Source organism: Rhinolophus sinicus, linkage group LG04 (assembly GCF_036562045.2).
Source record: "Rhinolophus sinicus isolate RSC01 linkage group LG04, ASM3656204v1, whole genome shotgun sequence".
In the NCBI taxonomy this organism is placed as follows: Eukaryota; Metazoa; Chordata; class Mammalia; order Chiroptera; family Rhinolophidae; genus Rhinolophus; species Rhinolophus sinicus.
The window spans coordinates 22546982-22619070 of NC_133754.1; positions in this window are offsets into that span (position 1 = coordinate 22546982).

A 72089-nucleotide genomic window follows, 5' to 3' on the forward strand; every position below is an offset into this window, starting at 1 on the left:
AAAAAAAAAAAAGAAAAAAAATGAGTGCTGCACCTTTTCTATTTATTTTTCTGCTAATGGAGTAACATGGTATTTTTTTAGGACAAAACTAAGGAATTTAATGTTGACCTTTGTATGCTTCACACCTAAATAAACTACCTGATTTTAACATAACTGTACAAAGTTTCTGTGTGTGAGCTCATGTGTGGGGGTGGGGAAGAGGAAGAAAGTTCGGAGACTGAGAAGGAAAGTCTAACTCGATTTAGATCACTGTGCGCACCAAGATTTGGCATTTAGAATGATTTTTATTTTTTATTTGCCAGACTCTTTGTGATGACAAAAAAAAAAAAAAAATTGCATAAAATGACCTAGTTCATACTCTGTAAGGAGAAATATCTACAAGCTACTGTGTATCAAGGGATCAGTGATGCACAGGCGGTTCTGATAGTCTCTCATCCTCCTCAGTAATAATGTAGGGATCGTCCCTGACGTGTGATCCTTTATGTTTCTCTCGTTTGGTATCCTTTCCATGTTGCCCTTCTTCCACTTAGTCTTGTCTTTTCTATGCTAATCATTTCTCACTGCTTCACCTTTAGGACTATGTCTTTGTTTCTTATGATTTCCCTTATTCAAAGTCATTTTTAAGCAACAAATCTCTGAGATTATTCATTTAAGAAACGTGACATCATCTTTTTAGAAATATTACTTATTATGTATAATTCAAGCAGTATAAGAAAGTACAAAGAAGAAAATAAAGGATACCCCAGATTCCACCAACCAGAAATAACCTTTATTAAATTTATCAGACTATCATTTCAGATATATCTTATTTTCTGACAGATTGATGGATGGATAAATATAATAGTATCAGCAGTTCTCAAAGTCTGGTCTGCAATTCCCTGGGTATCCTCAGGAATCCTTAGATATACGTGGCCAAAACTATTTTCATTGTAACACTGAGACTATTTGCCTTTTCAAATGTATTGCCATTCGCATTGATGATGCTGAAGCAAGGATCAGTAAAGCTGCTGACTCCTCAGCACAAACCAAGGCAGTATTTATAGTCATTGTATTTTCATCACAATGCACCAGCAGTTGAAAAAATAGGCACCTTAACTTAAGAATATTCTTGAAAGAGGAGCATCTGGTTACCTTGAAGAAGAGCTTTTGTTGTCTGAATTGTGTGCTAAAGTAGCCCTATTTTCCACAGGACAATATTTTTATCTGAAAGAATGACTGACAGACAAAATAGAGTTATTCAGGTTTAGGTATTTGGCAGAATTTTTTTTTTCTCTTCTTTTAAATGGTGAATGAGAGTTTGTTACCTAAGGAAAACCAGAAAATAGACAATATTGTCATGGATAAAATTCCAACTGTCAAGTAAAAATTAGAGTTGTGGAAACCTTATATCTGCCCCTGTGGAATGGACAGATATCCTTATAGCTATCTCTGAAAAGGACAGAGGCAAAATTAATGAGGTTTATTTTTATATTGTATAGTAAAATGTCAATATTGTGTAAGACCTATATAACTCTGAGAAACAAATATTTTCCAAATGATCAATGTGTGGTGTTACAAAATCTCGCATGGCTGCATAGCTAGTCCAAGGGCAAGAAAGACCAGTGGACTTCAATGTAACAGAATGAAAAGTCTGTTGCTGTGATTTCCCATTGCACCCTGTCTTTAAGCAAGCCCCTATTGTTGAGTTTGAGGGTAGTCTCAGATATAATTATTTTCCTCTTTTCCAACCACATATCTGCATAAGGCTGGATATTCTTCATCTATTTTTCAATATTTTTTTTTGTTTCTGTCTAGGTTGAGTAAATTTTATTGTCAAAAAAATTATTTCAAGAATAATTTAAAATAACCTTTAATCACTGTAGCTAAAACAATAGCTTTTCTGCTCCCATGTCACCTGTCTGGGACTTTCGGTATGCTTTCACACTATTAATTCAATTGTTTTATATTGCAGCTAAATTTTCTTTTATTAGAATCTTGAATAAGTTTTATTTATGTTTGATTATCCCAACTTTATGTTGAGTTAGCCTTATTTATCCCTCATATCTATATTGTCCCCTTCATTACCTTAATTTCTTGAAAATATTCATGTTTTCACAGTTATCTTAAAACTTTTATGCCAGTAATGTGAGTATTAGTTCCTCTATCTCTTCTAATGTTTATGTTAGTTTTATTATGCTGACATAAGTTTCCTTTTATTTATTTTGCTTCATGGTTTTACCTTTTATTTCACTTCAGTTTTGTTTATGTGGTTTGTGAGCTCTCATTATATTGAATTGCGTTACTATTTCCATTCAATTATAACACACTCTTTGAACATTCATTCTTACTTTAGGTCACATTTTCTTCAAAAAGTTGTTATTTTTCTGATTTTTTTTAGAAAATTCATGTTATATCTTTACTTTCATTCTCTTCTTTTTCTTTCATCTTCCTCCTTCTCTTCTTTCCCTTCTACTTTCTTCTTTTTTTCTCCATCTTCCTCTTGGTCTTGCTGTTTTTGCTTTGTCTTTGTCTTTGCTTTATTCATATGGTTGTCATGTCATATCCTGTATCTTGCTTATGCTTAAACCGAGAAGATACATTTATCAGAATCTATTTGATTCCCTTTACGTTTTTCTGAGACCATTTTCTCTACCTATGCCATTTTTCTACATCCTGAATAGGGGCTTTCTTGGAGATCTAAGGTTCTTCTTTCTCCTCTGATATTATGTTAAATGACTAATATGGTTCATTCTTCGGCAATGGCTTCTATCTCATTTCCAGAAGAGTATACTTAAAATCATGAGTTATTTTTTCCCCACTTCATTATGATACTCTGTATCCTTTGGTTTCATCATTGGAAGTAAATTTAGGTTGGTCACATCTCTGTTTTATCAGTCTCCTCTCCCATCTGGTCCTTCCCTCCTGCCCCAAGTTTACAGAGAAAAAAAAACAACAAAAACATAAGGAATCTTGATTTTTGTTAGCTATTGGAGCAAAGCATATTTATGACCAAATTTATTCTTTACCTTTCCCAGAAAGTTCATTCTCAAATTGCAAATTAGTTATTATTTTTTGAAAGCTTATCTTCAGTTTGATTTAAAGTATACATTCTAACCAATTTGTGTGTTTCTTTCTAACTCTGGAAATAACTTTGTTATTGGCTGTCCAGTTAGAATGCTGCATGTCTCCTGAATATTATGCATTGTTGAGTGGTGGTCTAGTGGCATCAATTTCATCTATAGGTTAATACTATGGGAGACTGGATGAGGGCTAATTTCCAAACTTCTTTGGAAAGAGATTATTCCTCTCTTCTGGTTTGGAATATGAAGCAGAAGCAGATTTTTTCATTATCCTAGAACCACGGGACATACTGTATAATATTAAGCTTTTTCCATACAATAATGACACAAGATGTAACCAATTTATGCAAAAATGACTTGGTGAGAGTTTCATATGTACACACATGATGACATGGACAATTTGGTAATTCTCTATATAATGCTTGCCTGCATGTTCAGGTTTAGTTACCAATAATAATCAACTTCATGATATATTGAATACATTTACAATTCATTTTGTTGGGTGTTGACACATTTTCAAGATCTAAGAAAATGTTTGGATGGAAAATCATATGGGTTACTCTTCTAAGGTTGAAAGTTAAAATCCTGTTCAATATTTTTACTATAAACTGGCTTTTGAAGTAATGAAATTACCTTGAACAGATTTAATATGCTTGTTCTTTTTAATGTGATAAGGGCACTATATATTGTGTAAAATAAATGTAGAATGAGTTTAAAAATAAATATACTCAGTCCATTTACAATACTCCAGTGAAATACATGGGTGTTTCACTACATGTTTCACTGACAAAAAATAATCACATAAATCTTCCACACACAGCTGCAATTTAGTGAAATATGCAGTTTTCTGTTTTCTATTACTGTATACAGTATAAATTCTTCTGCTAGAAGACAGATTGTGACAAATTTGCAAACAGCATCTGTATTCATACATTTGAAACATTAATTTATCCAGCAATAAAACTTTGATTTCCCAAAAGGAGAGTCATGTCTGAGAACTAATGCCTATTTTTGAGACTTAACTGAGTTTTCAATGTTAGTCATTTTCTCATGAGTTACGTGCTCCTATGGAAAAATATACAACTTAACAGCAAGTACAGAGAGTTAAAAGGGTCACAAAAAACATAAATCTGTGTGCCTAGTTTATGTATGTGTATAATTCATATAAATAAAATTTTGACTCCTACACTTTCCATTGTAGAAAATGCTTTTGTTAGCAACAATATCAAAGGAATAACAAGGAAAGCTAGATAATATATACACTAAATTAAATGCTTACATAGTCCATTCTTTGAAATCATAAATATTGCTCTGGGCATAATAATGAAACTTCTTGAAACTGAAAAAATAAAGCCTATGTTTATTGTTCAGTTGCATGGTTTATTTCTAGATATAGTATAGTATTTTCAAAAGAACTATATAAAAGTAAAATGAAGTAGAACTATATAAGTGAAATCTGACTATGTAAGGTGCTTTTTAAAATTTCCTTGGAAACTTATCATTCAACAAGAGCCACTTTCTCTCAGTTTTATAAGTAATTCCACGTGTCTAATCTCTGCAATAATGAAGCAGTTCAATTAGTCAATTTTTGTTTATTTTGTTTTGTTTATTGCTTTGTTTTCTCTTCCTCAGTGTAAGTTATTTGTGTTGCCCATTCTTAACATATCCTTAAGACTATTTAATTTCTTATCATTTAATTTCTTTTTATTCAATAACTGATTTACAAAGAAGAAAGACATTTGACTAGCTTACTTTATAGCAGTTTTAAGAATACTTACTTATTATTATAACTTTCTCAGGAAACAACCAATGTCAAGACCTAAGTGAGCCAGCCCCTAATGACTCCTCACATAGTACCACAAAAACACCAACCTTATCCTGGATATTTCTTGTTCTACTGTGATCTTACAAGCATTGAGCAAATCGTATTTAAATACATGCAAAAAATATTTTTAAATGACATACTGTGAGGTTTTAAAATTCAAACAACTTTCTCAGCTATTTGAATAGTGATGATATAAAATCTGCATCCATGCTGCTTTTTAAATTAAAATTGTACCCAAAGGAAAATAGTATTTAACAGTTTGTGAGCTTACTCTCTCTAGAAATTGTGTAGTGAATTGTTTACTCGTACCATAAGGTACTCCAGTGTCTTGGGTTTTTGCTCTACTGTCTGATCTTTTCTTTTTTTTTCCCACTGCTGTTACACTTTTGACCTAATTTAATTGACACCAGCAACAGCATCCACATTGTTCTCTGATTGATTACCTGAACAGGTAGTGAAAAAAAAGGCAAGCCACAGGGCTGACTGGGACATTCATTTCAGTCTCACTAAGTTGGCAGAGAGGGAGTATCACTCAGAGAGAGAACCTAAAGAAACTTTACTTTGCAGGAAGGCAGTGACCCCAAAGAATTCTTCAACCTCCACGTGTATGAATTTCTCATTTTTAATTAATTTCTTCTTTCAAGTCAATACATTTTCATATATCATTGTCTCAGGACTGCTGTAGGGATAGAAAAATCTGAACTGCTTCACTGTTGACATATGCGTTGAGTGTGCCTGGCTCTCACCTTTTATACTCAAGAAGAATATAATATTAGCCTCTGTTTCAAGAACTTATCACTCATTTGTCTTCATTGATTTTGACTTACTCTAAAAATCAAGGAATCATAAGGGTTACGTTTGCATTGATTTAGTTTTGGTTTTCTTTTCTTTCTTTCCTTCATTATTATTATTTTTTTTCAGCCATGAAGAGAATTAGAAAATAAGCCAAGCTTCACTGGTTCTTTATAAAATTCTAATTGATCACTAATAGTCACCTGAATTCAATGCATTATTTAGCTTCCTAAAGCTTCCTTAACTATGGTAGCTACCTTCCCATAATTTGTGTTTCATCATTCTTTCAAAACACATGACATGAGAAAAATACATTTATTACAATCTGAGTATATTTTGTAATTTCAATAATGGAGGAAATTTTTATAAATGCATTGCTTGACTGAATTAGGACAGGGCTATGCATGAATTGAGTTAAGGGGCTTTAGGGGTCCTTAGATAAAAGGAATTCTTCCCAAACACCTGTCCCAGAGTTCAGTTATTACCTGTACTGCCCTCAGAGCAGAACAATAGGTGGCACTGTCTGCGACCCATGCACTTAGAGTACCCTCCTCTGGCCTTTCTGTAGCGGTGCCACTTCCCATAGAAAGAGGTAGACAAAGGGTTGTACCTACTCAGAAACAACCCAACCACATGGACACCATTCCAAGCACCTAGCTAAGGCACAGGCTATTAATATCTACTGCTGTCATTTCTTCTGAAGCTAATTAATTCAGGTGTTGCCTCTTCTAAATGTACTGTAAGATCATTTTATTGAAATACCACCCATACGTAGTTATTGTAGAATTTTATCTACATTATGCAATTTAAAAATCCCTTATCTTTTAGAATATCCAACTTTCCTACATGCTCCTGATAATGTTCTTTACAACATTAGAACTTTATTTTCTTATGTAAAAGTCTATAAAAAACAAATTTCCTTTCAATAGTCCCAATAATTTTAAGCCTTCCTATTAACAACAATAACAAAATCAAATTCATTTTTCTCTCTTGCTATATTTAACTGTTGTACTTTTTATTTGTTGTTAACCTGTGTTTGTCTCTGTTTTATTACCCATATTAACAAATCCAACCCCATATTCATTAATACCAATGCTATTGTTAGAGATATTTAGTTCATTTCTCTACTTCCAGTATGCTGTTTTTCAACTCATCCAGCCTTCCACTGTTGTAGGATCTAATCATGAAAGCGTGAGGACACCTATTGCCTACTTGTATCAAATACCTTTCCCACATTTTATAACCCTATATCTTGGATGGAATAGTATATATTAAGCATCTCTCCCATTGATTTCCAACATGAATAACCCCAGTTCTCAACCATAACATACTGATACTTTCAGACTCATATTCTCTTATTTAAATATGTATATAGGTCTGGAAGAATTTTTACTGTTGGACAAAACTTTTCTGTAACCGTGTCCATGTCCATGGTTCTTGGGACCTTTTTGGAATCTAAGTGGACAAGTTTACTTTAAGAAAAATTAATGTCATGTGTCAGTTTTTGTCCTTGCCACCGATCGTTGTTAAGGAGCACTGGCCCATCATAGTCCCCGAATGACAAGGGTAAGGGCACTGACCTTTCTGATCTACGTGACCTCCTGCTTTGCAAGCTAGGGATGTCAAGGATTAGCAATCTTAATTAAATACAAAAGGTTTGATGATCCCCTAATTCTAGAATAATTGCTGTTTATTCATCCCATGTTTATCTAAGAAGTTTACATAAATTACAGTTCCATAGATTTAAATTTTGTTTCTTTACATCAAAAGTCAAACAGATATGTGCTTTGAGAAATCTAATTTAATTCTTTGCATATACTGGTAGGCATATGTATCCCCATTTTGCAGGGAGAAAACTGAAGTAAATTACTCAACATCACTTAGCTCGGATTGAGCATAGAGATACCTCACACGAAAATATTAATTATTTATATTGCGACAAACAAACAAACAAACAAAAAGTCAAGAGACACTAATATGTATTCCAGATACTTTACTATATGGAGTTAGTTGTCAATATTAGTGTAATTAAAGTTTGAATGCTCATTTTTATGATTCTCTAATAAGAAGATTCTGCTTTTTTTTTAAGCAAGTATAAGATTTCCACTGAATAAGATCATAATTCATGTTTATTGGAAAAAGACAGATATGATTTCACTTCCTTGACTACAGATTGCTTCTTGAAAGATAACTCCTCTTAGTTTACAAGACAAACTAGATGTGAAGAAAAACTACTTGGATATTTTGTAGCTATCATTTCATTTCCTCTTGGCAGCTCTTGGAATTCTGTCATTAGGCTCTTATCATATTGCATTAGTTTATCCTGATATCAAGATACATGTTTATATAAGAAAACAGGAAATGTTTAGCTGAATAAGAATGTCTTCAAAACTAAAAATAAGGTTTCTTAAGCACTAAATGCATAGTAATTATACAATAAAATTGTATTGAATTAATAGGCAAACAAAAGAATTACAAAACAAAGTATTGTTTTAATCTTTAAGTGAGAAGGGAAATACTTTATCTGCTATCAGTAAAAAACACAATTCCCATCTCCATTATTTTTTGGAAGAAAATGAATAAGGGAGAAAAAAGAAAGGAAGGAGGGAAGGAGGGAGGGAGGGAAGGAAGGAATGGCTGGGAGGGGAAGGGAGAGGAAGGGGAAGAAGGGGAGTCGAGGGAAGGGGAGAAAAGGGAAGGGAAGGGAAGATGGAGATAGGGAGGGTGGGGAGGAAGGAAGACAGGAGGGAAACACATAAAGGGTCACTCTTTCAGCTGTTATTCTACCTTCACACCCACTCTCAGTGTCAGCATGGATGGTAAAGGAGGAGATACAGGTTGTTGTAAAGGATGGTGTGACAGAAAACTGGTATGTTAGTAGCCACTGTGGTGTGTTGCTCAGGTCCACCCCTCAAGACCAAGACACTTTAACTCCAGCTGCCAGCTGACACTCTTACAGGAATTTCTTCCTGAAAGAGGACTTCCGTCAAAATGATGTGCCATACCTGGGGCAACCTGTGCTTTAGCTCTACTGGTACACTATTCCACTACTGTTTCCTTACATTTATTGCTATCTCTCTGTCTTTGTATTGGTCTCTCTCTCTTTCTCTCTCTCTCTCTCTCTCTCTCTCTCTCTCTCTCTCTCTCTCTCTCTCATATGCAACTCTCAGTTCTTTAAGAGATGACACAAATTTTTGTTTTCTACTGTCATATGAGAACATTAAGTCCCAGAGACATGCCACTGTGTGAAGAAAATAAGTTCTACACTAAATCAAAAAATATGTGTGTATGAGTGAAGTCTAAAAATAAATTATAGGCAAATCCAAATTTAAATTGAAATTTAAATATATAATAGCTTAGGAATATATTTTAATTGAACCTTTTTTCCTGCTTATGAGCTATACCTGCTATACATATTTTTTTCAGTTTTTCTTTCTCTCTTTATTTCTCAGCTTCAGAGGTTGAATTATTAATAGTGTTCCATTCATTACCAAATAATGTCACTGAGTATTGAACCAGTTAGCATACAGTTGGGAAAAGAGAAACCATTCTAGATATTTCATTCAAAGGATTTAATTCAAGAATTTGTTTGCAGTGCTATTGGGAGGACTTCAAAAGCTTAAAGGAAAAGGGGACTTGTAAAAAAAACAGAAGCTGCTGATATCTCTGAAATGAAAGCCCAGGAAACTGACCCCGTTCTTATGCTCTTAGAAATACTGTTAGAGTTGGTTTTGATCATCCTGCCCATTCCTCTCTCCCTAATAGACAAGCACCATAGTGTGGCTGATCTACATTCTTTAAATAAATATATATATATATATATTTGGGGATATTGAGGAACAGGGCGTTTCTCCAGGGCCAATCAGCTCCAAGTCAAGTTGTTGTCTTTCAATCTAGTTGTGGAGGGTGCAGCTCAGCTCCAAGTTCAGTGGCCATTTTCAGTCTTTAGTTGCGGGGGGCGCAGCCCACTATCCCACGCGGAAATTAAACTGGCAACCTTGGTGTTGAGAGCTCGCACTCTGACCAACTGAGCCATCCAGCCACCTCCCTGATCTATAATCTTGAAGAGATGTATGTTCTTGTAAAATAAGATCTGTGTGGTTTCATTTTGCATGAACTAAAATTGTGTATCAGTTATGTTCTTACTTCATAGTTTTCAACATTTATTTCAATAGTCTCTCTCATTTGCTTGATATAGATCTAATTCCTGATTTGTAACTAATTTATAGGATCCCATGGTATCTGCGTATTTTATTTTCCCACCCCCTTAATTCTTTATATGGAATTACGTCCAATCCACTACTGCCTAAATAATACTGTGACAAATATGTGCATATACACCTCTAGGATAGCTATCAAGCCAAGAAATCGCTGAATCAGGGGTGATAAACATAATTAATGTAAAAAATAAAATGCCAGACTATATCCCCAAATGGCTATATCAGTTTATACCCCGTAATAGTGCATAAGGAAGGTTTCTTTCTTCACATCAGCAAAGCAAGATGTTATCCAACTTTCTAATATTGCCAGTGTCTTACATGGAAAGTTTTACTTCATAGTAGTTTTAATTTGTATTAGTCTAGTGAATTTGAACATCCCTTATATTTGTTAACCATTTGAATTTACAATTTACTCTTCATAAATAACTTGTTCACATCCATGCCTGTTTTATTTTCTACTGAATTTCTAGTCTTTAATTGGTTGGTTTTCAGAATTACCTTATAATTTCATTATTTGTATCCATCCATTCATTAATTCATCCAATAATTAGACTTTTTTTTTAAATTGAGAACTTACCACATTGTAGGCATTGTTTTAAACAATTAGAACATAGTAGTTAATGACAGAGACAAAAGATCTTAAGCTAAAGCTTACATTCTATTTGGCAGTGGGGGGGAATGCCGGTGATTAGGAAATAATAAACATGTGAATAATAAATGAGAGTATTAAATAATGTGTTAGAAAGAGATAAGTAGACTCATGCTAGGAAAAGGAAGAAAAGTAGAACAAGACATTGGAAGAAGGATGATTAGCACAGAACTTTTTGAGCAGGTAACACGTAAAGACTGGAAGAAGTCATGGGTATTATCTGTGAAGATGGCTGGAAGAAGCATTCTAGGAATGCTAACCAGAGACTTAAGGTGGGCACAAAATAGCAGTGTTTGAGAAAAAGCATAAAAACTAGGGAAAAGACAAACGGTAGTAGGAAATCTAGTGAGACAAGAAACAGAGTTTACTCTGAGTGAGAGGGGACAACAGTGGCAACTGTTGAAAAGAAGAATGACAAAAAAATACACACACACACACACACACACACACACACACTGTGTTTCCCCCAAAATAAGACCTAGCTAGACAATCAACTCCAATGTGTCTTTTGGAGTATCAAGTAATATAAGACCCGGTATTATATTATGTTATATTATATCATATTATATTACGCAAGACCTGGTGTTATATTATAGTAAAATAAGACCGGATCTTACATTAATTTTTGCTCCAAAAGATGCGTTAGAGCTGATTGTCTGGCTAGGTCTTATTTTCAGGGAAACGGTGTGTGTGTGTGTGTGTGTGTGTGTGTGTGTGTGTGTGTGTATACACACACATATATATACAGTATTAGGCTTAGAGTTTGATATTTCATATTTTGGTCTTTAATCTTTTAATCATTTATTTTTGTAAAATATAAGGTAGGATTCCAGCTTTTTTTTCTTTCCAGATAGTAAATCAGTTTTTCTAAATTAAGCCCTTAGTTTTTCCCCTTTGATTCATGATATCACCTACATCATATATCATGTCCTCCAAAATACATAGAGTGAGCTATAACTTGCCTCTGTTTTGCATAATATCTTATAATCATTGGAATTAATTATATATTGACTTTACACAAAAAAGTGTAACTTTTTGTGTAACTTATTTTTGTGTAAATTTTTTGTTCAACTTTTACACAAAAAAGTGTAAAAATATATAATTGATTTAAATTTCTAGCAACATTAGGACCAAGAATTCTAACAAATGTTTTCCATAGAGGTCAAAATGTTGTGTTACCCCATATTATTTAAATAATCTAATAAATAATCTGAGATAGTAATTTGTATCTTGGAACATGTAGATAAAAGGGTGTATTTCAGTCTGACAAGTCAAGTTAATAATGTTTTTTTGTTTCTTTTCTTAAGAAATATAACTTATACTGAAAAAAAAAAAGCAATAGTTTCACCAATTATATATTATATTATTAGTGACTAGATAGACCCAAGTTAAATTTTGGCTTTGACCCATACTATCTGGGTAAATATCTGAGGTCTTATGATCTTAAGTGGTCTTCCCTGTGAAAAGGAAATAAAAATGCTCATGGTTCAATTTTCTTAGGAGGGCTAATGAAACAATGAGTAGAAACTGGAATAGGTTAATTTGTCAAAATTAGAAACAGTGATTCAGTGGTAACTCAGCTGTAGGAGCAAGTGGCCTGTTTTATCTTTTCTCTATAAGTTATCTTCCATTTAAGACCTCCACTGTGAAACGACTCACAGTAGTAAACCAGTCTGTAACCGAAAAAGGCAGATGTCTCAAAAACAGCCCTTCCTCTTTAAGAACAGAGAGCGCTAACCCCTGCCAAGTTCTGAGGAAAAAGATAATATTTAACTGACTTCCTCACTGTTTTTGGCAATATTATAGAATATATTATCATGTGAAAAACACTGCATAAGTGTTTTCTCTAAGACACTAGGTAAATAGGATGTTCAGCACCACAAATTTGTAAAAAAATATGTTTATAAATTTTGCTAATACAGTTTATTTTCTGTTTGTTTTATAGAAATGCCTTAGGTGATAAAGGAAGAATGAAATAATTATCTTTTGTTTTTATTTCTAGAATCCTATATTTTATTGTTCAGGAGATGCTCAAAAATGTTTATTTACCAAATGTGTATACACCCTACGTTGCAGTGACTAGAATAATTCTACAAATATAATTTTTAAATAGCTTTATCTTCAATAGTGTTTGATACAATAGTAAACATATTTGACTCTTTTTTGTTTCATATACACTTGTCATTGTATTTCTACTGTAGATTTCTGGGGATCTATTTAATGCTAACCCTGAACAGATGTTTGCAGTCTACGTTGATGGCTTAACAGCTTCTGACATAAGCATGACCTTCATAAAATTAAAGCACAGGTTGTCTAATGTGGTGTAAGTGGCCTTTTATTTAAATCTGAGTTGGAGGTACAGAGTCAATAATCACTGAGTATGAACCAAGTGTAATAATCCAAAGATGATGAGGCAGTATTTGCCCTTTATCAGAATAAGGTTAAAACACTGTCAAGGTGATAGACACTACTCAGTGAAACCTGAACAATTATGCCCAATAATCATTAAGTGAAGGCAGGGAAATAGACTCCTGGGAAAGCACCAGCCTTTGGAAAAACAAGATGTGCTTTTACTAAGAGAATTACAGAATTTGGAGAGGAAGGTAGTATCCAACTCAAAATGAAATCCAATTTCTAGGTGCTGCTTCTTAGCATATTAAGAGGGCGTGGTTAAGTATGATTCTTCTATAAAATTTGCCACAGAAAAAGTATGTACATTAGGAAAGCTAATAATCTCATAGTCCTCTAGAGAGGAATGAATACACGTTATCTTTGAAATACTGTATAACAACCACAGTACTAACTCTGCATTGTATAGTATATTCTTTTTCATCAGTTGATATTTACAATATAGGACCTACCTAGAGAAAACTCATAGCTATTATTTATCTGTTTGAGGTAGAATATAAGATGAAAAGCCAAGGACCATATCAGGATAAAATATGCTATTTTTAATTCCCTCTAAGTGACTCTTATGACTGTGCAATAAGGTAGGGAAAAAAAAAATCCTGCTGCTATATGGTCTCATTATCAAAGATGAGGTCTGGAAATCATTTGATCCGATTATAATATTTTTGTACAAAAGAATAACATGGAATATTCTATATTATGCACTATTATTCTTCATAGAAAGTTAAGTTGGAAAAAAGTGTTTCTTCTAGTAATTAGACTAGATTACCTTCCTGGAATCTATCATATGAAAGTAGAAGATGATTTTCCTTCAAGTGTTCATTAATAGGTTTCACTTCTTAGTACATCTAGCACTATGTTATTTTACATCACTGATGACTTGGAGTTTGATCCTTCTGGGAGAAAAATTTGGAAAGAAACTGATAAATTATTCTGCTATTATATGTCATGTACTTATCTCTTCCTCACATGGATTTGAAAAAAATACATATGCTTTTTCAGTTTGTGTCAATCTTTGTAGTCATGCCAGAAAATGAAACAGTTGAAAGGATGACACAGAAATTTAAAAAAAAAAAAAAAAGTTAATTTTTGGTTGAGCTTACATCATCTAAGTTATTATAATCATCCCCCCCACCACGCCGAGAAGTGAAGCAGTATTATATTAGTGAAATCTGTAACAAAGTAGAATTAACCTATTTTGCCTCTCGGCCATTATGCATATTTCTCCATTTGTGAAGGATATTTTTATGTATTACAAGTCATCATTAAGAACTTCAGCTTGATTAAATAAAATGCATTCATATTTAGTAAATATTTTGTGTTACTATAAAATTTTAATATTTTATAATTTCTTGTTACAGTGGCACACATGATTACATTCTATAGAGTACCTTATCCTCTCTCCACCTCTTATCCCCATCATAACCACCTGAAATGAAACCACCATTTTCTCTCAGCTCCCTAAGGGCCCTCCAGTATCCATGCTTTCTCCACAATGTAACTACAGTGATCTCCTGAAAATGTCAAATATTATTGTGTAGTATCCTTTCTTAGACCTCGATAGCTTATTATTTTTTCTTAGGAAACAATCCTAAATACTTAATGTTTTATAAAGCACAATATGTCAAAGTCTTTTCATATTAGGTTCCAGCCCCAGGATTGTTACACATGCTTTCCGCTCTCTGTAAGGAGAGTTTTCTACTTATCCCAACTACTATTTTCACCCTCCTATCCATTTTTTCATAGCATTATCTATGATCTCTTGAGGGAAGTCATTACTTATTTCCAGCCTAGACTTGACACCCTCATTTTACACACTCCCTGCACACTGCACATTTTTCATTGCTCTTAGCACAACTTGAATAATTATCTACATAAATGTTGGATACTTTGCTAGTAGACCATAATGTCGACAAGCACAGGCCTTTGTCTGTTTTGCCCATATTGTATACCTAGTCTGTAGCATACAGAAGTTTTCTAAAGACTATTACCTGAAGTAGCAAATTCTTCCTCTCAGCACTGCTTAAGCTTTGTATTAGTTATCTGCCGCTGCTTACAAATCACCCCAAAACATAGTATTTTAAGACAACAAACATTTGTCATCTCATATTTTCTGTGGGTCAGGAATCCAGCCACAACTCTGACCTCTGGCTCAGAGTCTCTAACAAGGCTGTAGTCAGAGTGCCACCAAGGATCCAGACTACTCAAGACTTAACTGTGAAAGGATCCATTTTCCCAAGTTCATACACATGTTTGTTGACATTCAGTTCCTTGTGAGCTGAGGTCTTTTGTTCCTTGCTGGCTGTGGGCCAGAGTTGACCTCAGTTCTTTGCTACCTGGGCCTCTCTGTATAGTATCTCATAATATTGCTGTTCTAAGAGAACATATGAACAATATGGAAGTCAGAGCCTTTTATCTCAGAAGTATATCTGAGATATATCTCAGAAGTAACATTTCATCATTTTTAGCTCTATGCTTTTGGATAGAGCTTGTTATCATGTTTCCCCGAAAATAAGACCTAGCCGACAATCAGCTCTAATGAGTCTTTTGGAGCAAAAATTAATATAAGAACTGGTCTTATTTTACTATAATATAAGATGGGATCTTATATAATATAGTATAGTATAGTATAGTATAGTATAGTATAGTATCGTATCGTATCGTATCGTATCGTATCGTATCGTATCATATCATATAATACCGGTCTTATATTAATGTTTGCTCCAAAAGACACATTAGAGCTGATTGTCTGGCTAGGTCTTATTTTTGGAGAAACAGGGTACTAGGCCCAATCCACATATAAGGGGAGGGAATTACACAATGGTGACAATTCTAAGAGGGAATCATTTTAGAAGCTACATAGCGCAGGTCAGTTCAGAATTATCTTATGTATGCACTTCATTCTGCACTCAGCATCCCTTCTAAAGTTATTATTGTCCACTTCATACTAAAACTAATGAAAAAATATATTCTGTCCTACTTAAAATCTAAATTTCCTAAAGGCAGAACTTGATCCTCTTAGCAACTATCACAATCCCTTGAACATGGAAGGAACTCAAATTATTTACTGAGTGACTAAAGGAATAAATAAAAAGAAAATTGTTCCTTCTACTTTTTCAAAAAAGAAGTATAGAAAATCCCTTTCCCATTATTTTTTAAAGTTTAAAAGACTTATTTCTTCACATGAAGATTACCAAATTCTTATTGTGTCTTACATATAACTGCATATATCCACTGTATATATGCCAGGCATGGAAAGATTAGGGCAGGGGAGGATATGTTTCATCCTAGGATAAGATTCAGTCATCTTGGCTTTTGTAAAAGGACATTCATATTATTTTCAAACTACAAATTCAAGTTCCTCATGGAAGGAGGATTTTTGTAATGGAGATTTGTTTACAGTGCTGAGTTCATGCCAGTAAACTGTACTCTCAGATTAAGAAACAGAGAACAATATCTGTGAGGCCAAGAGACTTACTCAATAACTATTTAAAAAAAATTTAATCAGAACTGCAAATTCTCAGATCTATTCCTCTAAGGGGAAACAGTGCTCAAATTTTGCAAAACAGTTGCCAATTCTTAAAAGACAAAATTAGTGTTAATGAAGAAAGCAGTGGGAAAGGAAGCACAACTGCCACCTGGAGGAGACAGATGTGGAGGCATGCTCCATCGTTTCTGCTCATGTCTGCTGAGAGAGCAAGACCCTATGAGTTGGTGATAAAGATGTGCCTGAGCCTATGGAACTCAAATACTGGCAGGTCATTTTTTTTTAAAGCACTGGATAATGCTCTAAAGAAAGAATCAAAGTGGTTAGCATGTCATTAATTAACAAAGTAAAATACATGCTTATCAAATTGTATCACATTCCAATGATAGTCTTTACATGACAAACTGACTCTGGGTTGTGAACAAACAATGCAATATATAGATGATGTATGATAGAATTGTGCACTTCAAACCTATAAAAATTTACTAACCAATGTCACCCCAATAAACAAAAACAACACAAGTACCAAGGTAGTACCCACACACATACACACAGACAAACAAACAAACAAAACCAAAACAGGATTCTAGAAAGATTTCATACCTTGCATACCTGCTATTTACTTGTTTGGTGACAACAAGGGAATGATACCAATAATGAACAGGATACCTGACAATTATTATATATGAAATAATAATATTATTTTCAAAATAACTATTTCATAAATTCTAGTACCATTAGTATACTAGAAATACCCTGAAAGTCCTAATGCATTATTTCCCAAAGCTACCCAAATACCTTGTCATAAGTAGCTTCTATGTCATTGGTCAAGGTCATGGTACACATGATTCTGTGTGCCAGGCAACTAGTCTCACTGCCAGTTGTCATATTTCCCTTTAACATGTCTTCAAATAATACCAAAGTATATTTTTTAGTTTAGTAACTGTGGAGAATACCTATTGAACTAAATTAGTATACTAAATATTTTAGTGTGGTAAAGTGTGTGGGTCTTAGAAAATTTATATTTTTATGATATCAAGATTTTATTAAATGTGTTATATATTTCTATTTGTTCTTGTCTTGATGTAGGCCTTTCAATCACTACAGTTTTAAGTACTATATAGTTCCTGTCTCTTTCCTGTTAACTTTTGCCAAGGTGCTTTATGCATATAATACTTTCCACATTTTAATTTTAAGTGTTTATTGTTTATTAAAACAGCTAAATATTCATATTACCTCATATTTAGAAATATTTCATATTCCTTTTTATCACATTGTTTCATATAAGTTTCTTTTTAATCAGAACATATATAAATTTTGCCTGGTTTTTACATGCATTTTCAATTACATTCATTTTTTAATGAAGCATGTTATACATAAAGGAGTATGTGTAATATACATGTAGACTTTTCACATTATATAGGGCTTTCTACCTGAGATATGGAAGCTCACTTAGTAATTCTCCTATATTCCCTGTTTCCTATCCTCATGGTTATGATGGTGCATCATGTTTTCAAGGTTTATCCTTATAGATGTGACTGCTATGTAAAACAATATATTCACATTGTCTGCTACCATTGAATTCTTTTTTCCAGTATCATGCTATCACAAACATTCCCAGTGAATGTATTCAAGAAATTCTACTACAAATGAAATTGTTGAGTTAGAAATTTATATATTCATTGTTATTAGATAAAAACAGAATGGTTTTCAGATGGTTAAACAAATTTACACTTCCACCAGGAATGTAAAAGTTCTTACCAGATATTGCAAGCATTTTAATCTTTGTGAGTGTGAGACATCTTTTTTGTGGTTCTTAATACTTTGGAATTTTTGTGACTTAATTTATGACCTAACATGAACAATTATTGTTCATATTCCACATATGTTTGGAAAGAATGTAATTCTCTCTTTCCTCCTTAATAAGAGGAACTAAAATTTTAGTTGAAACTACTGCCAGCCAGAATAAAAGTACATTTTTTTTTTTATTCTTTGCATTGATGTATAATCATAGACTGAAGAAAACTAATTAAAAAAAATAAAACTGAGTCAGCTGAAAAGGGTTTAATTTTCCTCTTCTGATTTTTTTCTCTTCTTCTGACAGGCTACTTGGGGATAATTACCAGAGCTTCAGTGCTCCCTGTGGAATATGAGGTGACCTGGAAGAAGGAAACCGTGTGCCTGAAAATGCACAATAAATATGGAAACCTGGGCCGCTGGTTGCACTGCGGAGCTGCTATAGCAGCTTTGGGCTACACACCTTCTGACCACATGAGACAGGAGTAAACTTTTATTTTGTTTAAGCCACAATTATTATTTCTTCTGATTATATGTAGCTGAACTAACTAATACAATTACGGGTATTAAATATTAAAGATTTTCAATTAAATTCATTAGGCTTTTAATTTGAATGAAAGGTTTGAAGTTGAATGTTGATAGTTAATCTGAGCAAATTTCAGTGCATTCTGTTAGGAGTAGAAAGCTGAGAACAAGCTGCATAATTACAGAAAAGTGCTATATCTGTTAGCAATTTAGAGGTTATAGACAACAGTTCAGTAGTGTGTGGTTTTTATCAATGTCCCTTCAGATTGTATTAATATTTGTGTCCTGTCAAGAATGTTGGCTGTGGAAGCTACAATTTGCCTTTACTCTGATAATCAGCCACCACCTAGTGCATAATGTACCGTTTTAACCCTCTATATTTTAACAGCAACATTAACACATTATAGAATGTTTAGAAGAAATCAGTCAGAAATGAACAGGGGTTTAGATGATACTAATATCTCTCTGGATACAGTATGGTCTTTTAATGGAAAGGAAGCCTTAGTGAGGATGATTTAGCTCACTTGGTTAGGCATTCATGGGTAGAATAAAAAACAATTGTTAGGAATTTCAGATAGATCAGTTTGAGTTTACATAAAGAGGGACAATATAACAGTCAGGGCTGAACAATGATAAAATTAATTTCCTCTGGACTGTGTTTCCTGTTAATGGTGGTGACTTAAGACAAACAACCACATGGTGGAGATGTTGTAGAGGGAATTCCAGCATGAGATGACTTGTTGGAATAGAGGACACTTAAGGTTACTTCCAAATTCTGAAATCTATGAATTAATGGATCAAATATATAGGGAACAGTGTCAAACTTGTCATTGATATAGTATTCAAATTCTTGCATCTCAAATGTTTTGTACCTCAGTTTAATTAAATTAAAAATTCTATACTGAATATATTTGATGTAGAAACTTTTTATTATGCTGAACACTGGCTTAATTTAAAAAAAATTATGTATACTTGTACATTATATGTACCTGTCACACAAAAGCTCTGGAATCAGCATAAGGAGAATGCTTTTATTTTACAAATGTATTAAAATATGTAAGGCTAAAATGGTATTGAAGATAAATATTACAGAGAACACAGTAACCCAAAAATGGGTCAGCACAAACTATCCAATTGATTAGATGCTTGCAGAAAACCACAGCAAATGGCAAAATCAATTCACCAATCAGCTTTGCAGTGTTTTATTCTAAACTCAGCCAGCTGGGCAATTAGGCATATACTCTCTGTTTTTATGTCTTCCATTGAAGAAAGCATTATTTTCCTTTGGAAGCAGATGGTTAGGAACTACAGATGGGCCAAAGTTCACTGGGGTTGCTCTCCTATGAACAGAGAAAATTGATGTGGTAGAATATCCTATTTTGAAACTTCTGAATGACTCAAAGCTGAGACAGAAAGCTTCATGAGTTGATATTTGGTTATAGGTTTTTGTGGCTAAGAAATTATTCAATAATATTTTAATACTGTGATTTTCCATTGCTATTTATACAATGTTCCACTCAATTTACTTTTTGTTGTTGGTGTTAGTGGTTAATAACATATGCCTCAACTCAGGGAGAATTTCAAATGCTTACTATCTTAGACTTTTGTAAAAAAAAAAAAAAAAAAAAAAGTAAGAAATGAGATGTCATTGCAATTTTTTTTGAAAACCAGCCTTCAAAACAAATTTGTGCTAAGGTCAAATTCTGTTGTTTAAACTAAGCTATTCATTAATCGGTGTCTCCAGATGAATCATGACAAGTGTCACAGAATTTTAGAAATGAGAGTGAAATTAAAGATCATTTATTTCAACTTCTTTAAACAAATGAAGATCTTGTGCCTAAGATTTCAAAACTCACTCGAGACAGCATCAGGTCTACAAAAACAAAATCTCAGCAGTTCTCAGGTGCTACTTTAATCATGTACAATTATTCATCCCTATATAAGGTAGAAATATTATTATAGTGTTAACTTCACTATGATAAAGAGCTAAAACAGTTCATTAGAACCACAGTTCATTGAAGAGAAACTACACCAAGTAATAGAACTTCCATTATGCTATTAAAAAGGCTTTCCCTTGATCTTGCCATCAATTATGCTTGGATACTAGTCTGGGGAAATACCACTTTGGTGCTTGATAACTTTCTCATTAAACTATATTAAAATATTTTTAAAAGACTTACCTGGATTAGATTTTTTTGCTGAATTTATCTAGCATTCTGTTATCAAAATTTAATTTTGAGTATGAGTAGGAGGTACAATTTATAAGAATATATAGGAGCAGAAACTACTGGTTTACAGCCTTTGACATGTTTACAATCTGAGTGTTAAACATACTTGTATGGTCATATCCCACAAATACTACAAGACTCCAACTCATGTGTGTGAATAAGTGAAAGACTGGCTGGATGAAAAGAAAGAATACAACAGCCTACCTGACCATAGCCAAAAATATCACATGTAAAAATAAAACATACAATAACTTTAAAGTAGACTAAATAAGAAATTCCAATGGACTAAAAGTTTTAGAGTAAAGTGAAATAATAAAAATATTAGTTGAAAACATGGGGACATTATTTGAAAAACTAAAATTGAAAATGTCATTTCTTTCAAAACATAACACAATATTTTGAGCCATAAACTTAAAAGATTGCTAGAGCTGACTATATGAAAACCAACTAAAGAAATAAATAAAAATTTTCTGAGTAGTTAGAAAAATCAAAAGGCAAATGAAAACTGTGTTAAAAAATATTAGCACATATATATATATATATATATATATATATATATATATATATATATACACACACACATATATATCACAAAAGGGTTAATTTTCTTCATGTATGAATAGCTGTTAGGAAAAAAATGACCAACTTAATAGAGAACTGAAAAAAATGACGTGAAGAGACAATGAGAAGGAAAGGAAATATGACTCTTCAAGGTATAGAACTTATGCAACCTCACTCAATAATGAGAGCATGTCTAAGTAAAACTATACTGAGATTCAATTTCTCATCTGTAAGTTAAAAACAAAAAATCTACATTTGTTAAAACACTCTGTTGGTCAGCTGTGGGGAAACAAGTAGTCCTATATGTTGCTTTTAGGAAGTATTTTGATGATATTAATCAAAATTACTTTTAAATAGTCTCTTTGAGCCATCAAAAACTTCATTCCGAAGTTTTGTGTAAACTTTATTTACACATTTCTTCTTAAATGTGTAAAATGCTATTCATAAAAATTTTTATTACATTATTATTTGTACTAGCAAGTGTTTCAAAAATTATATATTTATTAATAGGGAATGAAATTAAATTGTTATATCCACACGAATATAATGCAATTGTGACAAATAGTGAGAAAACTATGAGTTCTTACGGAAATTTTTCTAACAATAGAAAATAGTTAATTCAGTACCCAAAAAAAGTGACACTACAACTAGTAAATATGGAATATATATTTATTTATTTATATTGCCACACAAAACCATAGATGAAGCTAGATTTTTTTTTTAGCTTATATCCTTGCTCTACCACTTAACTATTTGAGTGATCCTATGCAAAATATTAAAACTTCCTGAGCCTTAGGTGTCTCATTAGTTAAAAAGGAAATATTAAAAGCACCAATATAATGAAGATTAAACTCTTAGCACAATTCTTGGTACACAAGGAGAGCTATGTAAGTGTTAATTTCAGTATAAGAGTTGTTTCTTAGAATTACATAATATTTAATTACATAATATATAACTACTATATAACATTTTACAATGTAATAATTATACACAGGAAAAAGAGTGGACCTCTTAGTACAACAAGGGAAATAGATGCCTTTTCTAGGAAAAAATCAACAGACGTCTACTATGCAAGGCTTGTATACTTCTGTTTGATGGAATTTACCTCTGGGCTAGTTTACTCTGACCAGCAGGTAAAGGAAAATATTCATGTAATATCTTAAAAATATCACCCTCAGAGGAAACACCTAGGGATTTTTCTAACTACCTCATTTAAAGAAATTTAATTTTATCAAAAATACTTTCAGGGTATTTTCTAAACAAAAAGTAAAAAGAATGTCTCCCTATAGATAGTCAATTTTACTTCTTAATAGCGGATTATAATCTCATCTACTACCCCTGTGTTCTGGATGACTTTGCTCTTTTTTCCTGGGGTCTATGAAACTGGGATTCTCTAACCTTAACTTGATTTAGCCTTTAACTATGGTTCAGGATGAACCATTCCAGGTCAGTGGAAGCATTAGTTCTTATTTAATCCCCAGTTCCCATTTTCTGTTCAAACTAAACCCATGGATAACCTCATCTGATTGTTCAAACCATAGCTTAATCCTTGACCTTCAGATTTTTTTCTCTACTTTTCATTCTTTTTTTTTTTTTTTTAATTAGCTAAAGAGTAACTTTACTCTGGATTTTGATTTGTCCTCAGAATTTGTTCCTAATTTTTGCAATTATTTTCTGATTTACAGTAAGATAACTTGGGCCCATTTTTGACTCATTGCTTAAGCTAGAACAAAGTGCTCTATGAAAGCATAGTCTTTCAGTGTAGATTGTATAAAATATTGATGAATCATCCCAGACTTATAGCATGGTTATCACACTGAATTGTCGAAATAGAATTCTAGTTTTGTATTAGGTATACCAGCTTATACTGAGTAGAACATGCATGAATACTTCCTCATTTGTTTTATTTTTCTTAATGTTTGAACTATTTCACAATTACTTTTACTTAATTGGCGGGGGGGGGGGGGGTAGCCTGAACATTTTGAATTCGTACTTCCAGATGTCCTTAAATGTAGGTTGGTTTAAATGGTTCATGAAAAAATTTAGTGAACGCTTGCCCATATATTGCAATTTTGAAAGAACAAGCAGCTAAGTTCACAGTCAACTGAACAAAAATGAGGATTTCAAAGCAAGTGAGGACTTTCAAAATGGGAGTGCCATCTTGGGATAAGTGAATCGATATTGGAAATGAATCTCATTTTAGCTACTGCAAACCTGCTGGACCATTTCCTGAGATATTGTATAAAGCAATTGAAGATGGCGTGGCGTAATGTTGAACAGTTATACTCAAGCACTCTCTATTACAAAGAATTTAAAAAAAAAAGTAATAGATAAAAATTTTGTCCTGAGTATATATGGTATGGTTCTCCTGATTTGCTCTTCTTTCAACGTCTCCACTGGTACTTACTTATTTTAAAAATAATTCTGGGATTAAGAAGCAGAATGTATTTCTTATCTTAAAAGAATAAAAAATAAACAGAAAAAAAAGAAAGCATTTAATGTTTTTTGTTTTTTTTTCTTTTTATTTCTAAATGAACGCTGACATAGTAGATATCATATAACATGAGTTTGAATTAAGGGCTATGGAAACACTATAACACATATCTATATACTGGGGGTGCCAAAAAATGTATACAAGTGGACACTTTGGTCACCGTTACTCAAGCAGTAGTTTGCCATAATCAGAAGTGTCTGGACGCTGATGGTAACCACTTTGAGCACCTTTTGTAATTGCAGAAGTCAAACATGATTCGTATTCATCTTTTGTTATTGGTGTATATTGAGTATTACAATTTTAATAGTTCCTTCCTTAGTATGTGTATACATTTTTTGGGGGCACCCTCTCTATATTTTAAATACCAAAATTCTTTAAAGAGATCTTACCTCTTTTAGAGTTCATTTTTTAATTTTTTTTAAATATTTGTTTGTGCCACCTAGAATAAAAGTGTTAGTAATCTATAAATACAGCCATAAAATGTTATTCTATTCTGTTTGATTTCAAATAGAGTGGAGCACTTTGAAATTTACTTTTAATTTATTCTGATAATTTGCAGGGTTGTATTTTGGTAGAATGGGTCCAACAGCCCTTTCTATTGCAAACTTGTCATGGACAAGTGCAGTATTAAAATTGTGGAATGGGGTTTTGGGGTCACTGATTTAACTAAAAAGATTATTAATTCTGGCACAATTCAAATTCTTTACATGTAAATCTGAATATGGGATGGCTGGGTAGGGAAGAGGAACACTCAATCATTTTGTAATAGTAAACATTTAGGTGGTAAACTCACAGAACAGGTAGCAATGAAATTTTTCTCTTTAAAAAAAAAAATCTGGAAAAAAAGAATGACAGGCTGTTCATATAACTAAAATCAAAACAGGCTAGAGCTGTTTTTCAATGGCTCAGTGTGAAAGGAACCTAAGTCAGGTGTCACGGGTCACAATTCAACAGAGATCCAGGTGAGTTGGAGCAGAGCTACAGCTTTTGTTTTGCCCTCATTATTGTTTTGGTATGACTGGGAGTTTAATGCTATTGGCGCAAGGCCTGAAATGCAATTTGCTACTTTTATTACTCTGTCAATATGGTGCATTCAGGTCCTCAATACTCTTCAAAAAATGTAAAAGAGAAAAAAGAAAGAAAAAAAGAAACATCTTTTTTTATATCAAGCTTTGTAGAAATTAAAATCAAAAATGTCTATTGCAATTCCTTAATACCAGTCTAGATTCAAGCTTTTGAGTTAGTCTAATTTATTAATGTGGCACTATAATGAAAACCTACACTTTATAGAGATATATGGTTTATAGGATTGACTCTAGGGAGTCTTTCAAGCAGAGGTCCCTCTTTCTTTATGTCTATGCTACAAAGGTGAAAGCGGAAGTGGAAGAAGAGGCCTTATTCTTACACCATAAAGCATTTTCTGCTTTGTTTCTAGCTCAAGATAAACCAAGTTTAGTTAACTAATAATCAGAGGTCAGATAAAAATAAAACAAGGAGGTAAGAATGAAAAGGGATACAAATAATTTATAATTTTGATATCATCACCACCCCTGGCTTTTTAATTATGGCACATTATTTTTAAGTATGGCTCATTAAAAATACTAACTTGCAGTAAATATCAAGATTTACCACAGCCATTAAACCACAAATCCCCTCAAGTTTAAAGTACAGCAATTTTTGTTTTCTCCTTGTACTCCTTTTTTTTCTCTTTTAATCTCAGAAATCACCCAATTATTCCACACAAAGTGATTTAAAAATTGTTTGCAATTGAGGCAAATGTGTCTTTTGCCCAAATTTTCCACATAATTACTCTAATTCTTCACTTGGGTTTTCTAAAAAATCCCAGTTTAACAGTATTTTAGGTCATGTTTCTTTGAAAACAAAAAAGAAGCCTTCAATCTTTGGATTAGAATTTAAGCAATATTATCCTAGGTTTTGTTAAAGTGGTCAAGTTTACCAGTAATTTAGTGCACAGTAGTTATGAATTAGAGTTAACAAAGGAGTGGTATTGTAATTAGGTTACACTGATTATTTGTTGTTGCAAAGAACATGAGTTTTCCTTTTCAAAACTCAACTAGAGTTAATCCCTTCTTATATACTATCCCTATCAATTTACTCTTGTTCCTAGAAATTTCAAATTATTGCATTGTGGTTTGTTTGTGTGTTTATTGATTATTTTCCATAATGTCAGTCTCTGTCTTTAGAGCAGGAGTCAGTAAACTATTAATATAAAGGGGGCATAACAGTAATATTTCATGCTTTGCAGGCCGTGGGGTCTCTGCTGCAACTATTCAACTCTGCTGTTGTATCACAAGAGCAGCCACAGACCACCCATAAAAAAGGAGTATGAAGGTGATCTAATAAAACTTTATTTATGAAAACAAGCAGCAGACTGGATTTAGCCCACAGGTCATAGTTTGATGAAAACTGCTTTAGATTTTTGTGAACTTTCATTTTGGGATAATGATTTATACAACATTGTTTTTTAATCTCTATCACTTATAGTATACATCGCCCCTAGTGCTTTATTGGTAGAATCAAGTTATTCATATGTGTTATTCATATTCAAGTGACCTTATTCCATGTGAAATAACTTGAATTAATGTCAAAAAGTATTAGGTATATTATATTGACTATGAATATAATCTGAAAGAATACTATTTCTCCTTATACTCAATTAAAAATTATTCCAGACTCAACTGATTATGTTTTTATTTGGAGAGGTGGATCTTTGAGAGTGTGCTATATATTACAAGTGTACAACAATATCTGGTTCTTCTCTATTTCTGGTATCAGACAGTTTACAATCTCCTACTTACCTGAAGTAAGGCTTAAATGCCGACCTCTGTCCAATGATATATATGTATTGTAGTGGGAATAATAATAATCCCTGACATTTATTTAATGTTACATGCCAAATACTATTTAAGAAAGTTACAAGAGTTATCTCTTTACTTATGCCAACACAAAAACAAACACATAGGAAATTCCTGGCTAAAGCCTAACATACTACCTGGAAACTCCACATATCAATGCCTGGGACTATGTTTAAACAATAACACATAGTCTCACAGTTTTCTCATGTCAGTAGTTCTTCACTAATAGTGTACAGATCTATCATGCTTACATGTGTGCTAGCTCTTTATTGAGACTTTTATATATACTAATTACTTATATACTCCCAAAAAGTGTGAGGTAAATATTATTATTAAATCAGTTTTACTGAAGAAATAGCTAAAGCACAAATTCCCTGGTCACTTAATTGATAAGTAGTAGGATCAGGGTTGAACAGAGCAGCTCATAGCAGCACCCATACATTCTAACCATTAACATATATGTTGTTTATGTTGTTACAAACTTTCTCTCATAACCATGGTAATTTATACCAAAAAGTCATTATTGTATTTTTTACTATTTGACTTTAAAATGTTAAAAATTAACCTGTATTAACAATAAAAATATATTAAAGAACACACAGAAAAAGCAAGTTTAATTTGGCTTATGCTGGAAACAATTGGATTGAAAACATTTTGGAAATGATTTAAGTGCTCAGCAGTGAGGATTAGGGATATGTAGCATGCTTTATCTATAAGATGGAATAGTATGGAACCATTAAAAATACTGTGGTGGAGGACTACTGACATGAGAAAACTATGTGACTTTGGGCTAAGTAACAAAATCTGTCTAGGACTCAATACTCATATCCTTTACGTGATGGTGATAATAGTATCTACTTCATAGAGTTGATGTAAGCCTCAAATGTAATTACTTGTAACACTCACACTTGTAAAACACTTACTTATAAGGTACTTTAAAAAATGTCTGGAACATAGTAACTGCATATGCATGTAAGAAAACGTGTGTCAATAAATTATCACATAATAGGTAAGAAAATTAAGTTTAAAAAAGTTAAGAAATTCTTCCAAGGAGAAGGTAATGAATATGTTAATGATGGTTTAAAAAAAAAGGGCCAGCAAATGCAAGTTAGTGAAGTACAATAAGCCGATGAACCATGTAACCTTGGCCAGCACACATTCCGGCTCTGGACCTTAATTTTCTCACCTATGCAACGGTGTGTTTATATTAGACATTTCCCAAGGTTTTTCCTAGGTCTATGGTTTTATGGTTTCTGATGTTTTCATTTTGATATCATTAAACTCTGAGAAAAAAAAAGATTCAGTTTGACATTTCACTTCAGAATAATAATAATAAAAAAAATCTACCAAATAGTTAATATAAAATTCCAAAAGATCAAAATTGCCAACTGTGTATTTGGTTAATATATTTCTAAACACTGCAAATTATATAAAAGAAAAAGTTCAAATTAGTAGGACAGATTCCACGGTATATATTATAATTTGATTTTTTAAATTTAATTATATATACAGTATTTATCACCTAAGATGTGGAATGCTCAAGAATTTTCTTCAGCAACTTAGTAGTTGAAAGTTGTTATTTTTAGAAATGGCAGCTCCCACAGGGAAACTTTAGATAGGCTCATTCTTGTTGGAAAAACTTTGTGAAATTTTTCCTTTGCTACACTTTCAGAGTCAAGTCCAAAAACAGTGGTTAACATATCAATACTGACAAGCGATAGTGATAAAAACATTGCTACTTGACCTTACAATTCTGGTATTCATGTTAATATATTAATACATTAAGTTATTTCCTGCTTCATTAGCTTAAATCAGTCGGGGCATGCTGTAAGTAGACATAAGTTTTGGATTCATAGTTTGATAATAATAATAAAGAAATGATAACATGATGAAATACAAATATCATCATTTATTATAGCCTTTAACTGTGGGCCAGACACATGCATTCCATTATTGAAATCCCACAGAGGATCTCTGAGATAAACCCTGTTGTTGTTTTTATTTCCCAGTAAAGGATACCAAAGGATCTCAGAAACCAAGTTAAGAGCTACTGTTTATTACTTCCCTATGTCCTGTTAAGCACTATGTGGTACAATGAGTAGCAGGTGCTTTCAGTGACATCCTGCCCTGTCTTGAAATATGCAAGTCAGACTCCATCCGTATCTCTTTGCCTCAGGACCTTCTTTGGAGACAGAGCACATTCACATGGAATGGAATTACCTGAGAATCAGCATCCTTCCCTCCTTCACACACATACCCACACATAACAGCTTTCCTCAAATAACATCCTAACTCACTCTTCAGATGAAATAACTCTGAAGTCTCTGTTCAGTATACCAGGATTAAGCTCCAGCTACCCTTGGTAATGTTTTCCAGATAACGCAAACTTGATTGGCTACCTTGCCCCACTGTCTCACTTCACTTGTCCCTTACAAAAGTTTCCTACAATTGCATCTAGATACATTTCTTGTGTTAAAATACTTGTCTCAGATTGTGTGTCTGGTGGAACCCAAACCAAGACAACCTGTTATTAAATCCTTATAATAACTGTGAGTGATATTATATAAATTTTACAGAAGTAGGAATGAGGATTAAAAAGGTTGAATAATTGAATTCATGTTGGCTTGGCTGTTAGAAACCATACTCTGGTCACACCTTTGCTGTAGTTTGTAGAGTCTTATGTTCATAAACACTAACCTACTCATCTTCCCCCCTCTAAGTAAATGGATTAAGGCTCTCTATATAGAATAGGATAACTAATTCACCATTACTAGATAAGAATTTCATAACACAGCCTTGATATATTGTGCTAACTTCAAAAACACATACAAACAGACTTAATACTTTGTTTAAAGTCAATATAAATATAAAATCAACGTAAATATATCTTTGCTGAATCTGATTGTGACGATTAATAACAGCTAATGATCAATGTTATTCATAGAATAAAACATACTTTATTTTACTTTGCTGACAAAAATCTCAGGCAACAAAGACAATTTTCTTAAATACTATGTAAGTTTGGTATATCTTCTCTTATCTAAACATATTATGATCCTGATGAAACTGAAAAATCGTATTAATTTTCTTTAAAATGGAATCTGTTTGAAGCCAAAGCAGTATGGGTGCCAAAGGAAATGTTAAACCAGAAGGATAACAGAACCCTTGAGATCAGTTTTCAGTATTTTCACTAAGATAAAGCTATGAATTCCGGAGACTAGCTCTTCTTTTTCCTCCTTGTCAATTCAAATAAATGTCTTCAAAATAATAAACAAAACATATTTACTCTTGAATGTGATCACAGGTTCACTTTCTACCCAAGTTAACTTTGAGAAAAAAATTTGAAGCAAAATGCACAACTCTGAGTGAACCCAAAATTTAAAACTTCAATCTCTAAGTTCATAAGCCATTCCCTTGAGCTACACTGTGTTATTTAAATTAGACACATTGATTTCTTAATGGGCTTATTTCAAAGTATATAGGATGACTTATGCTCTTTCCACTTTTTTTCGTCAATTTTACCAAACGAATTCTATTGAAAACTCAAAAAGTGCAAGTACAAAAACATTAAAGAGTTGTGAATAAATTGATTTTATGAGTTTAGACTGATGTTAGTGAATGGTAATGGTGAAGATTCTTTGAAAGTTTCATTGAAAGGTGTTTGCCAGACTTCCAATCTGTTTGTTTTGGTCTACATTTTCTTTGTTCATTTATTTTTTCCCCCTTTCAGCTCCTTTGTTAATTCTCTTTTACAATCATACTTTCGAAATAGCAACAGCAAGCACATATAGCGCTTACTTTAACATATTCCGTTTTATCTTCTCTGCTTGCTTTTTAACTATAACTTTTGTTTTAGTCATTACTGTAAGATTTATAGCACACATCTTTAATTTATCACAAGTAATTTTATATCACTTCACATACAGTATAACAGCCTTACAATATTAGTTGTATTTTCCCCTTCCATGCATTTATGCTGTATTTGGTACATATTTTCACTTCAAATATATTATAAATCCCAATCCATATTGGTATTATTCTTGCTTTAAATAATTAAGTACAAAATAAGCAAATAATCTTTTATATTTATCTTTCATGCTGTTCATTCTTTTGTGTAGATTCTGATTTCCGTCCGATGTGATTCTGAACTACAATAACTAATTTATTTAATACCTACTAAAAATCAGACATGCTGAAGATATATTTTTGAGCTTTTTATGTCTGAAAAAAATCTTTAATTCACCTTTGTTTTTGAAACATGTTTCCCTTAGTATAGAAGTTTAAATTGCATGGGGTTTTTTTTTAGTGTTAGTTTTGTTTCTCATTGAGCACTTTAAAGATATTGCTCCACTACCTGCTAGCTTTGTATAAGAAGTCTACTGTCTTTGTTATCTTCATTCAATGAATCTTCATTCATCTCTACACAATCTGTTTTCTCTGATGCTTTTACGGTTTTCTGTACATTTTTAATTTTATTTTAATCTTTGGTGTAGTTTTCTTTATCTTTGTTATGCTTGGAGTTTAATGAGTTTCTCTGACCTACAGGTTTATTGTTTTCAACAACCATGGACATTTTTCAGCCATTATTTTTCAAATAATGTTCTGCTTCATCAAGCATTTTGAACTCTAATTACAAGTATATAACAATTTTTGAAGATACCCCACCATTTACTGATTTTTTTTTTTTAGCATTTCCCCCCTCTGTATTTAATGTTGGAATGTTTCCATTGCTCTTCTTCAAGTTCCATAATCAAGAGAAATTCAAGAGAGCTTCTATTCGGATTTCCAGCTGTATCTCTTTATGTAGCTCTCCCTTCTCTAGTATTCATTCTTTTGAACTGTTAACCTTCTTAACCTCAATGTTTCCCAACTCCAATTTCTCTACTCAGGGAGATCATCAGGCTACACTTGCATCCCCATCCCTTGGGGATCATCATACTCCACTTGCATCCTCCCTCTTAGCCATGATTTGGAAATTCCTCCAGGTGGTAATCTTGGGCAAAGTAGGCTTACATTGTTTGCTTGCCCTTTCTCAAAGTCCACTGTTTTGCACTGCCTGTTTTTCAATGTGAAAAGCATAGTCTTATGTATTTTGTCAGATTTGTTAGTTGTATAAACAGGAGGGTAAATTTGGTCCCTGGTACTCAATCTTTAGATTAGTAATATTCAAAATAGATCAACAAGCATAACTTTCTTAAGGAAACTGGATTGGATCTATAATTTTAATGAATTTTTCTGAAGAAGACCACATGATATACTTTAGAAGGAATGTTTCTTATACATGGATGTGTTGTTATTTAAATTGTTAAATGTTTTCCATATAATTATTAGGTTGGTGCAAAATTAACTGCAGTTTTTGCAATTATTTTTAACCTTTTAAACCACAGTTGCCTTTGCACCAACCTAATAATTTGACAACCGTGGTTCTGCCATTTTCTTTCATTGTCTTGCCTGTCGCATGATGACACTAGCCTCCATTTGATTAACACCATCTTTTAAGTGAACATCATACTACACATTGCTAACATAATTCAATTCAACTTTGAAAAGTAATACATAGATAACATCTCTTAAAATGTGCACACATTTTTTTTTGGCACACCTGGTATTTGTTTCTCATATAGTTTCCAATTATTAAACAATAACAGGTAAGCAAAACATGTTTTCCTTTTAATCTGTAACGTTATAGAATTGTTATATATATATATATATATATATATATATATATATATATATATATATTATTTGTTATGAGGTAGTAAGAACAGACTAATATGGAGGCAACAGGTGTGAATTAAAATTCCCATTCTGTCCTCATGTATTTTAAAATCTTGGACACCTAGAGAATGTAGAGGATCATAGAGAGAGTGAAATCACCCTCCAGGAGTATTGTAATGATGAAATAGGATAATGACTATTATAAGGGTATACAAAAACTTCAAAGTAAATGAATAAAAATAAAACAGTGCTCAATGACTATAGGTCTGTTTTCTTATCTCTAAATCCAAACAATGATGCTGTGAATAGATAATATTAGTGAGTGTTCAGTTTGTGAAAAGCCCATTATATATGTTATTTGATATTTCCAAGATTTCTGGACTTCTGTTTAAGAAGGTGGAGTAGGTAAATGCTGTGCTCTCCTCCTCCCACGACCATATGAAAATTAAAACTAAATTATGGAACAAGCACTCTTGAGAACCAACTGAAGACTAGCTGAATAGAACTTCTATAACTAAGGATATAAAGAGCAAACCCCATCAAGACTTGTAGGAGGGACAGAGGGGCAAAGTGGACTGGTCCCACACCCATGTTTGGTGGTTAAGAATCAGGAGGGAGATCTCAGCTGCAGAGGTACCTCTGAAGAGCACGTAGTCCCAGCCCTACACTGGCCTTCCTAGTCTAGAATACCAGTGATAGGGAGCAGAGTCCACACAATATCTGGCTGTGAAAATCAGTGGGGATAACATCTGAGTAAGATGAAAGGCTCTGATAGACCCAGGTATCATCTTAAATGGCCCATGAACAGACTCACTCACTCACAAACATTCGCCCTAAGCTCCAGTGAATGAACAGCAGTTTGAAAAGTGTCAAGGACATACCAGGAAGAAAAGCAATGTCTGGCTTCAGGGCAAGGGCTGGAGGGGCAGCTGTTACCTAGAGAAGTGCTGGCAGGTGATATTATTTTTTGTTGTTGTTCAGCCTTCCCCCCACAAAGCCGGCAGGTGCAGGTGGGCAACATCTCTGTACCTTCATCAACTTGCCAATGCTCACCCCACTCTGGTGATTCCTTGAGAACCCACCCCACCCAACCCATGCACCAACCTTAAACTTTCTCAGCAACTGTTCCACACAAACTGCTGGCCTTGGCCCATGACACAAAATTTACTAAAACTTCTCAAAGATCCACGAACCCCAAACAAGCATCAACTGTTTTTGGCAAGCCCTATACCTCCTGCTAAGTGGCCTGTGGCACTAGTGGCAGTCAGCCACAGTTTGCAGCATAGCTTCTCCCAGGTGCTTACAAGTCAAACACAGGCAGATACAAACCGGGGATCATTTTACAACAACTATCAGGTGACCATGGGCTGGGTACAGGCAGCAGCTGATATGGCCCTGCACTGAGGCCCCTCTTAATATACCCCAGAACCAACATACCCAGTGACCAGCTTCAGACCACACGAGAGCACCACTCAATTAGCTTCACAAATGACACACCCAAAAGGACTCAGCAGGCACCAGAACCCCATTTAAGTGAATCCTGCTCCAAGGGGTCAACCCCACACAATAGCTAATCCACTGTAGTTCATGGCCAGTCCTCACAGCCAGTAAGCCTGAGGGTAAATCCCACCTACTGTTGTGAAAACAGCAATCAAGTTTCAACTACAACAGGAGGGCACACACAACCCACACAAAAAATACACGTGGAGCACCTTGCTCATGACAAAGGAGATTCCATCACTGGGCCCCACAAGACACCTACTACATAAGGCCACCTTGTCAAGTCTTGGAGATGTAACAGTTCTACGTAATACATAGAAACAAAAAGAAGGAGGCAACCAAAATGAGGAAACAAAGAAACATGTCCCAAATGAAAGACCCAAACAAAACTCCAGAGAAAGAACTAAACAAATTGAAGGCAAGCAATGTGCTAGATGTAGAGTTCAAAACACTGGTAATAATGATTCTCAATAAACTTAGAGGAAGAATAGATGTACTCAGTGAGAACTTACAAAAATATATAGAAATCATCAAATAGAACCAGTCAGAAATGAAGAACACAATAACTGAAATGAAAAATGGGGTGACAGCAACATATTAGATAAAATCAACAGTAGATTAGATGAAGCAGATAATTGAATCTGCAACTTAGAAGGAAACAGAAAACTCACAAGCAGAACAGCAAAAAGAAAAATAATCCAAAAAAATAAGGACAGTTTAAGGGATCTCTGGGACAACATCAAATGTAACAACATTAGTATCATAGCAGTACCAGAAGGAGAAGAGCGACAACAAAGGATTAAAAACTTACTTGAAAAAACAATAACTAAAGACTTCTTCCTTAATCCGGCAGAGGAAATAGACACATAAGTCCAGGAAGCACAGAGAATCCCAAATAAGATGAACCAAAGAGGCCCACACCACAAAACATCATAATTAAAATGTCAAAGGTTAAAGACAAAGAGAGACTCTCTTTGAGAAAAGCATTTAGTTACATACAAGGGAGATCCCAATCAACCGTCAGCTGATTTCTCAATAGAAACTTTGCAGGCCAGAAGAGACTCACACAAAATATTCAAGGTGATGAAAAGCAAAAAAAAAATCCAAGAATATCTCACCTAGCAAGGCTATCATTTAGAATCGAAGGACAGATGAAGATCTTCCCAGACAAGAAAAAGCTAAAGTAGTTCATTACCACCAAACCAGTATTAGAAGAAATGTTAAAGGGACAGGAAGAAGAGGAGGAGGAGGAGGAGGAGGAGGAGGAGGAGGAGGAGGAGGAGGAAGAAGAAGAAGAAGAAGAAGAAGAAGAAGAAGAAGAAGAAGAAATGTGACTAATACAATGTCAATAACAACATATCTATGAATAATTACTTTAAATATAAATGGATTAAATGCTCCAGTTATATCAGAGGTTGGGTCTTCACATCATCACAGAAAGTCATTTCAGAATGTACAACTAATGCCATGTGACCAAAGGCAAGCAAGCTGAGGATTTATTTAAAAAAAAAACAAGAAAAAAAAACAAGAAAGAAAAAAAGGAAAAACAAAAAAAAATATTCCCAAAATATGGGGGATATGGGAGTGGACAAGCCCAGGACGATAGTGGCTACACCCTAGAATAAAGAAAAGTTAGGTCTATGTTTGAATGAGGGCACGAAATATTCAGGGGTAGCATTACAGCCATTCCCTGGGTGGGTCTTAGCTGACCACTCCTTCCCATCAGGAGGAAGGATTCCCTTGCAGGGAACAGAGGGTGGAGATTTTCCCCTGTCTGCAATGCTAACAGTGTTATAACCCATTACAATTAGCTGTAGCTGCACCTTTTCTTAAGAATGATCTTATCTTCTCTTTTGTTTCCCACACTTCCTCCTTCCCCTCTTCACTCCTATCTCCCATTACCATGTTCATTCTGCCTACAGTAACACAATAAAAAAAGACACAGGGTGGCTGAATGGAGAAGAAAGCAAGACCCATACATATGCTGCCTATAAGAGACCCACTTCAGACCCAAAGATTACATGGACTGAAAGTAAAGGGATCAAAAAATATATTGCATGCAAATGGAAAAAAAAATCTGGTGTAGTAATATTTATATCAGAAAATGAAAATAGATTTTTAAACAAAGGCTATAACAAGAGACAAAGACATTTCGTGTACAATAACCAAAATATGGAAGCAACCTAAATGCCCATTGATAGACAATTGGACAAAGATGTGATATACTATATATATATATATATATATATATATATATATATATATATACACACTCACATATATATATATATATACACATATATATACATATATATGTATATATATATATGTGCATATATATATATATATATATATATATATATATGCAATGGAATATTACTTGGCCACACACAAAAAATGGAATCTTACCATTTGGAGCAACATGGATGGACCTAGAGGGTATTATGCTAAGTGAAATAAGTCAGACAGAGAATCTAAAAATCAAAATAAACTTATATGTGGAATCTGAAAAACAAAATAAATGAGCAATCAAAACAGAAACAAACTCATAGATACTAAGAACAAACTTATGTTTGCCAGATAGGAAAGGAGTCGTAAGGCTGATGAAAAATGTGAAGGGATTAAGAAGCACAATTTGCCAGTTACAAAATAGACATGGGAATGTAAAGTAAGGCATAGGGAATATAATCAATAATATTGTAATAACTATATGTGGTAGCAGGTAGGTACTAGACTTATCAGGATTATCACTTCATAAGTTATACTAATGTCTAACCACTGCGCTGTACACCTAAAACTAATATAATATTAAATGTCAACTGTAATTGAAAAAAAAAAGATAATAAGGATTTCTGCTTAGCGGTTGCTTTGATAATCTCTATTTCACAGGTGTGGAAACAGGCACAGTGGAATAATTTTAATTCCAGGAAGAATGAGTAAATGACAATTTTTAGTGGCAGAAACTAGACTATGTCTTATGCCTTATACTTTTTAGGAATAGAAGGAGTAAGAAGAATGTTTTATATTCTGTCTCCCTTGACAAGCCGAGTGCCCTCAGTAGGTTTAAGCAAGAAAATATGTTTCACCAGACAAACAAATTCTACCATGTTATAGAGCAATAAATGAATTCAATGTATCTAGAGAGGGGAAAAGAGAACCAGTTTCAAATCAAAATATCTGGATATGAATGATGCTGATAATTCCTTCACCAAATATTCATTGAGAACTCCATTCTGTAAGACCCTCTGACAGATAAACTAAAAATGGAAATTCCGAACTGTGAATGTTTGGGATAGATATAGAAATAGAGATAGAAATAGATTCAGAGATAGAGATGACAGATAGAGATGAGAGAGACAGAGATAGATAGGGATAGAGATAGAGATACATAGAGACAGAAACAGAGATATAGATACACCCAGTTATATGTCAGTTACTTTGATACCAGGTTAGTTCAAAGTGCTAATTTTTAACCTTCTTCCTTAATTCAGTTTAACTGAACAAAAATACTGACTCATGAATTAGCATATTCTATTGACTTCTTCAGATAAGTAATGGTTGGTCATTCAATTTAACTTAATGAAGAAGACTGATTTTGTTTTATAACATCTAGCATGTAAAACTTCGACAAAAACATCCTCTTTATACTTTTCATGGAAGATGTCTCCAGAAATTGCCCCAAACCCTTTAACTGAAACCTACTCTGAAAGGATATGTAGAATGAATCCTACTATATCCTATAGAGAATAGGACTCTATAAATTGAACTTTATATTAGTTATAAAACAACAAGCACAACACTTCTACATGCTTCAAAAAACATCAGAAACAACTCTTTAATTATACCTCTGGATTTACTTTGTCTGTGTTTTGGAGGAATGTTTTTGAAAATCAAGAAAAGCCTATCTGAAGTAATGTTATTTCAGTAACTTTTCTCACAGGTATAATTTGATATACGTTACACTGTCCTGAGTTTTTCTAAAGCAACTTTGTAGTGAAATGTATGAAGAGTGTCCCATGCTGGATTGCTGCAAACTGAACATATTTTCTTAATCTGTTAGCTATCATGTTAGAAATTCTTAAAAAACAGATACAAAACAGTAGGTGGATAAGAATGTAGGTTCCCTGTACTTAAACTAGTAGTAAAAATGTCATTACTAATCCACAGACATAACTGAGTCTTTGAACTCCTTTGAACTCCTCAACAGAATGTATCTATATATTGCTTAATAATTTTCCAGGTTTGCATGTTCAAGGTAATCAGATTCTGAACTACTGCATATTAATCTGTCATGACATATAGTTTATGGATATTTTTTCCTGGATTGACTTAAAAAGAAACTTTATTTCACACAGAGTTATTATTATTTTTATGTGCCTGATTCTTGGGGAAAAAAAGGAAAACACATATAACCGCACTTAAATCAGTAAAGAATTCCAATTTTAGATAACATTTATCTGTGCAGCAATCATATTCAGTTGATAGAATCAGATTTGACCTCCAACTAGGAAGTGAAAGGTTACATTAGAAATCTATATCTACCAATACCCACCCCTATCTTTTACTATTTCAGTTGTATTTAACATTGTTTTAAATAGAGTTATCAATAAATTCTGAAATTAGATTCTGGAGAAAAAATAACTTCAATTGCATTTGCAATGTGCTTTTATGAAATACTTTTCAATATATTGTTATAGATTTGATTTTAGATGTTGAAAGAAAAAGCTACATTCGTGAATCTTTCCATTAGAATTATATCATTAAAGATTGATATATATTATATAAACATTGTTCAGTCTTAGGAATAAGTTAAACAGCAGTGAGATTGCTAATATTTTATTTAACAATAAAGGAAAATGTAGTTATGGGAGCTTTTTAAAAGTGTAATATATTTCTGTATATATACAAGGTCAAACAGTTCTTGAAAATGAGGTCATTTGAATAGTATCATCTGGTCATTACTCTCAATACATATTTATAAAAAACCTTCAAAGGGTAGGACTCTAAGCTGCTATGAGATTTGAAAATATACTTTAGATTTGGACTTCCACTTCAGATAAATGAGTATACAAGCACACACACACACACACACACACACACACACACACACACATTTGGTCTCAATAATTGTACTAAGGTTCTTACTCATTATGCAATATCCATCAAAGTGATCAAAATCAAGTGACTGGGACTTCTAGGAAGTTTTACAGAACTTAGTATTATACTCTATCAAAATTTTGTAGTGTCATAATTTCTGTGGAATTTTTAAAAAATGATGTAAGAAACTGCAAATAGTTTTCCCAGATTCTCTGAACAATAAATAAATAAAAATAAGATTTTCCTTTCAAAATTCCACATGTAATAAATGGATAACACTTACATAAGAGCAATGATTGAGATCACTATATGCATATGATGAACAAATCACGACTGCTGTTGCTTTGAATCAGATATTACTTGTAATTTACAAATGTAGAAAGAGAGGTGAAGCAAATTAATTAACTTGTCCTAGTCACATGGTTAGTAAAGGACAGAATCAAATCTTTCATCTCACTTTTCTGATTTCAAAGTTCAGACTCTTTCCACTACTTCTTTCCATTGCCAGAAATCAGCATCGCTTGGTAGGATGTAGTCAAAATAATTCTATAGAAAAAATGTTTTATTAAAGTACCAGCATGTTATGGAAAAAAAGAAAGTAACAAGGAAAACAATATTATGTGGGGAAAAAATTAAAATATTATCAAATAGGCAGCATTATTTAAAAATATGAGATGTATATTAATAATCATTTTGACTTTGGACAAACAGTAGCATAGTGTAGGCTAGCACATTGTAGTCAGTCTCTGCACTGCCCTTTTATAAATATATGCATTATAAACAAATATTCATTTACAGCATAAAAGTACGACTGGTATAGGTGACAGAGCTTACTTAATATAAAGAAGAGATTTTTAATAATTAGAGATATACAAATCATTGAACTGGGTGCCTCAAAATTTACTGAACCATTTGCCATCACAATTGCCTAAAATTTATCTTGGTAACAATAACAGACCCTACCAGATTATATGTATTTGTCATCTGGTTGATATAAATAAAAGTTAGTAAATGAAAGTAAAATGAGTGGGTGCTATAGACTACCAACATTAACACAATTTTAGGGTGTTACTTAGACTTATAAAGGTGTAAGATCTTATTTATAACTCAGATAACAAATTGTATTATCATTAAAGTTCTGGTCACCAATTACAACGTGTGGAGAGGATTTTTCCACAGAAACAATTCTCCAACACCAGTTTGGTGACCTACAATTCAACTCAATTCTGACACTATCTACCCAGAGATAGCATCAGATTCCACAGGTTAAGGGCTTGGTCCCACAAGACTGCCACTCCCCTGCCCTACTTTAGACACCAGTCACAAGTCCAGTTTGTTATCTGTGCTTCTGACTGACCTACCAGGTATAGAGCAGAGAGGTTCAATTACTCCCCCCTCAGATTCAATCAATTTGCTAGAGCAGCTCACATAACTCAGAGAACATTTTCCCTAGTAGATGACTGCTTTGTTACAAAAACAATTATACTCAGGAACAACCAGATGGAAGAACTGCATATGGCAAAACATGGCGAAAGGGTGAGGAGCTTCTCATTTGTCAAAGGGCCCTGGGCTTGATACCTAGGCGCTGTCAATTATGACCTGAGTAACTGAACAGATTGTTTTCTCTTTCAGAGACTCAGTCATCTGATCTAAAATAAACAGGACGGTTAACAAAAAACATTTTTTAAGGTTGTTGTGAAGTTTAATTGCAGTACTACAAGGCACATCTAGGCAAGGTAAACACTCAATAAATGTCAACAGGTATTATTTAAATTTTGTCAAGCAAATTAAATTGGGCATGATATAAAACTGAAGTACAGAGAACTGGCCAGTCATCTCTACGGAAGCTGACTGTCTAGTGATGAAATGCCTTTGATTAAGGGCAGCTGCCACAAATAATTGGTATACATAGTATCACAAAGGTGAAAAGGGCCTTAAAAATTAACTTTCTTTTTGTATTATTGAGGAAATATCTTCAAAAAGCTAATATGATTTTCTTAAAGGCATTGAGTAAGTTGATGCAAAGGATATAGAATCCAGGTCTCCCTCTTTATGTATCTTCTTCTTGTCAGATACAATACATCAGTCTTTCAGGTATTGGTGATTAGTGTATTGATTAATATTTATTACACAATTTGTTAAAATGAACTATAAGTATAAAATAGCTCATGAATATGGACTATAGATTTGTTTAAATACATGGCATTTTTATAAGCTTGATATAAATGCAGTAAAATTACTAATGCTTTCTGCAGCAGCAATACTTGACTCTAAATTGTTTCTCAAAAATGTGTTCTCCTGAGATCTATGTAACTTTACTAACAATTGTCACCTCAATAAACTTTAACTAAATAAAAAAAAATGTGTTCTCAAGAGGACTTCCAAATTTCAGATTCATTGACTCAGTGATGTAACACATGAGTTAGAATTTCCAAGGTTGCATCCTTAACTGGTCCAGTGATGTTTCTTAAATATGTTTAAGTTGAAGAACCTCTGGTACCCTGATCCATTAAGAGCTTGAGTCTTCAAAAAAATAATGTTCTGTTCAGCAAAGCCTTAATGTTGAGTACAACGCATCACTTAATTTTCACATTACCTAAATAAACATTATCAAAGATTCTGGCTGATGGAATTAAAGTAATTTTCCTGTGACTATATGAAAATTACTTTAGGTACAAAATTTTCAGAGGCATAAATATTCAAATTCATCTTTGGCTATGTCTGTAAACATCAGCTACTTGAGTATTTTTGATAGAACTACTTTCTAATTTACAGTTTGTATTTTATCACCAAAGGCCAATACATACAAATACTTACTGATTTTATTATATCTCTGACATACATTAATTTATATCCTCATTTTTGTTTTAATTTTACAAACTGTACATAGCTTTTATTATATGCCAGGAACTGTTTAGTGAACTATCCAAATATTAAATCATGTAATCTTTATTAGAATACTAAGAGTTAGATGATATTATTATTTCCTTTATACTGGTAAGGAAACTGAGGCATGAAGAGGCTATATAATTCACCCAAGACCTTGCAGGTAGCCTTAGTTAATGAAACCAGAATTCAAATCCAAGCAGTCTGGTCTGCCTGGAGTCTATACTCTTAACTCACATTCTGCTGCCTCTGACATAAGAGTGATACATTTCTTTGGGGTCAGAAGTTGGAAGCTTTGATTTTATTGGGCTTTTTGCCTAATTCTTTCCATAGTAAGTGAGAAAGAAGCCAATTAAAAAAAATCTGTTTGAACAAGTCTATTAGAAATAAATCTTTTATGGCAAGCTTCTCTAAAATAGTATCTTATTTTGTTTTGCAGGATTTTCAATTAAAAATAATTTCCTCAAAAATTAATATTTCAACTTAGTACAGTGACGCCTGACTTTTATTTTCCTCTTGTAAAATCAGTCACTAAACAAAAAGGAATTGCATGGGATTTTTGTGTGTGTTTGACTTCACTATTTCTATTACAGAAGCTCTTCATCACCACGGACTTGAATGTTAAGAAAAAAAATGAATATGGTTTATAGCAGTAATCCCCTTAAATGCTTGAGACTTTGCCAGCTTTCAACTAACAAGCTAGGTTATTAACGGCTGTGGTCCTACAACACTCAGGGATTATTGTCTAGGTCTGCTGACGAGGCACTGCTAGTGACCAGTTTGGAAAATGCAATCTGTTATTTTATTTCACAACCTGATCAATGATTAAAACTGCTTGAAGTACAAAAACCTGACTTCCCAACCAGCAGATGATTTTTGCAATACATAGAATTGAATGGCTCTTTTTATGTGTGATTAAAGGTTCTGATTATTACCTATGTAAGTTATCTGGCAGCTTTTTTTTTGGCTTTTGGCTTTTGGTTTGATTAGGTAAACTTGAAAAGAACATCAAGGTTAAAACAAAATTAACATTACCTTTAACTGAAAAAATGACAGCTCTGTCAGAAGACTGTCTCTTCTCCCCTGATTCTTAATATGGAGTTTCTGACAAGTATACAGATTTGCCTTAATTATTTATTCATTTCATTGAAACCATCTTCATCTACTTTAAATTTCTAATAAGTCTATTTAAATAAAGATTATCCTATTTGAATGTTGATTTTTATACTTTAAAAATCATGAAGGTGTCCGTATTTATACAAAAGTGGTATGAAGCAATGGCAATGGTTGTATCAGTAAATGGCCGAAATAAAAATGTTAATTACATTAGGTAATGACATAACATTTCAAACCAAGTGAGTATAAAATAGTTATAGATATTTGGATTATACAACAATAAGGAAGCATTATTGGTGCTACAAAATATGGAAGACGTAAAAGAAGAAATAAAGGAAAAATATTCCATATTTCCTCACCTTCATAAATTGAACAATTTGGGTCAAATAGAACATTTTCCTTTGACACAGTAATTGAGGTAATTGTCCCGTTCTCTGTGCCTAGGGCCTGGCTTCAGGTTTTGATATGATTTTATTTGTTTTGTTTTGTTTAGGTTGGTTAAGTTGGGTTGATTTCACTATCTCATCCAAAACTTCATAGCTCGGATCTAAAGGCCAGACTATTTTTTTTCTCCTATGGGAGTCCAGATCATATCTTGCAAATTTGCTTCTCACAATAAGTATCCAAAGTCAGCATGGATTTTTCTATTGTCCTCCACCTCTGGCAAAAGCCACTGTTTCCACCCATTAAACTATAGTCATGTGCCACATAATGGAGTTTTGTTCAATGATGGACCTCATATACCTCAGTGGTCCCACAGATTATAATGAAGCTAAAAATTTCCTATCACCTGATGAAATCATAGCTGTCCCAACATGGTGCAACATATTATTCACGTGTTTATGGTGATGCTGGTGTACGAAGTGTGATCAAAGTATACGGTGAATGCTGCTGCCAAGTGCCATCCAACAGAAAGGCAGGGATTTTCAATATAGGAAGTGGTGTGACAAACCTTAGTAACAGTGTGTGACAAGTTTCAACTTGTTTGATTCAGTCAGTTGAGTGTGAGCTACAGTGGAAAGAAACTTTGTATTAAAGTGTGCCAACCTGAGAAATGGCCAAACAGTTTCATCGTCCATCATCACAACGTTCCATGTTACACATTGCTTCTTCTTCGGCAATTCCTGTCAAACAACCACATTAAGGTGTGTCTTCATGCAACTTATTCACCAGATCTGTCACTGTGCAACTTCTGGCTCTTCTCCAAAGTCAAAATGACCATGAAAGGTAAATGTTTTGAATTGATTCAGAACACTAAGGCAGCCAGGACAGCGCAACTAAAGACACTCACGAAAGACTTCCAGAACTGCTTCAGAAAGTGGTGAGAATGATGGAATAAGCATATTCTAAGTGTGTGTGTGTGTGTGTGTGTAAAGGATGAAATCTTTGGATTTAAACACAGTGTAATCAACCTGAAAGGCAGGTGGAGAGTCAGTATCGTGACTAATTATTTCTAGTTTAATTCTAAGGATTTTCTCCCCTGTCTTTTAAATAACAATGGCACAGAAGATGGGAAGATTCCCCCCATGTAGACAGACAGAGACAGAGGCAAGTGTAAACACTATAGAGGGGTATTACAGGTAGGAGAATAACTGTCAACCAAAAGGTTTGCAGAAAAGCAAGCTAGGTAGTTACTTATACCTGGATTTTTTACTAATAAATCTTGGTGAGAATACTATATCCTACAAGAGTCCTCTGTGTGATAGGCCTCATGATTTTATTTTGGTGAGAGAGGTTATAGAGAAAAAAAAAAAGTCATCTATCTATCTATCTATCTATCTATCTATCTATCTATCTATCTATCATCTATCTATCATCTGAATGGCCTCATATGTTTGAAAATACTCCCATTTTATTTAGTTGCTTAGATATCTAGAAATGGAATTGGAAATTTGAAATAATGTTATTGTTTCAGAATTTTAAAGCATCATTTGTTCCAAATTTCTTAAATGCCATTGAGCAACTCAATAGCATTCCACATACTTAAAAAGATAGTAGTTTTCACCTCTGCCTGGAAGCTTTTATGAACTCATCATTAAACATGGTATTCTAACATTTCAAGACGGTACGTCTTGCTGTGTTTTATCCCCTGGGCATTTTGATGGCTACTAATTGAGCCCTTGCATTCTGCAAATCTTTGCAGAAAAATTTTGTAAAAATTAAATTTTAAGAGCCTAGATAATGATAGCTCTCAATAAGTACTAATTTTTGCCCTTATTCCAATTTATTTTCATCCCATGTAGGAATTAAATTGTAATCATACAGTAGCAAATTCTAACCACAGGTCCAGGGCAACAAGCTTTTTATCTTTTTTAGTATGCAAATCTTAAGAAAAAAATTATCAATAATTTATATATCAGTGTGAGAAAGTTTCATATATATTCTTTTTTAAGTAACTTTGTGTGTGGATATGATAAGAATACAGAACTAAACTGCAGTGAGAAGTTCCTACAAAAAATAAAATAAAGGTAGTCTGCAGGGAGGCCAGAGTGAAGAAGTCAGATGTTCCCTCTTTTTACCATTTGGCCTGGGGTAATAATTTGGCTTCTTAAAATGCTTGTTACATTTTTGAATTGGTAAATGTAGCATAATTTGCCATAGGTATAACCATTGGCCAAATTTGATGCTTTATAAAATTACTTATGGATTAAGATAAACTTTTTATTCAAAAGAAGTCTAATTCTGCAAATAAAGATTTAAGTGTTTAGGCCAAGAATTGAATTCAAATATTATTTGCCAATTAAGAAAACATACATATTTAGACCTTTGTAGTGATGGGTTACAAAGGGAAGAGTTGGATCTGAATCTGCGATCCTTACTTGCCAAAAACTTTATTTTCCAAGTCTTTGCAAATGTAAGTAACTTTCCCATCCGATAAAAAATAACATGTATGAAGATGAAACACTCAGCACAAAAGTGTATTCATGCATTATTCATATGGAAAATTTGAGAAGTATAAAATGGCAGTGAATTTTGTAGAATATACAAAATAAATTTTCTTTTATATCCCATTACTAATCATATTTTTATGGAGAGAAATATATAGATAGATAAAATCATATACATCTTCCAAACTATAATATTGTAATAATATAATAATTTATTAGAATTTTTTTGCATCTTACTCCTCAAATACCCAAGGGATTTTCACATCGATTATCTCATTTGTTTACCCAACATTCCTGTGAGGTGGGAGCAGTTATCATACTGTGACATCTTTTTCAGAGGTAGTATTTTTTGAAGCTTCACTTTTAGCTCCAGTATGGTTCATTCAATGACAGAAGGTAATTTTAGGGGAAATTGTAGATATACCACTGTGGATACCATCTGCTTAAAATATTCTCCACAACACAACATATTAATCAGCGTTGTCTACTATATTGGTTGCAGAGTTCTCTTTAAAGTTTCTTATCACACAATTGTATAACAACTCCCTCCAAACCCCTAAAAATCTGAACAAATTTGATTAAGCCTGTGGATAGTAACAATAACAAAAATTTGTCAACAGAATGATCGAAGTGGAATTGATAAATTCAGTGCAGTTCCTGATATTCACAAGGAATTCTATAAAATGCATGGATTTCAATACACCACACTGAAGAATAGGGCCTTTGTTCTTTGTTTTCCAAATGGAAAAGAAAACTGAAGGCTTTGCAAGATCTTTCTGTGAGACACTTCTGACAAGTGATCAAATCATTGAACACTTCTTCCTGAAAAAAAAATGTTCAGCTGTAGCCTAAGTATACGCCCTGTGACAAGCATGAACATCCTTCCTCTCTGTTGACATTCATTCTAATAATAGAAAATGTAGACAGAATATCTGACACCCCCACTAAACTGAAAAAGACTCTGACTTTGTGTCTTTGACATAAAATTCTTATTAATGGAAATATTCTCATTGTTTAAAAATGGTTTTGAAGCTGCCTTTTTACTTCTGATTATATGTTACCAAAACATAAGGAATGTGGTAGATAGGAGCATACTGTAACTTAAGAAATAACAGTATTACTCAATAAATTGTAAATGCTGCCTAGTGAGATGATGGACTCTCCTGATATATCATGACATTGATATATCTTCCTGAAATAAATGCATAAATAGCTTGTTAGTGTTTCTATCAATAAAGATACGTTAAAAAGTCATTAAATTATTAAGAAAATTTCCAAATACAGTAAAATACAACAAATAGTGTAAAGACTTCTTATGTCCCTATTACTGACTGCCAATTTTATTTACATCTTACTCAATTAACCACCTGCTAAGACATCCAGGTTATTTTAAAGAAACCCAACATAATTTATGAGTAAATATTTCACATGTATCTCTAAAAGATATTGAATCATTTCTTAAAACATAAACTCAGTATTATCAAACCTTTCAAATATTAGCAACAATTCCTTTAATATAATTAACTTTTTAGTTTTCCAGATTTTCCTAATTGTCTATTTTTTCATTGCTTGTTTACTATCCTGGTTCCCCAAAAATAAGACCCAGCCGGACAATCAGCTCTAATGCATCTTTTGGAGCAAACATTAATATAAGACCCGGTATTATATTATATTATATTATATTATATTATATTATATTATATTATATTATATTATATTATACCCAGTCTTATATTATAGTAAAATAAGACCAGGTCTTATATTAATTTTTGCTCCAAAAGATGCACTATAGCTGATTGTCCATCTAGGTCTTATTTTCGGGGAAACACAGTAGTTAAGTTTATATAATATAATCAGTTGATACCCTGAAATCTCTTTTACTATGTAAATACATCCTCTATTTCTCTTACTATTCCTTGCAACTTATTTTTATAAGTACTCTGCTCATCGGCATGTCACCAATTTTGCTCATTGCACATTGTGTACCCTATCTGTGACTGTTTCCACGAATACACTGTCAATGTCATTTTCTACTTTGATGCATACATTCGATTTGTCAATATTGAAACATATTACTTTTCCTATGTAATTTTTCTGGTGGAATGGGAGAAATAATTCAGTTTTAAAACTATTTGCAGGGAAGGTCTCATAAAATCTTTGGCTATATTGTAATGGACTTATGCTACAGAGGTAGGAGGTATTGTCAAAATATGTTTGTCTTTTTTTTTTTTCCTGAGTAGCTAAAAGTACAATCACAGATAAGAGCTACAAGTTTCAGTATTTTCCTTTGATATATTATAGAAGGGATAGATGTTGGGACAGGCAAAACATTGGTAAAATAAATTTTACAAAAGATTTGGCCAAGTCAAAAGGTAATCCTAAAATGTTTCTGTGATAATTCATGTGAGTAAATCAAATACTGTTAATCTAGAAGGAAATGCAAAGATGGTTTTCACATAGAATCTGGTGCTGGTGTAGTTATAACTTTGGAGATGCACACTTTTTTTTTTGCAAAACAAGAAAATCTAAGATTAATCTATTTGGAATTAACAACAATTGACTAGAGAGATAACTGATTTTCTCTTAATTTTTACACATTTACTATTATTATATATTATTCATATCTGATATAGAGAATGTTAGGTAAGGTTTGCTGATGTTTTTAATGAAGAGTTTGTGAATTTAAGCAGAGTATGAATACTAATATAATAATATTAATTTTTTATCTTTTCTTAAAACACATCTATTTATCTTATGTCCTGGCAATGTAACCTACTATTCTGTACTTTAAAAAGTGGTAAATGGTTTCTAAAACACTTTAAAAGAGAGCCCTAGTTGACCCTATTTCAGTAGAACAACTCATAGAACAAATATACCACATGATAAAAATTTACTGAGTATAGAAAAAGTCAGATAGAAGAACAAAAGTCCTGAAACTCTCATCATTTCAAAATTGAAGCTATATACCTTGTCAGAGGGGTAATAGATTGGGGGAGGGGGTTATCACTTTGTGCGGTGTGTAAATGTCCAACTATTATATGGTTTTGTGCACCTGAAACTAATAAAATATAATATAATAGGCACCAAGCTAGGGAACAAAACAAAACAAAATAAAGAAAAACAAAAAACAAACAAACAAACAAAAAGAATAAAGGAATCAGACTATATTAAACCAAAGACTAGGGGTTGGCCTGAACCAAATTTGGGTACAAAACAAGATGTCTTGTTAGATTGGAAGAGGTAGGTTATGAATGATGAAGTGTAATTACATCTGTGTTAACTAAAATTGAGAAAACTGGGCCAATATGAAAGAACTGAAAGGCAGATTTATTTTATTGAACATATGAAAGAATAATAAAATGGATTGAGTGACTCAAAACAAAATGGATTATTTTCGGGTGTCCCTTAAATTAACTGTGGTTAATTTTCACACAAAGGGTAATGCTGTATAGCTGACTGTGGCTCTAACATTGAGGTTAATTCATCTATTAATTTCTCTATGACTCTGAGATTCTAGATACTTCTGATGTTCATTGATAATAGATTGCTTGGAAAGGTGTGCCTAAAAAAGACTTTAGACAAAAAATAATAGCGTGAGTGACAAAAGTACATTTATTTATAATAGATAGTTTAATATAGTCATATGTATATGAATAATTTCACTTTCACTTTCACTTTCTATTTTCATTTAAAAAAAATACTGTCACTAACTTTTCTTAGTGTGTTCTGTTAGGAAGTTTACTGCTATGGTGTTAAAGCTGTCAGAGAGAGAGCGAGATGTTGGCAAGCGATCAATTGGCATATGTAAACAGGAATCCTGGCTCTAATCTTAAGGACAGATACAATCAATTTGGAGAAATGGTTTTGTACACCACTGTTTGTTTGTTTGTTTGTTTGTTTATTTATTTATTTATTTATTATGCTGTGGCTGTAAGTCAAATGTTTGTTACTTGTTAAGGCAACTAAAACTAACTTCATTTTTGTGAGAGTGTAGATTAGAATGCCTGGAGTTTTCCATAATACATGCCTAAAAATTCAATACGGAGCATATAAAATCAATTACAGCTTTAAAATAGCAAGAACAAGTTAACAAAGCACATAATAGTCTCTCATGTTCAGTTAAATATGTCCTTTCAGAGAATTGCCTGACTCTCTGTGCAGAGTTGCAAAGACATGAGATTCCTTCACTACTGTTTCAGTGCCTTCTCCCAAATACCCAGGCACCCAATTTTGACAATGCAACACTCTTTAGATTAACAACCAGAACTTTAGCTCTACTGTTTAAAAATAACTTAGTCAGGAAAGAAAAATACCTATTAACAAATAGAAGCAATACTTAAATCCAGGTTGTCTAACTTCTACTCTACTACTTCTTTCCATAATGTTATATGTGTATTTCCTTTGTAAACAGAAAAAAGCTACTATTAAATAAAAATTAGGCATAACTATTGGCTTCTAAATGTAGGTAGTAACAGAGAAATAACTAACATCAGAGTAATAAATTAACTAGGAAATATAGTTAAAAAGAAAATATAAATTGGTATAATATTTTAGAAGATCAGTTAATGATAGCTCTCCAATGAATTAAAAATTGTTATATAACTTTGATGTAGAAATTTATCTTTCAATAATTTACCATAGTATTAAAATCACATATGTTTAGAAATGTTTATGGACAGGGTGGTTTATAATTTATGATAGAAAACTCTAAAAACAACCAAACTATATAATAAAAAAATTATTACATATATAATTATATAAAATTATTTGCATATATAATTTCTATACTTATATGAAATAACGTAATCATAAAATAAAGTATTATGGACACTAAAATATTTGGTGGTATGAGAAAGTTTGATATTCCAAGTGCAATTTCCAGTTGGAAAAGACATGTGGTACAAATGATCCAGATGTATGTGTTTTATGTATTTTATTTATTTTTTCAATTTAGTGATTGTGTTAACTTTGTAATAAAAATGTTCCCGTTAATATTAAATTGATAAAGCAACAAATATTCATCTTAAAGAAGGGTAAGTGTCACTTGAAAGAGCATAAGTAGTGAAATTCTGAAATATTACGATTTTCCCAAGATATTGTCAAGGCCGAAATCACCTATTCATATCAGATCTGTCACTTTTGAACTGTTATTTAAATGATAGTTGAAAATGCTATGTCAGGTAAACAACTACCGTATTTTACATGACTTAGGGTCCAAAATCTTAAATAACTTAATTTTCTTGATGTGACTCTCTCACACTTTGTCATATTACTTGACAAAATCATAGTAAAGACACCTGTGTAAGATATTGATATGAAACAATGGTGTGAAGCAAAACAACGCTGGTCTGAATTTAAGATCAGCCCCTTTCTAGTTTCATGATCTTAGGGAAATCATTTTAAATCACTTCCATTTCATTTTACACAACAATAGAGCTCACATTTTTTGTCATGTGTAAAGTCTTTTTATATCCTGAAATCCTATGTTAAATGTATGGGAAGATCATTGCATTAGACACCAGAGCACAGAACTCAGGCAAAGCTGTGAGAAGTAGATCATAGGCATAGCTCAGAAAGTTACCATGCAATAGGCAAATTTCCAAAGAGCAAAGATATTGGGAAGAAATAGGTAAATACAAGAGGGAAATAATGAACTTTAAGGTTATAAAGTAGAACTTCATTTTATATAGTTTAAAAATATCACATAATTTTATGCTAGATAATAGAAAGGAAAGGAAGAAGGAGCTAATATTATTTGATACTGAACACACATCAAACAAATCATGTATTAGAACTCATTTACTCCTCAGAAAATTGGGTGCAAAATGTATACTTAGCCCCCTTTGACCATTGGGGAAACAGACATAGAGCTGATAAGTAACATACTGACAAAGTACATATAGAGGCAAACACAGAAGCTAGATTTCAAACCATATGTAAATCCATAGTCCTATTTCCTTCTAATATATTCTAACATGCTACACTGGTGTCTTTACTGCATCTTCAGAGAGTAGATCAGTTAAAAGGAGTATGAATTTCTGTCCTACAATTTTATGCTAAAAAGACCTAACCAAAGTCATTCATTTGTGAAAATCAAACCTGGCAAATTCCAAACAGATGTAAATGCTCCTCCTCCTCCCCCTCCTCCTCCTCCTCCTCCTCCTCCTCATCATCATCATTATCATCAAACTTAAACCTCTATCAGAATAAGAAATAAGCAAATTTTGTATACATGGGTAGTATGCTATTATCAGGGAAATATGCCTTCAAAGAAATTGAAAGCTGGCTCATATATATATATATATATATATATATATATATATATATATATATATATAATACAGAGGGTGCTGAAAAATGTATACACACCTTAAAAAAGGAAAAAAAATGATTAAAATTATAATATATACCGATAATAAAAGATGAATACGTCACGTTTGACTTCTGCAGTTACTAGAGATGCTCAAAATGGTTACCATCAAAATGGTTACTTCTGATTACAGTGAACTACTGCTTGAGCAACATTGACCAAATTGTCCACTTGTATACATTTTTTGGCACCCCCGGTATATAATATTATAAATATAAATATAAATGTAGATGTAGATATAGACATAGATATATAGATATAGATATAAATATAAATATAAATAATGTAGTAATATATATCATATATAATATATTACCACCATTATACCTTATCTCTGTTCACTACTGAAATGACCTATATTTTAAAATGGTCAGTTAAACACTTAAGATCACCAAGCCAGAGGGAAAAAAATAATCTTTACTGTGGATTCTTATGCGTTAGGCTATCACATAAACTAACAAACATCTTTTAAAATGAGAAAATGAGTAGACATATGTAATAAGCCTGCTCAAATATCATAAAAACAATTAAAAATATTTATAGACCATGTCTCATGAAACCAAAATACATTTTTTTCTTTTTTCCAGATGACTGTATTGTAAATAATATAGTTAATGCTATGTATTCATCATATTGTACACTAATTGGTTTTTCTCTTCCTAGGATCTGTGAAATAGTTTTAAATCGCAAACTCAACAACAGTTAACAGGATTAAAACTGCATTCTTAATAAGCATTTTATTCTATATTGTATTAATGTTTATTTTAAAATGTGCCTGTATGTGGAGACATCTGTTTCTTGCCTATTATTGTACCTAAGTTCTGTAATCATAGCACTCAATGGAGACAATAATTTTTTTCATGATATAAAATGCATCCTATATTTCACTCAAAGAACTATTTTGATTCAAACTCTTCAAGTAACTGGGAAGAAACCTCATAGAATTAAAAACTGAGACTTCTTTGGGTTTAATTTTTTTATTATTATCTATATTCACAGTGAGTTCAAAATGAGTGAGTAGGTCATACATTTCCTTGTCTTGACAGGAAAAAAGATTTCAAGTCAGTCAATGAGTCACATTTTTGAACTTCTAAAATTCTCACTAAAACGGCAGCAATATTCTTTTGAATATATGACTTTCAAATCACCTTTTGAGCATATTGAAATCAATTAAACAATAAGTATATTCTCATTTACAAAAGAAATCAATCAGCTGTCATTTTTGATTGATTATTCTTAGTTGGAGTGGTATTTAACCTATGAATTTATTACACATTTTTCAACTACTATAAAATGGCATACGAATTAGAAATTATGTCTCTAGTGAATGGGCAAAAAAAATGCAGTTCTCTCCCAACATTTTTTGTGAAGTCTTCCTTGAACCATGTGATCAGATATTATTGAAGAAGGTAAGTTATTTTTGTAAGGCATAAAACTGTAGTGTCTGGTATGCTATCAAGCATATAAACATTAGTAAAAATTGAACCTAAAATATATGCCCAGGGCAAATTACGCAAACTATATTATACTAATATAATCCACATGATCCTTAAGTGTCATGGTGGGTACGGTCTTTCCAAATTGAAAAAGAATTTTATCACTGGAATTATTTATAATTACTAGAGTATGGTTATGATAAAATGTAGATGGCATTTGCTCAGTGTGATTGGTTTTAAATTTTTTACTGACAACATACTTTCTTACTGCTCATGCCAGGAAAGACTGCTTTCTCCCACCCGTCGTACGACACTGAGTACATTTTTCATCAGTTTCCAAAATGTAAAATCCTTTGACTTTAGAAAACTGTGGTAATCATACCATTTCCATTAAAAATCCAGCGAAGCAGGAAATTTATTTGTGTATTGGCAAACTCCTTCACTGTCACTTCATTATTTATTTGTTTTTCAATGTTAATGCATCTCTACTGTGCATTTAGCAATGTGACTTTATCTCTTGAAAGAAAAGCAAAAGCAAGAACCACATGGCTATTAGAGGATGACAATGGAAAAAAAAAAAAGAGTTCTTACTGAGTTTATAAGAATTCTCTTCTTAACAAAGAAGTGAAATTTTTTTAAATACATTTTATTCAATTTATAGGGAACATGGATTGTTGAAACTGGTAAGGAACTGCTGACACATGGACATTATCCATTTCTATGTTCATGGAAAGAGCAGGAAATTAAGTTGCATGAACCCACATTTAAAGTTGTGATTAAATCAGCAAAGGATGTTTAAAATGAGAGGATGGGACAGCATTAATTTGGACTCTATTATGTGCCATGGTTTGCAGTCAGCATGTTACATACATTATTTTACACATGTTTTCAATTATTCTCCAAAGTATTCATCACTATCTCCATTTTATAGGTAGGTTAAACTAGAGATCAGAAAATTTTAATAATTTGCCAAAATTCCCATAGCTAATAAGTGGCATACAGAATTTGTTATCAAGATCAGTCTAACTAAAAGTTTATTTTTCCATTGCACCAAAAATACAGATTAGATGAAACATACATATGAGAGTCGAGGCCAAGCTCCTAAAACGATATTTATGGGTAAACCAAGGCAAAACTAAGAAAATGGTAATTCTTACTATATACTCATTATATTTTAGCTTGTAGTTTGGTATAATTACTGTCTCTGATTAAGTAAAGTAGGAAATATTTTTAATTCAAAGTAGGAATTATTTCACATTCAACTATTAATAACTGTTCTTTTATCACCAAAGAACCAAATAATTCATCCAACTGAAGTATATTCATTGTTTGTGTGTTTGTATGTATGTATGCATATAATTTATACCGAACATTTGGATGGAAAAGTTTCAAAATCCTGTATCAATTGATAATACAAAGTCAGAATTAAGACTACTTATTTTCTGTTATAAAGCAATTAAACCATAGGAATTAGCATATTTTAACTTTCATATTTTTGTGATTACACATTTTACATGTCTGTTCTTACAACACCTTATGCTTTTTGAGGATAATAGCCAAGATTTAAAGGGAGACATGCTTAGAAAATGTTTGCAGAGTAAATAAAACATCATCATCAGATAACAATATAAAACAAAGCTTTGAATCATAACCCAGAGATCTAAATTTTTAGTAACAATTCCATCAGATAATTTTAATATTAAAAATATGGTTGGCAATAGAAGTTCATAGATATTTGCTCATTCAACCTTATTTTTCTTTGCTGTCCCTTATAACAACAACAACAAAAATACCTCTCTGAAAATATTACAACAGGATGAAAAAACCATGAGATCATGTTATATCAAAATACTCTAAGTTGTTCTAAGTTGTATTAATAAAATTGTATTTCATAAACTGTATACTAATTAAGTGCCTAATAGCCTCCCATAAAATTAAGGAGGAAGAGAACATATATGTGCATTCTCTCCTACGGGAGAAGTTGTTTTATAATTCCTTCCAGGAAATGCTCCCCCCAAACTATCTACATATTTTAGAAGAGATAAAAGACAAGTAATATTCATAATATATATTTGGTAAATTTAAGAATATGTTTCTCTAAACACATTATCCAAATATTTGCTATTTAGTGCAAATCTTCAAATGTTCATTAAAAAAATTATTGACCTCTTCAATCTTCAAGCTATTCTAAAAACTCTATCCTACTTATAATATGATAAATGAATTCACCTAAAGTCTAAAACATAAAATAAGACAAACAGCCCTCTGCTTAAATGATATTTTTCATAATCAGAATTTAGAAAAATCACACAGAAATAGTTAAATATATTTTGATCCAATTGTATCTGCTTGCATGGAAAAACGTTTGATAACAATGAACTAGAAAAGTAAGGTTTTATAAAGTTTTCAAACTGCAATAAAATGCTGTACTGTAAATCCAAAATGACCTGCAAAACTCAGGGGGAAAGTGAATATGATCTCTTTCCAGTTATTCTAGCTGAGACAATATAATTTTTGAACTTCCTGACAGCTCTATTGCTTTCTCTACCATGAGCTGGTAATGCGTTACCGGTGCCTTCATCGAGAAATGTTCTTTCACCTAACACTGCAAAGTCAAGATTTCCCCTATTATGTGTTTATGACATTGTAGCTTGAAAAAGACACAGAGCAAACTGAATTAAGCTGAAAACAGACAGGAATTAAAGGTTAATAGTAGAAAATTAGCAACCTCTCCATATTTTTTCATGTCTACAACAGTACTATTTTAAAAATTATCGGTGAGGAAAATGTTTTCATTTCTAAACGGAAACATATTTGCACTGCAAATGTAAAGACACGTAGAAAATTTAAATTTAGACTTCATGGAAGTAGACTGAACCTGTCAATCATGCTTAATACTTTAAATATTAACAAATAGTGATTGGTTGAATAAGAAGCAGTCAATGGGTAGAACACTACTGCCTGTTAATTTTTTTTGACAATTTAAAACATGTGGATGAAAATAACAGGAAATTAATTTCTTCCCTTCACAAATTAAGATAATAACGACATTTCTGTTGCTTTAGAAGTATACGCGAAAGAGTCTAGAAAAATAGTTTTTATCAATGCAAATATTATGCTTTAAATTACATGTTATACTGATTTTCTTCACAAGCTTACGTGTAATATTTTGCTCCAGAACAAGGTATAGTAAAATAAATGGAAAAATGTTTGATTCAAATTTATGTCAAGTGTTTTGCTTGGAGAGTGTACGATACAGAACAATTAACTTAAAAGGATCAAGTCCATAAGGAAAGGAAGACTATCAGAGGAGAATGCAAGGAAGGAAATGTTTTGCAGATGTACTGCATTTAAATTAATAAAATCTCATTAGGTTTTATGTTTGCCAATAACGGCTGGAAAAGTTACCATACATTGTAGGAACAATTACCCAAATCTTCACTGTCTCATTAGGTTTGTCATACTGTTTTCATTATAATACATTAGAACTTGCAAGTGAGCCTTCAGTAATGACATATTGTTCCAATTCTCCTTTCAGCAGGCTCTAAGATATTTTAGTATTTGTGCTATAAGCCAGCAGGTGTCTTCACTTTGCTTTTCTGAATCATTTTTATACAGAGACCTCCAGACACAGAATGGAATGTAAAAGGGCTTTCAACAACCACATAAAACTGAGTCTGATTAGAGTAAAGCAATACACACTATTTTTATGATTTTATGGTAATTCAAGACACTAAAAATGTGCACCTTTACAGTATATGTCTGCTCTGGTAAGACCTGTTAGTGAAAGCTGTATTAATGTAGATAAACCATGCAGTATATAAAGTTTAAAGATTTGCATAACAAATGGAAGACACAGAGCTGATTTGAATATCTAAAGCATTATAAACTTCAATAAGAACAACCAACACTGTTTGAGCTTTCAAGGCACTTACACTGAAATGAGAAAGATTTAAAAAGGATACGATTTTTAAAATGCTTTGAAGCTTCCTATTAAAGGTCTTAGGCAGCTCAAGGTGAAAATAAATATTGGATTTAAGGTGGGTGAGAAAAGATTTAGAAGCAATTTAAAGTAGAAATCACTTAGCAGAGAAATAGAATGAATGTTTATAGTTAGTGTAATTGTCACCTGACCTTCAAAAAACAAGGTACCCCTCTGTACCAGTCATCAGAATGAAAAAAAATAAAAAATCTTGCAAAGAAAGGTGTTCAAATTTCTATTCTACTTGTTCCTATGAGTAAATTATAGCTCAGATAATATTTTCCTAGAAAAATTAATGCCCCCTTGAAGTGTAGATAAATTTAAACATTTGGAACAATAAAGATCAAAGTACTTGTTGAAGCACTAAGCATGATTAGAGTGAAATAGCACGTGTGTGAAGTGTCCTTTTTAAAGCAGGTGGTAACTCAGGAGTATCTCATCTGATTTGTGTATCAAACAGGGGAACAAAATGACTGCTAACCATATTACAATAGTCTCAATAGTTCTGGTGTACTAATTGGTGGGTCTTGGGCAATTTTCTCATCTTATGATAGGAGAAAAAAAGTAAAGATCAAAGGAATAACCTATTGCATCAGAGGTACTTTTAAAAATATCTAAAACTTGTTGGTGTTAATATAAGAATATTTTGTGTGATATATGTACAGTCATTTATAAGCACAAATAAGTGCATAGTTTACAGTACAATTGTCATAAAAAGTAAATAAATAAAAAGATATATTGTGTAGAAAGAAACAAGGTACAGACCTTCTCTCAAACAAAAGAGTAAATAATTTAACCAAAATCCTCTGCTTACAATCTACTTTACTTGCAGTTTTTTAGGAAGGATGAAACAAGTCACTTATACAGGGGCTCATCTCCCACAGGAAGCCACTGTTAATTTTCCCATTCTCCATGTGAGGACTGTTATGGAAAGTATATGGCTCAATTTACTTAGAATTCCGCTGTACTAAGGTATCATTTCAGTAGTGAACTAGCAAACGTGAACCCTAACAGAAAAGCATCTGCAACAAACTTTTCATTCTTATGCTTAATATATTAATGAAGTCCTTTTTATTACTACTATCAAATACGAGGTGGAAAAAAAATGTTTTCTTCCAACTATTTGTACTTAATCTATTTTAAAACACCAGTGTGTGCATCCATGTACTCATTGGTTATTGTACATAATACTTGGCAATAAATTTATTTGCCAGTAAGCATGCTTAGTTTTTGAAAGTGTCCATCCAAAAGGTGAGAATGTTCAGATTAACTCAAAATCAAATAAGATTGAAACACACATTGGAAAAGCCAAACACATATGAGTGAAAATAATAGAACAAATTGGAAGATATTCGTGCAGCCCTTTGATGTAGAGAACTTAATTTCAATACGTTATAAAGAATGAGAAAATTGATGCCTTGGACAGAGGGCGGTTGCCTTTTAATCTGTCACTTCTCATGCATATTCCATTCCTAACTCATCAATCTCTTCAGGGAACTGAATGCCCTATTACTGATTGCTCTATCTGTAAGCATGGACACAATGTAAGTGGATAAGTGCCAGGTGCTTTCTTAGATCCTTTACCTGTATTAACCATTTTAGTACAGCAAAGTTTGGAAGAAGAAACAGCCATATTCTTCATCATCATTCTTATTTATGGATGAGAAAACAAAGACACAAAGGGGCTAAGAAACTAGACCAACACCAGACAGTGAATGCTTGAAATGGGATTTGAAACCAGATGGCTTGGCTTTGGAGATTACCTTCTTGACTATTATATATACAATCTTCTCAAGAATGTGTTCATGGTCAATATAGTTTTCTTCATAGGAGAATTTTTGCATCCTATTTCCAGACTCTCTCTCTCTGTTTCTGTCTCTGTCTCTCTCAATATGTGTGCATGCACACACACACACACACACACACACGTTATTGGTACATATTTAGCAAAAACTTTTCCACTATTTGACACACAAATGGGACAATATGTTTATGAGCTATTAACTGCTTTTGAAAATACCTATCAACACTACAACCAAAGCAGGATTTATCTGTTTTAAAATATTTTAAAAAAACTTTATTATTGTTATATTAGTTTCAGGTGTGCAAAACCACATAATGATTAGACATTCACACCCCTCACAAAGTAATAATCCCCCCACGTCTACTACCCCTCTGACATTATATATAGCTGTAAAAATACCATTGACTATATTCTTTATACTGTACTTTACATCCAGTGAATGTATATATATATATATATATATATATATATATATATATATACACATATACATATACATATACATATAATTTTTTGACATTAAATATTATTCTACTTAAGCTTCAGGTACAGAGCAGTGGTCGGGCATCTACACAATCTATGAAGTGATCCCTCCTATAAGTCCAGTACCCATCTAACACCCTACATAACTCTTTCAACATTATTGATTATATTCTCCATACTGTATTTCATATCCACGGGACTATTATGTGATTACCAATTTGTACTTTCTAATCCCTTCACCTTCACCCCCATCCCTGAACCACCCTCCCATCTAGCAACCATCGGTTTTTTCTCTGTATCTCTGAGTCTATTTCTGTTTTATTTTCTCATTTACTCTGTTCTTTAGATTCCACATAAGGGAGATAATGTGGTATTTGTCTTTCTCAATCTGATTTATTTCACTAACATAATATTCTTTAGGTCCATCCATGTTTTTGCAAATGGTAAGATTCCATTCATTTTTATGACAGAGTAATATTCCATTGTTTAAATTTACCAAAATTTCTTTATCAGATTGTCTATTGATGGGCATTTTTGTTGTTTCTATATCTCAGCCATTGTGAAAAGCAGGATTTATCTTAGGTATGCAAGGATGGTCCAACATTTAAAAAATCAATTCAGATAATTCATCTCATCAATAGTCTAAAGAAAAGCAAATCAAATGATCATATCAAGAGATGTTGGAAAAGCATTTAATAAAAATCTAATATTCATTCCTGATCAGAAACTTTCAATAATTTAAAAATGAGGGGATGTCATTAACTCAATAATCACATCTACAAAAATCTATAGCTGACATCATACCTGATGAGAAACATACTTGAAGTTCTAGCTAATGAAATAAGAGAAAAAAAGATAAACAGAATGGGCAAGAAGATGTAAAACTATCTTTGTTCACAGATGACATGATCACATATGCATAAAATCTGAAAGAATCAACAACAACATAAACAATCCTGTAATAAATTAGCAATTACAGCAAGGTTTTAGGATACATGCACATTTTCATTTCCTATATACCAGCAATGAACAGGTAAAATTTGAACTTAAAAATACAATTTACATTAACACCCTCAAAAAGGAAATAATTAGATATAACACAAGGTGTTCTATATAGACCTATATAAGGAATACTATCATTCTATGATGAAAGAAACCAAAGAAGAATAAAATGAAAAGATATTCCATATTCAAAAATAGGAAGTCAATATTGACAAGATGTCAGTTCTTCCCTAATTGACCTATAGATTCAAAGCAATTTCCATCATAGTGCCAGCAAATTATTTTGTGCCTATGAACAAACTGATTCTAAAGTTTATACAGAGAAACAAAAGACCCAGAATAGCCAACACAACATTGAAAGTCGGAGGACTGATTCTACTCAACTTGAAGACTTCCTGTAAAGCTACAGTAATCAAGACACTGTGGTATAGGTGAAAGAATAGCAAAGAGATCAATGGAACATAATAGGGTCCAGAATGTAACCCATATAAATATAGTCAACTGATCTTTAAGAAAGAAGTCAACATGATAGACATAAAGTAACCTTTTCAAAAAGTGGTACTGGAATAGTTGCACTTCCAAAAAATGGATCTAGAAATAGATGCATAGAAAATGAATTTAGATATAGACTCTTTACACACACACACACACACACACACACACACACACACACACAAATAAACTCAACATGGATGACAAATTAAATATATAAAACACAAATCTATAAAACTCCTAGAATATAGCATGTTAGAAAAATCTAAATGACCTTGGGTTTGGCAATGACTTTTTAGATATAACACTAAAGGCATGACCCGTGAAAGAAACAATTGATACGTGACTTCATTAAAGTTAAAAACTTCTGCTCTGTGTAAGACATTGCCAAAAGAATAAAAATATGTCACAATTTTGAAGAAAAAAAAAAACTATCTGCAAAAGATATGTCTGAAAAAGGACTTATATAAAATATACAAAGAATTCTTAAAATAAACAATAAGTACACAAACAACGTGATTTAAAAAATGGGTACAAGACCTAACAGACACCTCACCAAAAAAGATATACAGGTGGCGAATAAACAAACGAAAAGATGTCCCACATTATGTGTCATTAGGGAAATGCAAATTAAAACAAAGAGATAGCATTATACACTGTATTGTTATATACACTATACACATTAGAGTGGCCAAAATCTGACTCACCAGCAACACTAAATGTTTGTAAGGATGTGGAATAATAAAAACTCTCATTTATTGCTGGTAGGAATGCAAAATGGTACAGCCACTTTGGAAGATAGTTTGATGTTGTTTTTCAAAACTAAATATACTCTAACTACATGATCCAGCAATTATGCATCCCAAAGGAGTTGAAAACTTATAGTGATATGAAAATCTGCACATGGATGTTTATAGCAACTTTATTTATAATTGCCAAACCTTGGAAACAACCAAGATATAGGTGAACGGACAAATAAACTGTGATGCAGTCAGGCACTGGAATATTATTCAGCGCTAAAAATAAATAAGCTATTAAGCCATTAAAAGACATGGCAGAACCCTAAATGAATATTATTAGATATGAAATCAGTCAGCATGAAAAGGCTATATACTGTTTTATTTCAACTAGCTAACATTCTATAAACAGCAAAACTATGGCGACAATAAAAATGATTAGTGTTTGCCAGGAATGGGGCGGTGGGGGTAAAGAGGCAGACAGAGAGGATTTTTAGGGCAGTGAAATCACCCTGTATGATACTGTAACGGTGGATCCATGTTCTTACACATTTGTCCAAACCCATAGACTGTATAACACCAGAAGTGGACCCTATCATAAACTATGGAGTTTGAGTGATTGTAACGTGTCAATGTAGGCCCATCAATTGTAACAAATATATTACTCTAGGGGGTAGGAGTGTTGACAATTGGGGGGGGTTACCTATGCATGTGTGAGAGAAGAGGGTACATAAGAAATCTTTATGCCTTCCCCTCAATTTTGCTGTGTACCTAAAACTTCTCTAAAAAACAAAACAAAGTGTCTACCACTCTTCAGCTGCTATGGACTGAAAGTTTGTGTCTCCCCTCACCACCACCACCCCAAATTCATGTGTTGAGACCTAATGGCCAATGGAATGGTATTAGGGGTTGGAAACTTTGGGAGGCACTAAGGTAATGAGGCACCACTCTCATAAAAGGGAACCCAGAGAGCTAGAGTGTTCTTTCCACCATGTGAAGATACATAATCTCAAATTCCAGCGTCCAGAACTTTGGGCCTCTTTTTTAGTTTCAATATTCCAGTTTTAACCATTTTCAATTCTAACATTATAATGATTTCACTTTAAAATCTTTTAAAAATTTAGCTTTATAAATTGTTCCCATGAATAAGTTGTTCTATGCATTATTTTGTGTAATTTCTAATAGCCAATATTCCAAACTAGAGTGAGATACTCTTTGAAAACAAAACATAGCCGCCCACATTATCTAAAAACTGAAAGATACTTTAAAATTGATGTTACAAACTTGTCTATTTCGCTCCTATAAGATTAATTGTGCCTAGTCCTCTGAGTTTATGCAACTGTCTCTCGCTAGATCCACAACTTACATGGACTTTGAAAATAATTTTATTAACTGCATTTGTACACACTATCTACTTCCAAATGAAGGTATACTCCATTTTAATCTCATTTCTTTAAATAACAAACAACAAAAAACTTCATCTTGATATTATTTTCTTTTAAAATCAAGAAGTAAAACAAAATGTTGGTTCAAGCCAGTATTCGTCATGCTTCTATTGGTTTGCTTGTTTGTTTGTTTGTTTTTTAAAGTGTTAAGAGAACAATGGAAGAAAAAAATATATAGACTCACATGTCTTATGGTAAAAACAACTAATTTCTCTTGTAGTTGGGTTCTTAGGCATTTACTGGAGAATGTCCTGCTTATTTGCCTTTATAATGTTTCTCTGTATCTCTCATTTGATCTGATGAGGAACTAATTAAATTATATAGTTTTATACTGCATTTGTAATATAATGAATTGCTTCTTAATATAAATTGACCAAAATTTAGAAATAGACATAAAATTGAAAGTAACAAATTTGTGATGAGAGGGAAACCACCTATACTCAGGAAAATAATATATTAAGTTGTTTTCAGCTCATTTACAGATATACCACCCATTATAAAAATGCCTTAACTTTTAAATAAATAAATTTTAGGTCTGTCAATTTCTAACACATGGATATTTATCTGTTTTTCTTAATCGAAGCTGAGCTCTTAGGGGGAAAAAACAAACAAACAATAAACTAGTTTTCTCCAGGGATTTCAACCACTTTGTTTTAATTAGGTGGTGTTGTTTTTTTGTTTGTTTCAATGGACTTTTGTTGTTGGAATTTGCAAATGTAAGTGCTTTAAAAATGTAAGATACAAATTCCATCATCTCTCAATTACTCTCAGGAATAGAAAGAAATGGTATAGCTATTCCAGTAAAGGAGAGGATCCAACAATACTCACTTTTAACTTTAAAATACACTATGCTATATTCCAGGCAGAAAGAACTTTTTAATTACACTTTTTCCAGTTTCATGTAAAATTGGTTTACATTTATTGACTATAGACTGAGTGGAAGCAGGAACCCATTCTACATATGATAAAATGTATAAATAGTGTATATTATAGCTGGAATCTCATGTGTAAGCTTCTCAAAAAGGTATCATTAAGGATAGGAAAAACAAACAAACAAACAAAACAGTAATTACATTTAATCCACGAGTCATTGTTTCTACATTTTAAGATATTACTTTCATTATAGGACGGAACATTTGTATTTCAAGAACATTTATATTCATTAAACTAAATAATTTTTGATTTTCATAAAAATAGTTCCACACTTCTTTTTCAAAAGAGATATATTTTAGCACTTGATGAATTTCTCCGTTATTTTTTGTTGGTTGCATTCTATGGCAAATCTTACTAAAAGCTGTAATACAGTAGAGAGGCAAATTCAACCAAAAGCAATTTTGTTTTATTACGTTCAAAAAAAGACACTTTTAATACAACTTTGTTTTTGGAATCAGTTACAACAAATGCAATTTTCTACAGGGCTATTGTTCAGAATGATGAACCACATATATACACATCTGGCCACCTGAAAAGAGAATCCAGGAAAATTTGAAGATACTCCTACAGAAACAACATTTGATGAATAGAGCCTTTTATCATCTTCTCTATACTCCTACCAAAATGAAAGGGCAAAACATCTCTGAAAATTTGTAGAGCAGTCACATATTCATTGCAAACTACCACCAGAGCTGCTTAACAGGACACTATATCCTACCAGCTTGTGATTGCAAACAAGTCAAAGGCTTATATTATGAACAGTATCACCAGAAAACAGTAAACTTCATGATATAAATGTCAGCTTGACATGATGTATTAGTGTGCCACCCCCAAATATTATTCTTTAGATGTTGTGGCACAGAATGTTCAGTTCAGCAAAATACATAGGGACTTACGACCTTTTCAGTTTAACATACCACAGGGGACACTACCTAGTAACTATGAAAAAAATTAACAAATCCTGGATTAGAGCTCTGATACTAAAAAGGCTTTAAATAAATGAAATGGCCCACGGTTTGGGTGAGTTACAAGTTTTGGAGGCTCAGTATGAGAACTGTAACATAACTCATTATAGCTTCGGGCCCTAATAAGTTATGAGGCACTCACACGTATGAGATAAACCCCATAACTTACTGAAGTCTATATCATCCCTTCATTATATCTAGGGACATGTGAAATAGCTGAAATTCAGCTCAAAACCCCAAAGTTCAGTAATAAAAGTGAATAGATCAGTACATCTATTGATTTTGCTGTCTTTTTTTGTACTTTTTGTTATCCTACTTCCCTTTAACATCTGAAAGATCCCAGCATTTTTCTTCTGAGCTCCCTCCATGTTGGCATTTTAGGTATGCTGGAAAACATCAAAATAAACTAGGTTTCTGCTTTGCTCTCCTCTCAAGAGTAATTATATTAGTCAGTCAAAAATCTTAGGCACTTTCTTCTTCTAACAAATAAAATGCATTACTTTACTCTAAGGGCAGAACTGTGGAGACAAATTTAAAATCCATACTCATATCATAATGTATGGTGACAAATAAAGAGAAGTATGAGAAAATAATGCAGTGTATTTTAATAAAGGTATAACAGCTGAGAGTTTTTTTGATTAATAAGGAACTTAAGAAATGGAATAGTAGAAATCAATCATTTAAGAAAGCATCCTATATTGCTCATTTCTAAAGTATGTACATTTGCATGGACTAGGACTTAAAAAAATCAGAATGACCACAGAATGTCTTTAAATTCTGTAATAGAGTTTTATAAAAAATTGCAATAGAGTTTAATGTGAATTTGCATAAAAAGTCAACATAGGTGATACTTCTAGTAATCTAACAAAAGATATGACTGTAAGAATTATTAAGATAGCATAAATGAGAATCAAATTTTCAAATAAGAAAAAGATCACAAGTGTGTGATTCAGAGAAAATGGAAATCATTCAAGATTATAAATTTCAGCATTCAGTTATATACCTAAATAAATGCTAAATGGGTGCGTTTGTCATTCACAGTAAATCTTTGAACAGTACACAACAACATGGAAACATAGTCAGCAGGAGGATACAGATTTAGTGGAGAGCTAAGATCAAGAGAAGTCTGGGCAGAGATATCACTGGTTAACAAATGTGTGTGTGTATTTGTGTGTGTGTTTGTGTGTGTGTAGGTAGGTGGGTATTAATCAGTGGCTACTAGGACTCAGAAGACTGTCAGGGCTTAAAGATCATGAGCCCAATTCATGGACTAGATAGTCTAACACATTGTGGTTAAAAATAAGTCAAGGATTTGGGGACCAAAATGCTGAAGTAGATTCCAATTGATATCTGTATGAAATAATCACCTATGGAAGCACAGCCTTGAGGAAAGACTAAAGTTGTGTGTGTGTGTGTGTGTGTGTGTGTGTGTGTGTGTGTGTGTGTGTGTATGCATATATATATATGTCTAAATATATACACATATATACGTATATATGTATATGTATAAATTTATAAACTACATTTACCCCCACTACTAATTGGATATCATTAATGCTTCAAAGAACTCAGGTTTTCATTTGAAAAAGTGTACAATTTGGGTATGTTTAGGCATCAGCATTTTTTATGACACGCCTCTCAATGAATCTGGTGCAAATATAATAGATTCCTAAGGATGTTGTAATACCTATAGAAAATTCAGCCGTAAATAAAAAGGGGGTGGCCTCCTTGATGTTTGAAACTCAAAACAACATTTCCCCACCCCTTGGGAAATGCCTTTAAAAATGACCGCTTTCTTGATAAGCTCATAAGAGCCCATTAACTCATTCTATTGCAGTTGCACTATGATATATAATATATCTCCAAAATAATGTATACACATTTTAAGAAAGGAAAAAAAAACTGTTAAAATTATAATAATGCATACTGATAACAAAATTTAAATACAAGTCACTTTTGACTTCTGCACTTACAAGAGGTGATCAAAATGATTACCATCAGCGTCCAGACACTTCTGATTACGGAAAACTACTGCTAGAGCAACGTTGACCAAAAGTGTCTACCTGTATACATTTTTTTGGCACCCCCAGTATGTGCATGTGCATGTGTGCACACACACACACACACACACACACACACACACACACACACACACACACATATAGCTAAAGGAGCTATGGAATCTAACTTTCCATTGTGACTTTTTTTATAAAAAGAGGGTTTCCATGGTCCCAGAAAATGATAGGAAAACTGACGCTCAGTATCCTCATCCATGACCAGGAAATAAAGCATATACCTGTAGAAGAGACTCATTCCCTTAGGAGACTATAACTTAGCCCATAACCATGCTTATCCACACTATGCCCATAGTGCAATAGGATTCGATACAAGGAAGAGGGTTCATGGTTAGGAGGTGATATTGGACCTTAGGATGCCTAATTATTATGGCAGTTTTCCTGGGTTAGGTGCTTCAATTGGAGGTGAGTCCACTCTATGAGGACTGGCCTTGAATTTCCTTCTAAGTTCATTTGATAGTTAAGCAAGGACTATAACAGAACAGGGTGGACTTGTGATTACTGCTGAGAAAGAATAGTTCCAAGGGGGGAAGAATACCCGCATTTGCTCTTTATGGGTTTATTGTGTAGGAGAGGCAATACCTAAAGCACAGAGAGAACTGGAAATCTCCACATGCTCAGAGATCTTTTCAAAGAAGCCTACAGGTTTTGATGTTGAGCAGAGGCTTTCTAAGGAAAAAATCATTCCTAAACGACAGGTCAAATTTTGTCAATGTTGAGATGGACAAAACTGCAAAACTCAGAGTTTTTCAAACATTAAGCATAATTGTTTGTCTATGGTGATGATTGGATAGTTTTCCATGCCTCGCTGAGTGCTTAAGATGCCACAGACATGTCTCTCTTCACAATATCCTTAGTTATGTCAATCTTTAGATATTAAAGGAAGACGATAATATGGAAACAAATGCTATTGGTAGAGTGACCATACATTCCAATTAGCCTGAAGCAGTCAAATTAAGCCTATTGCACTGGCAGGATTATTAATTGCACTTCTTTCACTTCACAAGTTTCCTGGTTTGGATAATAAACTATATAATCATACTGATTGGTAGACCCAAGAAGACACTAAACTGACAGACATTGAAGATTCCCAGTTACCCTTAATCCACTACTTCCAGCCTCCTTATGTGCTTTGGTTATCAATTAATATTTTTATCACTTCCAGTCAAATAATCCAGCACAAAATGTTATTTGTATCATGTTTCATTAGTTTTACCAGGATCAAGATACTGTCACAAACATTTAGAAATGGAAGGGTGAAAATAATAGAGGTCATTAGAATTCTTAATCAAATCACAAAATTCTGTATTGCAGTTCTCTGGGTGAGAGATGCAGCCTAATCTTATCATTTATCCTCATCCAGCCAGTTCTTAGAAATGTTTATGTGCTGCACAGATAATGAAGAAGTTGATCTAATTGGAATTCTGGTATTTAATAAAAACAGCTGCTAAATAAAGTAAGATCTCATAACAACATCTACTCTGTTTCTTTACAAGTTATGGGACTTGTCCTTTTGTTATCTCTTCTCTGCAATGCAACATAATGTACTATAGTAATATAAGATATTGACACACAATAAATCATACATAAAAGGAGAATTTTGAACACATAGAACACAATAAGATAATCTTCATGTAGCCCAGTATATTTGAAATAATGTCTTTTGTTTTCATTGGCAGTTTTATTTCAATAGCAAACCACTGAAAACTATGTTGGTTGAAGGACATTGTTTATTATGATAATATAAACAGAAAAACGACATGTCTAGTTACTTGTTCTGTATTATCCATTTTCTTCTTTAATTAATTTCTACAAGGTTTCCATTATTACTAATAAGAGTATCCATTAAGGTTTTTTACCCCTCATGTACATGGTGCAATTATTGGGAATACAACAAAAACAAAAATTGCTCCTTTACTTAAAACCTTACACTAGTTCCCTGCTATGGACTGAATGTTTGTGTCCCTGCCAAATTCATATTTTAAGCCCCAAGGTGATGGTTTTAGGAGGTGGGTCCTTTGGGAGGTGAGTAGATCATGAGGGCAGAGACTACATGAGTGTAATTAGTGACATTATGAAAGAGGCTCCAGTGAAACCCTGGCCCTGAGGACACAGTAAAAAGGCCCCACCTATGAGGAAGCTTTCTCATAGGTAAGGCCTTTGGGAGGTGCTTAGGTCATGAGGGCAGACACTGAATTTCTTGGCACTATGAAGATCATACTTCCTAGTCTCCAGAACATTGTTTATAAACCAACCAGTCTATGGTATTTTGTAACAGCAGTCCAAACGGACTAAGACATCCCTTATTAACTTGAATTATGAAGACTAAATAGTGGCTATTACATGGCTTACAAGGCACTTTAAAACTTGCACCACAACTAATAAGCTACCCACACTGAACTACTTTTAGTCATGCTCTCCCAAATAGCATCATGTCTGTATCTTTGTACCTGGAAGTCTTTCCTCCAGCAAGTCTCCTTTACCTAGACAACACCTTGTTTATTTATTTTTTTAATCAAATGAAATATCAGCTCCTCAGAATAGTTCATACAGCTAATACCCCATCCTTCCCTTCTAGATATTCTTCCAACATCTTTCATCGTACCTCTGTTAATTCTACTGTCCACACAGCAAGAGTATGTGTGTTTCTGTTTCTGACCTTCTCAACACTAGAAAACATGTCTCTTAAGGAAAGAGATTACGCTATCCTTCTACGATATATCCCCATCTTCTAACACAAAACAAAGTACACAGTAGATGCTCATTTAACAATTATTCGTTAATGATTGAGTAGAAAACTAAATAAATTATAACTGGTAATGTTACTAGTAACTGAAGGGATTTATTCATTAATCCATTTCAAAAATCATAGTTTGGGTACTTGTCATGTTCCAGAAAATATCCTGGCAGTTCATAGGGAAATTATTGCAATCAGACTGAGTTATTGTGTATAACTTTATCATCTAGTAAACTGACACACAGATTTCACTTTTTTGTGATTCAAAATCTAAGCAGAAAATGAGTAAATTTTAAAATGTAAGTTTAAAAATTCAAGTTGCAAAAACAAAATAAACAAAAGTAAACCTAAAACGTACATTTCTTAATGTCAAAAACTAGTGTTTGATTACCTTTATCTTCACTTTCTGATACAGACATAGATTGAGCACTTAACAAACTCCGTGTGTTTTGTAAACACTGGTGTATATTTCATATAAAAATCCTGTAGTATATAACATCTCCAAGATATGATCCCAAGACTGAGATTATGCTCTTAGTCACTTAACTGTATTCATTCCAAAGTTTTAGACTACAAACTATAAAGTGCTTAAATGTTTTACATATATCGTGTGTTTACCCCTCACAGTAATGGCTCGAAGTAGTGTTGCATCATTTTACATGTGAGAATGACTTGCCCAAGGTCACACATTTCAAATGGTAGAGTTTGGATTTTGCATCCTCACATAGGCAGCATTTCTTATTTTTTAATTTTCAGTTTTGGAGAATTTAAATCTCTGTCATTTGACAGCTGGCACAAATCTCTCTTTCTTAATGCATGAGCCACTCTTTCAAGGGATAACTTGAAAAAAAAATCATTGGGAATTGAAAAGGAAAATTAAACTAATTATGAAACAGAAATAGAGAAGTTTATATTTTGTTTCTCATTTACTGCTGTATTCTCCATAGAACTTTGAGAAACACAAAGTTATTGTCAGTATCAATCCTGAATCTAAGAAGGAAATAATAAATTAGAAAGGGCTAGAGCGAGGAGATAAAAAGACAAACCTATATATAGTAATTTACCCATCTATTCTGTAATTTTATGAGAAAACAACAATTTTGTTACAGGAATAGTAATGGTCCTTCTTTATCCTTTCAACTGGAGTGGATAAATCTTTCTCCTAAATCCAGAACAGTGTAGAAAAAAAAAAAATCATCTGAAAAATGGTCATTAGGAAAACATGCATTATGTCACCTAAACAGTGTAGTTCTAAAATGATTTTATATTTGTTGTCTGCAGCAAACACATTATGCTTAGTCTTGCTATCACTTTTATTTTAATTCAGAAATTGTAGTCACCTTGTTATTTCCTAGTCTCTTAAATTTGGAGCATAGATGCAAAACCTTCCATGACAGTTAAATGGATGAGTTACAATATCAGTAAGAAAAATATCTGGACATTATGATAAATTATTTTATAATTCCTCAGTTAAAGGAAATAATTTACTGCCTGAACAATA